The sequence below is a fragment of the Triticum aestivum genome, chromosome 5D, assembly GCF_018294505.1.
Source record: "Triticum aestivum cultivar Chinese Spring chromosome 5D, IWGSC CS RefSeq v2.1, whole genome shotgun sequence".
Classification (NCBI taxonomy): Eukaryota; Viridiplantae; Streptophyta; class Magnoliopsida; order Poales; family Poaceae; genus Triticum; species Triticum aestivum.
The window spans coordinates 415,405,698-415,477,786 of NC_057808.1; the positions used below are offsets into that span (position 1 = coordinate 415,405,698).

Here is a 72,089-nt window from a genome sequence, read left to right on the forward strand (position 1 = left end):
AGGGATCAAACCCTAACAAAACTAACTCGATTACATGATAAATCTCATCCAACCCATCACCGTCCAGCAAGCCTACGATGGAATTACTCACGCACGGCGATGAGCATCATGAAATTGGTGATGGAGGAAGGTTGATGATGACGACGGCGCCGGATTCCCCTCTCCGGAGCCCCGAACGGACTCCAAATCAGCCTTCCCGAGAGAGATTAGGGCTTGGCGGCGGCTCCGTATCGTAAAACGCGCTGAATCCTTCTCTCTGTTTTTTTTCTCCCCGAACGTGAATATATAGAGTTGGAGTTGAGGTCGGTGGAGCCTCAGGGGGCCCACGAGACAGGCCCCCCCCCCCACGCTCGTGGACAGGGTGTGGGCCCCCTGGTCTTGATTCTTTTACGAGTATTTTTTATAAATTCCAAAAATATTCTCTGTGAAGTTTCAGGTCATTTCGAGAACTTTTATTCCTGCACAAAAATAACACCATGGTAATTCTGCTGAAAACAGCGTCAGTCTGGGTTAGTTCCATTCAATCATGCAAGTTAGAGTCCAAAACAAGGGCAAAAGTATTTGGAAAAGTAGATACGATGGAGACGTATCAATTAGCAGCTGAGTTGTCAATTCAACCACACCTGGAGATTAATTATCTGCAGCAAAGTGATCAGTAGCGCAATAATATGATAGTTTTGATAGTAGTGACAACAGCAATAGTAACAGTAACAGTGATAGCAGTAATTTGTAGCAAGTGTGACAGTAGCAGCAGCAGTAGTAACTTAGCAAGATCAATATAGGACAAATTCGTAGGCATTGGATCGGTGACTTGTTGGATGATATTCATCATGAGACAGATATAACCTAGGGTGATACGGCACTAGCTCCAGTTCATCGATGTAATGTAGGCATGTATTCCGTAAATATTCATACGTTCTTTATTAAAAGAACTTGCATGACATCTTTTGTCCTACCCTCCCGTGGCAGAGGGGTCCATATTGGAAACTAAGGGATATTATGGCCTCCTTTTAATAGAGAACCGGAACAAAGCATTAACACACAGGGAATACATGAAATCCTCAAACTACGATCATCACCCAGAGTGGGCCCGGCTGTTGTCACTCCGGGGTTGTCGGATCATAACTGTAGTAGGTGACTATAACTTGCAATATCGGATCTAAAACATGGATATAATGATGAATTCATAAACGGTTCAGGTCTGAGTTCATGGCACCCGGGCCCAAAGTGACAAGCATTAAGCATAGCAAAGTCATAGCAACATCAATCTAAGAATATAGTGGATACTAGGGATCAGGCCCTAACAAAACTAACTCGATTACATGATGGACCAGCGAGTCTGCGAAGGAATTACTCACTCCCGGTGGGGAGCATCATGGAATTGCGATGGAGAAGGGTTGGTGATGACGAAGGACGAAGATCCCCCTCTCCGGAGCCCCAAACGGACTCCAGATCTGCCCTCCCGAGGAAGAACAGGGCTTGGCGGCGGCTCCGTCTCGTGGACCGCGATAATTTTTTCTCCCTGATTTTTTCCTGGAAATATGTGATTTTATAGTATCAGGGGGGTCATCAGCGGGGCCACCAGGTGGGTACAACCCACCTGGGCGCGCCAGGAGAGGGGGGCGCCCTGGTGGGTTGTGCCCACCCAGGTGCCCCTCTCCGGCAGGTCTTGGCTCCAAAAATTCTCATTATTGTTATAAAAAAATCCTCGCGAAGTTTCGTTCCATTCCGAAAACTTTTATTTCTGCACAAAAACAACACCATGTAGTTCTGCTGAAAACAGCGTCAGCCCGGGGTTAGTTTCATTCAAATCATGCAAATTAGAGTCCAAAACAAGAGGAAAAGCGTGAGAAAAAGTAGATACGTTGGAGACGTATCAGCTGCAGGCACACCGCATGCCGGGGATTTCACTTCGAAGTTGATAAGCTATCATACGAAGTGTAAGAATAAAGATGGCGAGGACTCAACCGTGGTATCGATCTTACTACCAAAACCAGCAATGGAGAAGTTAACAAAGGAGATGGCAATTTGGTTGAAGAAATAAGAAAGAAAGAACATGCAATAAGCCAATTATGGTGGAATTTATTTGTTGTTTACTTTGATCGCCTATTTCAGTCGAAGCGCTGCCCAAACCCAAACAAGGGTCGTTGTTTGCTAGTTCTTCTACGACGAATCGCACTAGAGAATCGGCAGCATACTGGTTGTTGTTATACTACCCTGTTTGGTTCAGCTTTTATCGACGGATTCCGCTGCCGCGCAGCAGAATCTGAACCAAAGGGCAAACCTAGCAGAATCCGATTCCAGAAATCCGTTGCCAAAATCTGAACCAAAAGCGGAAGCAGCCCAGGACGTGCTTTTGAAAATCTAATTCCGATGCGGGCCAAAATCTGAAAAAACTATATCAGCTGGTTTGACAAATGACCTACGTCTTTTTCACATCAGATTTTCCATAGCTGTTTTTCCACAACAGATTTTTCACAGCTACTTTTAGAAATCCACAGCCGAACCAAACAGGGCCTTTATGTATAGTTTGGTTGCTTTGCCTGTATTGTGGCCTATGTTTATCCTCTGTTTTTGTAAAGAAACATAAATAATAATTATCCTCTTTGAAGTAGTATAAATATTGCAAGTGCGGATGTCATTCACGTGGCGTGCTTGGTTGATTCAAGTCTAATTGAGTACTCAGTCTAATTTGCTCTCATACAGAACGTGCGAATCTTCTCTCTAGGCTGATTGGCTCGAAAACAAAAAAGCTAAACGTGTTAGCCTAGAGAGATCTTCTCTCACAACGCAGATCTTCTGTCTAGGCCGATTGTTCAAAATCCTGATGGAAAGCAAAACAGTCTTATGTCGTTGTTGGCTGATTGATTCAGTCTATTTCATGAGAGCTTAGGTTTGTTCGTGTTTAGTCCAAAAAATTACGGATAATAGAATCAATATAGACGTGCTAATCTATGAATCTTCTCCCTGGTTTGCTCAACAAAAACGTGGTTAAAAAGCAAAAAAACGCATAACGCCGTCCGTGGGGATCGAACCCACGGCCACGTGGTTAAAAGCCACGCGCTCTACCACTGAGCTAGGACGGCTCTGGATGTTACCATTTCAACAGCGTTACTTATTATACGTTACATAGCGCGTCAAGCGCCACACGAATCGTCGAATCGGCTGCCGGACCAACGCAAAAGCAAGGATCAAAACGATACGGCCTCTTACACAAAAACACGCATGAAATCACTGGAGAGGTGCTCGAATTACAAACTTACAGGACCTGGCAAACAAATTTACAGAATTCGCTAACGAACAAACTTAATTAACACCACAGTTCCTATCTACAAACATACAAGCATGAAAATGGTCCTCTCAACACTACGCGTTTTCGTCGAAAACCGAAAGAAGGGACCGCCTAGGTATCGCACTTCCACCTCGACGTCGGCACGCAGTTCAGGTAGTGGCACCAGTGGCAGCCGTCATTCCCGTTCTTGCCTTTGAAGAGCATCACCAACGAAAGCGTGAACCTGTAACACAAGTTGTTGGTATCAGATTCATTTCATGTCTTCCATTAGCACAAATTTGAATCATATAACTCGGTCTTGATGATGTTCAGTGTAAGTTCAGAACCATCCATCGAATATACCCAACTGTCTGTGTGAATTTGTCAGACTTACCCGACAAGCAGCAAGACGAGTGCCACAACCCACAGGACATATTGGTATGGTTTGTACTTAGGAGGCTGATTAGTATGGGGTAGCTCGCTGCGTTCCAACCAACCGAATTGTGGCCTAGCCAGCAGAACGAACCCCAAAAGGAACCCCGTCAAGAATCCACCAATATGAGCAAAGTTATCAGCATGCGGTAGTATCCCGATCGCCACGTTGATCGCAATTATAAACAGAAGAGTTATTATGGCTGCAACCTGCAATAGCACATCAACTCGATAAGCAAAAGAGTGTTCAGGCAGCTGGATAGAAGAAAATGTATGCGTGTTTCTTTCTCTTTCTCACCTTGTTGGAATAAATTGTCCAGTTCATAAGCAGCTCAGAAAGCATAGATCCAAGCAGCCCAAATAAAGCTCCAGATGCACCAACAGAGATGTAGTTATTCCGTAGGAAAAGTGCGGACATTACGCTGCCGCCGAAACCAGACAGTAGATAGATAGCGCCAATGCGAACTTGCAAGTAAAAGAACTAGTGTCAGTGCACACGTTATTTAGCCATGTGCAATATATGAACATGCTGATAATAAAAAATATTCGATCTACATTGAATATTAGTAACATAATTGAAGTAGTAAGATTTAAGCATACTGTCAACACCTCAGCAATTAAACTAGCTCAACTTGCAAAATAGAAACCAGTTCCAGGGTAACTAAAATGCTATGAGTTGCAGCAGATAGACATTCAGACGAGTTTTGTTGACGTGTAGAAAGACTATCATAATATCCCCCAAATGATGATAGTCACACTGATTCACACAGCATTGTTAGAAGCTTACCGAACCCAAATTGCTGCTCAAGACGAATCCCAATAAACAGCAGACTTAGCATGTTCACAACCAAATGGATTAGGCCAGCATGGAGCCAGATGCAGCTAATGAGACGCCACCCTTGGTGCTGATGGACAACTTTGTTCCAGTCAAGAGCTCCCATTTTCCCCAAACTGCAAGACAGAGCAAAGCCGTTAACCTTATCATCTTGTATGTACCCTTCCTACAGTATCTCAGTGAGATAAATATAATCTAGACTGACTCCACAAATCAAACCAAACATGTAACTTTTGTTGTCAACGGTTGGTAACTGAGCTGCAATCTCATGAGATAGATACTACAACATGGCAAGTTGCAATTAAAATAAGCGGGCATGCCACTACTGTCAATGAGAGAACTACATGGTCTAGCATTAGTAGTACATCACTTGCAAAAGTCAAAACAGTTTCCATAAATCCATCTACTAGACTACAATAACACAGAATCCTACGCCTGCAGCACAAAGTGGACACCTAATTACCGGCTATAATCCAGCAAAAGGTAGTAGAAAATATCATCGCTGACTGTCTCAGAAAGCTATTTTTGGCACAAACAACAAAGAAGAGAAAGCTTAAGCTGTCTGCGTTGTGTAGCGGTGGAAGCTACTGTATTTTTTTTATTTTTTATTTTGCGAATAAGTGGAAGCTACTGTATGGACGAACTGCAGGGTGAACTAAACAGTGGAGTGCATTGAACAACTGAATCATGTTGAATTGTGCACGTTCAGACCATTTCAAGCCACTGGAGAGAGAGAGAGAGAGAGAGAGAGAGAGAGAGAGAGAGAGAGAGAGAGATCTGAAGTGTCGCCACCACATGACAGAAGAATCCCCTGTCTCCCGAACTTCCAAAAGAGGAAAAGGCATCTGAATTCAGAAGCGGAAGTTCAGAGAACATTTCTGATTTCCTCACAGCAGACGGAGGAAAGTCCAGAGATATCCTCTGTCCAGTAACACTTGCTACAGAGTTCAGAGCAACAGAATTGGCAGCTTCATGGTGCGAGCTTCACTTCACTTGCAAGAACCAGCAAAACGAAATCCATGTTCTGCCAACGAATCAACTACGAGCGCGGATAAAACAACCAATCTGAAGATGAATCCCCAAATCTGTGCGCCCAATTTCACCTCAAGCACACCCAAGAAAGTAGAGCACCGCCCAACCCCGAGCACAATTCGACGACGCAGAAGGGAGAAGGGAGAGGGGGGAAGCCGAGGCGTACGTGGTGGAGGAGGGCCCGAGGAGCGGGTTCTCGCGGAGCGGCTGGAAGGAGAAGCGGCGGAGGAAGCCCGCGACGCAGCCGCCGCCGAGCGCACTGCCGTGCCTGGGGCAGTCGTTGACCCACATCTCGACGACGAAGACGGCGACGCAGGCGACGATGACGGTGGGCACGAGCCAGGGCCACCACTTGCGGTCCCCGGCCGACTCGTACCCGCCGAACCCTCCCCCCGCCGCCGGCGCCGCCCGGCCCTTCCCCTCGCCGCCCCCCTCCATGCTGTCCCACGCGCCCGTAGCTGGCTCCGGTGACGTGATGCGATGTGCAAGCCGAGGATGGAAGGATGGGGAAGGAAGGAGGAGGCTAGCTGGAGTCAAGTGGCGCTCTCGCTCGCTCGGGGTAGTAGCTTGGAAGCGAGGGGACGGGGACAGGAAAGGAAATGATGCGCGGGGCCGGGGGAGGCGGACAGAGAGCAACGGTGGGTGGGTGGGGCTGCCTGTGGCACGCTGGCGCGCGGGGCCCCGTGGGCGACGGGGACCACCGCGCGGTAAGGCGTTGCTGTCCGTCCGTCCGTCCCCGGGTGAGTCCGTGTGTGAGTGGTGTTTCGGTTCGCGTGGTGAAGTAGTAGCAGTGGTTGTAACCGATCCGCGTGAGGAAGAAGGGAGCGCGGGAGACGTGCTGAGAGGATCAGGCGGCGGCGCGAAGCGCGTGGACGTGGACGCGGAGTGGCGCGGCGACGTCAGGCGGTGCCGTGGTGGCGGGTTGCCGTTGGGCCAGGTGCCGCGCGTGCGTGTGGGACGCGCCGGTGGTCACGTCACCGGGCGCCGACGTGGAGTGCGTACGTACGTGCCACCAGCTTCTCCATGGGTCGCTCCGGTTCCGGTCTCGGTCTCGTACATTGCCGCAAGCCACAGCCGTGCTCGGCGCCGCGACCGACCGCGCCGTAAATGAAACTTTTCTGGAGGCTCCTTCCTTCTTGCAGTACTCCACTACTTGTACTCCTACGTTGCATGCATTGATTTCATGCGCGTGTACGTACCATCTGTCTTGATCCGATCCGGCCGGAGGTTCAACTGGCCTCGCTGTAGCGTCGCCATGTCCGCCGTGCCAGCCCGGCCGGTCCCGACCCAAGCACTCATCATCCAACTGTACCAGCACCGACCGACTCGTCGCTTTCTTCCACCTCGCCGTCCGTCCGTCCGTCCGGTACGAGGCGAGCGAGCGTACGACTGACCATGTCTTCAGACATTATTAACAGAAAAAAACGTACTGTGCGACGCACTATCACTGTCAGTTAAACAGTGCTATTATCGCCAGCCGGCGAGAAAGAGACGTCTGCTGACGTCCAAACAGTGTTGTAGTGTTGTTATTGCTTCCTTTAACCAAAAGTCACGCGCTTCTAAATACTCCGCTGGCACATGGCGCGGTATCACTGAAAATGGCTATTGTGTCCATCTCACTCCCGGTCAGCGTGGCTCTCAGTTTTTTCTCTTCTGAAACAAGGCAAAAGATTTGTCTTTTCGTTTTTTTTTAACACAAATTATTTTATTGATCTAGCAACAACGTACATGCACAAATGTGCATTGCAGCACTGGAGATTGCGCCATTACATGAGCATTGAGGTATGTATCATTGCCTGCAGCTAAGCACCTGAAGCTAAATGTTCTATCCTGAAGCTTTAGTGCAAGTTTTGCCTGATGATCTGCTTGAAAATTGTAGTTCCTGGGAATATGATAGATCCTTGATGAGTCAAAAGCTGAAGAAGCTGCTATGTAAGCTAGCTGTGGCCTGATAGTCCAGTGTCCAGGTGCAAGAATCAGGCTTCGAGCTGCCGCAACCTTTGCCAATGTAGCAAAAAGGTGGCATGCTGAAGCTGAACCAGTCCTGCAATTTGAGTTGCGAGCATCAAACTGAAAGCTTCAGCCAAAATGGTTGAAGTCACTGGTGGGGAAACGGCCGAGATACAAAGCTGAGAGCAACTTACTTCATTCCCCATCCAAATGAATATACCTAGTCCTGCAGGTGTCGGCCGGCCATCAGAACCTATAATCCAAGAAGCATCTGAAAAAATAACAAGCCCTGAAAAACCGATAATATTCGTGATGGTGCTTCCAGGAGATGGCATCATCTTCTGGGGAACATGGTCCTGCAGTCGTATACCATGTTGTGCATACACATGAGGATCATCCGAAACTAGTTTCACTGCAAACCTGGGAGCTTTAAACAAGCCGCAAAGCGGCGATAATAAAGATCCACTCCCGCGATATTAGAGCATCTACAGTCGTACTTGACAAACGCCCGCGGACGCGATCAAGCGCGTCCGTGGACAATGACCGGTCACGCCTCAAATATTTGATTCTATAACCGGACACCTCAAATTAGAAATCTCAAATCTATATTATTAAATACAAAGTAAACCGATCTTTAAGCGGAGCTCATCCGACTCCGCCATGCCCATGTCCGGCGGCTGGTTACGCTCCCCAGTGTGTTGGTCCGGTTGCCGGCAAGGTAGTGTAGGGCATGGGACACGAGCCGGCGCACAGGACTCAAGGCACTGCCGTCTCCCATGCCCTCTACTCTTCCTTGTCGGAGCCCGGAAACTGAACGGTGCCGGTGGACGTCAGGTCGATGATGGATCCGCCCTGGGACGAGCCCGCGACATCCACCATGATGTGGTTGCGGTGCCTGGGCTGCTGCATCATACGGGGGACCGGAGAATGCGAGTCCGCCTTGCCGACGTTCACCGCCGCAAGGGCTGCCGCCGCCTCCCGCGCTCGCCGCCTCGCACGGCGGGCACGCCGCGCCATGTTTGCGTCGGAGGACGTCCATGGTGCATCCATGGCCTCGGCGCGCCAACGGAGGGGTTGCTTGTCCGTCACCGCGTTCGGACGCTAGACGCACTGCACCGCCTCTAGTGAGGCAGCGCCGGCGCACCTAGCGCAGGATCCATGCGTCATTTGGGTTGACGCAATGGATTTCCGATGGAAAGGAGTCTTAGCGCTGCCCCGCATGGGCTTCCTCCCGGGAGCGGCGGAGCGCAAGCGGAACGGCCATCACCTCCTCGGGGCCGTGTGGGATGAGTTTGGGGTCGACGGATCTGGAGGTGAACGATTCGGATCCGCTGCCCGCCATGTTGGAGATCGCCGGACGGGAGCTTGGGAGGCGGAGGAGAGTGGAGGGAGGGGAGTGAAGTGGCTAGAGTTTGGTCTGGCGAGTAGATGGGGAGGAATATATGTGGGAGTAGGTGGGCCAACATGAGTCGGGTCCGACGTGGCAGACGCGCCCGGACGCCTCCATATCCGTCCCATATTTTGTGTGGATACGAAGGGTGCCAGTCAATCCGAATGTTTGAGACTCATTTGAGGTGTCCGTTTGGATCGAAATATCGTGACCGAGACCGTCCGCTTGAGCGTTTAAAATGGGTTTAGGTTGAGATGCTCTTTTGATGACCGTCGAAGGGGCAGACCTGTCGCGGAAAACTCTAGCATTGTCTCTCTCAGCTTCAGCACAGCGGTGCAGCTCCGGACAGGTTGAATGTTTGGTTGATGGCTTTGAAGGCTGCGACATGATGATGTCTCCATGACCGGAGAGAGCAGCTGTCCGGCGGCCCCGTTCATCTATTGCTACTCAATTATGGACAGAGAGAAAAGGATTATGCCCAATCCATATAACTATATTTTGGTTCACCTGTTTGGAAAAGAGCCATCTACACAGCATTTCTCAGCTTTGCGATACACAGACAAGCATGACAGTTTGCCATGGCTTCATGGTGTGGGCAATCAGTGTGGGTGCTACTTTTTCTCAACAAGATGGATAACAGATCTCCCTTAAAAAAAGATGGATAACAGGTGACTAAGGGCCCGTTCTTGTAGGGTTTACTAGACCATAGAGGCGCGCCCGTTCATCTTAGGAAGAATAACAATACAAATATTTGAGAAATTTAGAACTGCAATAACATACATTACGTGGTTCAAACTATTGTGAGAAACTGATGCATATTTGCTTATAGATTTTTAATATCATCGTAAAAAGGGGGAAATCAAATGACCTATGACCAAATTGATAAGTAAATGCAAAATGACCACAGTTGCAACACAACAAGTACTTAGAGTATCTACAACCGGACTTGGCAAATCCGAACCCCTATACGTCGTCCGCGGAGGCACCTCGGTACGCCCACGGGCGCATCCAGACGGGTCCTCATATTTTTGTCCCGGCATTCACATATCTCAAATCCAGACTCTCAAATCCATGCACGTCGATCATACAAGCCAATGTCACACGTAAATGGCAAATGTTGGTATGAAGTATAGATAGTGTTTACATAAAATTTATTTCAAGTGCAAAACTCAAGCATTGTCTCCTTGGTTGCCATTGCGGGTCCACATGTGCTCCACAAGATCAATGAATAGCTGCGTGTGCACCTGCTGATCTAGAAGACTCTGCTGCATATGCAGAAAGTTCATCAGTTGAGCTGCATCTCGATCTTCCAGGATTTCAACTTGTTCTCCAGGTGCTTCAAAATCATGGGTTTGGCCTACATCATCACTCTCAACCTCGACAATCATATTGTGCAGAACAACACAACATGTCATCAACCGCCACAAAGTTTCTGATTCCCACGTCATTGCAGCGCTCCGCGCAATTCCCCAACGAGCTTGAAGCACACCAAATGTCCTCTCCACATCCTTCCTAGCCGCTTCCTGCAATGTTGCAAAGTGGCTCTATTTATTGCCACACGACTCGGATATGGTCTTCACAAACACCGCACACTGATGATAGATTCCATCGGCTAGATAGTATCCCATGTTGTAGTCTCGGCCGTTGACTGTGTAGTTGCACGACGGTGATTCCCCATTGCAAAGCCTCCTGAACACCAGAGATCGTTGAAGCACGTTGATGTCGTTGTGAGAACCCGGCATTGCAAAGAAAACATGCCAAATCCATAAGTCATGTGATGCCACAACTCTTCTAGTATGATGGTGACCTCTCTGGTGTGACCTTGATACATTCCCCAAAGACCGTTGGGGCAGTTCTTCCATTGCCAATGCATGCAATCAATTGATCCGAGTATTTCTGGAAACCCCCTTGCCTCTCCAATAGCCAACAACTTCTCTGTATTATGTGCATTTGGTTCTCTGAGATACTCAGGTCCAAACACCTCCACCACGGTGCGGGAACACTTGACAGTAATCTTCAGGCATGTGCTCTCCCCCATCCTGACCATCTCACCAACGACATCTGTAGCAGTACCAAGTGCAAGCATCCTCAGAGCAGCCGTGCACTTCTGCTTGCCCGAGAAAGAGAGTTGGCCGCAGGAATCCCTTCTGAGCTTGAAGTAGTGGTCGTGTGTCTCCACTCCCTCCACAATGCGCAAAAACAATGTTTTCCGCATGCGAAACGACGACGAAACCATGGATCATCTGGAAAAGTATGTTTGGGAGCAAAGTAGTCATTGTCCAATAGCTTTGCTCCAGACACTCTGTCCTGATTGATCACTCTTCTCCCTTTGATTGAGCCCTTAAAGTCGAGAATATGCTCCACTTGTCGGTCCATTTCCTCTTGCATGCTCATGAGCATAGTCATGTCCACTTCTTCGTTCAAATCCGACGAATCGAGGAACTCATCTTGAATCATTTGGTCAAGCTCCGCCAGTCCATACTCCTCGTCCGACGAATAATCGGAATCCATCGTTTTACGTAACAAAATCACAAAAAATCCGGTCGGACAATGTATCGAACACATCAAGCACAAGGCGGAGCCAGAGAGTTGCTGGACGTACCACGGTGGCGTCCGGGTCGGCGACGACGGGAGGGCTCTTCCAGAGCTGGCGGCGGAGAGCCTGGTAACGATTGTGGAGCGGGCGCGGCGGCGGAGCGCGGAACGGATGGCGCGGAGGAGGAAGAAGAGAGAAGATAGCAAATGGGTCTGGCTGGTCTTCATGGTGGATTTGGTGCAATTTAGGATATGATCGGGCTATCGGGTCCGACGTGGCGTGCGTGCCTGGGCGCTCCCATATCCACCCCATATTTGTACTAGATATGAAGGGTGCCGGTTAGCCCAGGCGTTTGAGAGCCATTTGAGAGGACCGTCTGGGTCAAAAAATCGTGACTGAACCCGGGCATACGAGGCGGGTTTAAGATGGCCGACCGTAGATGCTCTTAAAGAGCGTTAATATTGTTGATGCCTATCAGGGTTTGTTTTGGTTACTGAATCAAACTTTATGATTTGTAAGGACCAGCTTTGACTTTGTGATCTCCTGGCAATAATTTTTCCATTTTATCTAACTCATTTACAACATCAATTTAAGAAACGTTCGATCTGAAAATGTGGTTATCACATCTCAAATTCATATTGCCCGAGAAGACACCAAAGCGTCGAACAAAATATATAATCTAGCATGCTGAATATTACAATAAAACAATATAATATTTCCTATTTTTTTATTTTGAGCCGATAGCGCATCTGGCGGCCTGCGTTCGGCCGCTCGCTCGGGAACAACGGCATCGCGCGCGCGCATTTCCTAGCACTCGGCCTCTCCTCCTCTCTCTTTCACTGGTCAAGCGGCCCAGCCCAGCCCACCCAAAACCATCCACAAACCACGATGCTCAGTCGCATCGCCGCAATGCGGCCGCCGCCGCGCGCGGTTGCGGCGGCGCTCGTCGGCGGGGCCGACGCCGGCTACTCCTCCAAGTCCACCTCCCTTCCCCAGAAGCAGCAGCGCGTCCGCGACCACGCCTTCGACGGCATCATGGAGGTGCAGAAGCGCGTCCGCCGCTTCCTCGCGCTCCACGCGCTGCTCCTCTACGCCGCCACCCCCACCGCGCCCTCGGGCGCCTTCTCCGCCGGGGGCAGCGGCGCGGTCTCCGTGCCCTTCTCCCGCCTCGGCGCCCTCTCGCGCCGCCAGCTCCGCCTCGCGCCCCTCGACGCCGGCAACTTCATGCTGCGCCACCCGCACGCCTTCCACCTCTTCCTCCACCCCGTCCACCGCATCCTCCACGCGCGCCTCACCCCGCGCGCCTCCGCCGCGCTGCGCCTCGAGGCCGACGCCATCGCCTCCTTGCGCCCCGGCGCCGTCCTCCGCCTCCGCAAGCTGCTCCTCCTCGCGCCCCCGCACCACCGCCTCCGCCTAGAGCACATCCGTCTCCTCCGCCGCGACTTCGGCCTCCCCGACGACTTCGCCGACTCCATCATCCTGTCCAATCCCGCCCTGTTCCGCCTCACGCCTGACGGGTTCGTCGAGTTTGTGCCCTCCCCTGACGATCCACCCGACCTCACCGTCGCCGCCGTCGAGCGCTCCCGGGAGCGCCACTACCGCGAGCACCGCGCTCCCGGTGCCGGCGAGGAGGACGCGCGCTTCGCGTTCCCCACCCGCTTTCCGCCGGGCTTTAAGATTGGCAAGTATTTCCGCATTGCAGTTTGGAAGTGGCAGCGCCTCCCCTACGCTTCCCCGTATGCGGACGTCTCTGGCCACGACCTGCGCTCACTTGAGGCACAACGCCGCATGGAGAAGCGTGCTGTCGCTGCTGTCCATGAGCTGCTCTCTCTCACAGTCGACAAGCGTACCACGCTAGAGCGTCTCGCGCTCTTCCGCGACGCCCTTGGTGTGCCAAAGAAGATTAAAGAGTTCTTGCGTAAGTATCAGGGGATATTCTACATATCAACAAGAGGAAACCAGGGGAAGCTGCACACTGTGTTCCTCCGGGAGGCATACTATAAAGGGGAGCTTTTAGATTCCAATGAGATACATGACGCAAGGCGGAAGCTGGAGGAGCTGCTCTTGATGAGCCGAGAGAAGGCGAATTTGGATCGTATGTTCACCAGCATGGGTCGTGGATGGGATGAGCTTGGTGGTGGTCGTCGTGGAGGAGCAGAATTGAGGGAGAAGTTTCTTGGGGATGCAGGTGGCAGAAAGAGGAAAGTTGGTGCTGGCATTGATGACGATGGTGCCGATAGTGGGGAGGACTCAGGAGTTGAATCACTCTACATCGAATGAGGAACAGAATCATACAATGACACTGAATGTCATATAGTGAAGCCTGAGTTCTGAATCTGGCATGGGAACCATATTGGAGGATTGATTTATCATGCTAGCATCTACACCATGGTGTAGTGATCTTGATCGATAAGAGAGTGTTATATTCTGAGGTGAAAATTTGAGTGAGAGGTCTTATCCTAAACTTGCGGACACTATGAATTGGGGAAGTTATCACCCTCAATGCTGCCATGCATCTGCACTAGAATGGTTGATGGAATCTTCATTTGCTCAGCATTATGTGAAGGGACAAAGACACAAGCAAGAGAACTCCTTTCTGCCCCCAAGCTAATTTGATCAGTGTCATTTGACTTGTGAGTACTCTGGATCTATTTCATTCATTTCTCCCATGGAAAACTGTTTGTGTTACGGATGGAATATCACCATAGCAACGTCCTGTCATTCAGTTCTATGTTTTGCAACATATTGTAACCAAACAATTGATACTGTAAATAAAATCAGAAATGCTATTTTTTCCCTCTGTTGTTTGGCTTCATTCAGACTAAAAATCGAGGGGGCATTCGGGATTTCAGCCGTGGGAATGTGGGATTGCTGCTCCATGTTTTGTGTGTTGTTTTTCTCGTGCACATGGTGGCATAGCAGAATTTTCATGCAGGCAGCTCATGCTAAGGGGGCATCAGGGTTGCCGCTCATGATGAGGGCGTCAGAAAACATCCCAGTGCTTTGGTGATGTTTTTGTGTCTTTTGGTCAGTGCTTGAACACATGTTTTTGCAGCAGGGGAGTTGAGAGCTATGCATTCAGCCACTTTTTTTTCCATTTTCAGTTGAGACGATAAGCAGCTTCGTTGTGGGTTATCTTGTTAGTTTTTTTAATGTAATTCAGTGGTGATGATGTTCACTAGTATATAGTTCGGAGAAAATTATATCGGCTTAAATATCAATTTTGACAGGCCACTTATGATGTAAGTTCAACAATTCAGTATTATATTTTCTCTCAAACAATTAATTTCCTATTAGTTTTCCTCTTGCTTTGTTCATTTTGGTCAGGCGTCAAATTGTTGATCTGCTTCGCCTAGTCATTCTTAGTTCTAATCAATCTAGATTATCATTGGTTATAGTCTGTTTTAGTCAGAATTAGCCTTTTTCTTAGTTCTAGCCATACTAGATGTGCTCTGCTTATTTCCTATCTAGTTCTAGTTCAGACCAGATGAAAAAAAGGAATGAACAATGTATCCAGATCTCCTATGCGTAATCATACATAATTCTAGTCAGACTATATCATCTTAAGTTTTGCTGTTTGTACTTTGTACTAGTTAGACTAGTACACTAGAAGCTATCTTCAGTCTGGCTGACAGATAAATCCAAACTTAGGTGGAATTCTAGTCTTGTTCAGTATCTATGTTTAATATATATTTTCGGTTTCTATTGCTTTTTTTTGTGTGTCCATTTTTCGATGTTCTGTCGCTATCTAGGGTTGTCCAGATCTGAATCACAATTCAAAACCATAACAGATAACAACTTGTCAGTATTACTGTTATCTGACAAACTGTTCTAATGGAGGGGCACTGGGATCAATGGGGCGCTCCTGTTGTCTCCGGTCACGCGACTCACACACGCACACAACGGTGGGTCCCTCCGCAGGATTGCCAAGTCACTCATGCCAAGTGGCCAGGTGTGACATTCTCCCCCCCTTAAGACTGACCTTCTTCCTATGAACTTGTCCCCGAGTCCTCCCAAATGGCTGCTGACGGGAAACGCTGCCGGAGCACCTCGTAATCTTCCCATGTGGTGGTGGCGGCCGGCGAGCCCTCGCCCCACTGCACCTTGACCTGCATGATGGCAGCATTCCCGCGCTTCATCATGCGCCGTTCCAGCAGCTGTGTTGGTGCCGCCGACGACACGGAGAGGTCCGGCACGCGCGGCAGCTCTGCGTACACCGGCGTGTAGTCCGGTGTGAATGGCTTGAGCTGTGAGACGTGGAAGACTGGGTGCACCTGGCTTGCTGGCGGCAGGTCAAGCTTGTACGCCATGAGGCCGATCTTCTCGAGGATGGTGTACGGGCCGAAGAATTTGAAGGCGAGCTTGGCGCAGGGCCGGTTGACGACCGAGCGCTGCGCGTAGGGCTGCAGCTCCAACAGTACTTGCTCGCCGACTTGAAACTGGCGCTCCGTGCGATTGTGATCGGCCTGCTTCTTGAAACGGCGCTGAGCGCGCTCCAGCTGGACGCAGATGTGCTCCGTGTGCGCCGCCCAGTCCATGTCCTCGCCGGCGTGCTCGTCCACTGGCCAGGCCGGCATTGTCCCGAGGTTGGCCTCCCTCCCGTAGAGCGCCTTGAATGGAGTGCAGTTGAGCGAGGCATGGAACGTAGAGTTGTACCAGAACTCGACCATGGGCAGCCAGCGACGCCACTGACGCGGCGCGTCGTGCACCGCGCATCGGAGATACATCTCCATGCACTGGTTCACGCGCTCGCTCCGGCCGTCCGTCTGCGGGTGGTACGCGGTGGAGTAGAGCAATTTGGTGCCCGCGCCGGCGAACAGTTGCTTCCACAGGTTGCTGGTGAATACCTTGTCGCGGTCGGAGACGATCGAAGTGGGAATGCCGTGAAGCTTTACAACGTTGTCCCAGAACGCCTTCGCCACTTGCGGTGCATGGAACGGGTGGCGCAGGGGAACAAAATGGGCGAACTTGGTGAACCGATCCACCACCACCATGATCGTGTCAGCTCCGTCCGACACGGGCAAGCCTTCCACGAAATCCATCGTGAGATCCTCCCACGGCGCGGTCGGCACTGGAAGAGGTGCCAGGAGTCCTGCCGGCTTGCAGTGCTCGTGCTTCGCCTGCTGGCAGATCGCGCACTGCTGCACAAATTCCTCGACGTCGCGCTTGAGACCGCGCCACTCGAACTGCTTGCGCACGCGCTGGTACGTCGTCGTGGCGCCGGAGTGGCCACCCACCGCGCTGTTGTGGAGCGCGGCGTTGGCGCCAATCCACAGGCGACCCTGGCGGCGAATGACACCGCGATGCAGCTCGTAGCCGTCGTCGTCCGGGCTGGCCAGGGCGAGCTTCTGCAGGCGATCTTGTGCATCTAGGTCTGTGGAGTAGGAGTTGAGCACTTCCTGCAGCTAGGCCGGCTGGCACGTCGAAAGCGCGGCCAGGTCGAGTTGCTTGCCAACGCGCGACAAGGCATCGGCCGCGCTGTTGTCCAGTCCCCGCTTGTACTGAAACCTGAACTGCAGTCCCACCAATTTCGCCATGGCCTTGCGCTGCAGCTCGGTCTCCAGGTGCTGTTCGCCCAGATTGCAGAGGGACTTGTGGTCCGTGAGGATGTCGAAGGGGCCGCGCTGCAGGTACGGGCGCCATTTGTCGATCGCCATCATCACCGCCAGAAACTCCTTCTCGTACGTTGAAAGCTGCTGATTGCGCACTCCCCGGGCCTTGCTAAAGTAGGCGACCGGGTGGCCTGCCTGGACGAGCACCGCGCCCACCCCTGTGTCGCACGCGTCCGTCTCGATCGAGAACGGCTTGTCGAAGTCGGGGAGCGCGAGCACTGGCGTGGTGACCATCGCCGTCTTGAGCCGATCAAAGGCCGCTTGAGCTTGCTCCGTCCAAGCGAAGCCTTTCTTGGTGAGCAGCTGTGTTAGCAGCTTGGCGATGATGCCGTAGTGCGGCACGAATTTTCTGTAGTAGTCGGTGAGGCCCAGAAACCCGCGCAGCTCGGTGGCGTTCGTCGGCGTCGGCCATTGTTCCATCGCGCTCGTTTTCTCCTTGTCCGTGGCCACGCCCTCCTTGGAGATCACATGGCCGAGGTAGTCGATGTGATCGGCGGCGAACGTGCACTTGGACTCCTTGACGTAGAGCTGGTGGGCGCGAAGGAGCTCGAAGACGACACGCAGGTGCTCTAGGTGCTCCTCCATGGTCTCACTGAAGACAAGAATGTCATCCAGAAAGATGATCACAAACTTGCGCACATACTTACCAAAAATGGCGTTCATCAGGCATTGGAACGTGGCCGGCGCGTTCGTGAGGCCGAACGGCATGACCCGGAACTGGAAGTGGCCGTGGTGCGTCTTGAACGCCGTCTTGTACTCGTCTTCTTCGCGCATCCTGATCTGGTGGTAGCCGGCGCGCAAGTCTAGCTTGGAGAAGACCACGGCACCGGCCAACTCGTCGAGCAGCTCATCGATAATGGGCAGGGGGAACTTGTTTTTGATGGTGGCGTCGTTGAGGCGGCGATAGTCGACGCAGAACCGCCAGGTGCCGTCCTTCTTCTTGACCAGCAGGACCGGCGTGGCGTACGGGCTCACACTGTGCGTGATCACGCCGGCATCCAGCATTTCCTTGACCTGGCGCTCGATCTCGTCCTTCTGGAGCGGCGAGTAACGGTATGGGTGCGTGTTCGCGGGAACCGCACCCTCGACCAGGGTGATGGCGTAGTCGTACTGGCGGTGTGGAGGCAGCCCCTGCGGCGCCGCAAACACGTCGGCGAACTCCTCCAAAAGATCAGCGAGCGGTGTCTGACTGGCACACTTACGCCGTGGTGGCCGTGCGCGCCCGCACGTGTCCACCATCGCCATTGCCCAGACGTCGTTGCCCGCGATCATCTTGCGCAGCTCGTTGGGTTTGATCGCCTTGAGGGTGGTGGACGCTTTCGTGGGCACGCCCCAGAGTGTGACCTCTTCGCCGTCGTGGGTGAATTTGACCCACTTGTCCTGCCAGTGACACGTCATGGGACTGTGCTGGGCAAGCCAGTCCATGCCCAGGATGCCGTCGTAAGCGCCAATGTCCAGCTCGTGCATCGGTGTGGCGAACGTGTGCCCCTGCATCCACCACTTGAGTTCGGGCACGATACAGTTGCAGGTGAGACGGTCACCGTTGGCAACGCGCACGTCCACCCACGGCATCTCTTCCGTCGCCAGCCCGAGGCGATCGACGAAGGACTTGTTGATGAAGCTGTGTGAACCGCCCGAATCGAGAAGGAGCAACATGACCTGGTTGCCCACCAGCGCGCGCAGGCGGATCGTGGTCGCCGAGTCCGTGCCATCCAGAGCGTGCGACGAGAGGAGGCAGCATTCGGGGGCGTCTCCAGCCGGAGCGGGCGGCTGCGCGGCTGGTCCGGGGTCGTCGAGCAGTTGCAGGGCGTGGATGGTGTCGTCGGAGAGCACCTCGCCGTGATCACCGATGCTGATGGTGAGCAGCTGGGCGGGCTGGGCGCACCGGTGCTCGCGCGAGTAGCGGTCGCCACACTTCAAGCACAAGTTATTGGCACGGCGGTAGTCGCGAAGTTGCCGCTCGCGTGCGTAGTCGTCCGGTGGGGCGCGGTTGGGCGCGGCCGCTTGTGGTTGTGGAGGAGGCGTCGCCGGTGGAGGCCGTCCCGCTGGCGTGATGCGTGGGCGTGCGCGCGTCGTGCCTAGTTCCTCCTCTTGAATGCGCGCCAATACCGACGCCCTGGTGATGCTCGAGGGCGCTTGGAGCCGAACTGGGGCGCGTAGCTCGTCCTTCAAGCCCAGGATGAACTGGGTATTGATGGACGGATCTAGCGCAAGCAGATGGTACATTTGCTCGTCGAACGCCGCGCGATACTCGGTGACCGTGGCAGTCTGGGGAAGCTGCAACAGCTTGTGCATGACCACCTCAAACTCGTCGGCGCCGCACGGCGGACGTGAACACTTCCCAGGTGATGCCGCGATGTGTTTGACGAAATGCTTGCAGCCAGTGCGCAGCTTGGCCTTCGATGTACAGCGCCGCGGTGGCCACCCAGCTGTGTTGTGCGACCTTGTAAAGCTCGAAATACGCCAGGCAGCGATCCAGCCACAGGTACGGGGCGGAGCCATCGAACCGAGGAAATCGTGCTTCGGTGGCTTGTGGTAGTCGTTGCCGTAGTAGCCCGCTGTCGGAGAGGCAACGGCAGCCGGGGCGGTGAACCCGCCCGAGGGGGCCACTGGAATCAACGGAGGGCGATGGTCTCCGAGGCGCGCGTGCGCGGACGCAGGGCAGCCTAGTTCGGCGGCCACGCGCGGCGAGTGAGGAGGCGGCGGAGGCGGAGGTGGTGGTTGTTGCGTAGCGGCGGGCTGGTGAAGCACGGTGGTGACCGATCCCGATGGCGATGCAGAGCCCTCCACCGTCTTGCGGGTTGTGTCAACGTCGGCCTGGGTCAGATCGATCTGCCGGGCGAGTCCACGCACGTCCTACGAGATCTGCGCGTTGAAGGCGGCCTGAATCTCGATCTGCTTGTCGTGGACCGCCTTCTGCTCGTCCATCTTGGCGAGGAGAGACTCAAGCATCTTGGTGATGTTGCTGTTACTCTCGTCCATGGCGGCCAGCACCTGACGCGTCGCCGCCGAAGCTTTGGAGGGCGCCGTCGCCTCGCTTGGAAGAGATCGAACCCCGCGACTGATTTTGGGTGCGCTTGCCGGAGCAGCACACACCGGCGCGGTGGATGTTACCGATCTTCAACCAGCTCGACGGGGAGAAATTTTTTTGGGCGAATTTGGCTCTGATTACCAACTGTAACGAACGGGAGGAGAAGGGGATCGAGAGGGGGTGAGAGCAGCACGAGAGAGACTTGGGGAGGAAGAAGAACTTTACTTCCAGAGGAAGGATTAGGTGAGAGGTTTGAACTGGTCACATCACACCCCCACAACAGCCACAGGCGGCCAGCATATAAGCTCACGCGACTCACACACGCACACGACGGTGGGTCCCTCCGCAGGATTGCCAAGTCACACAAGCCAAGTGGCCAGGTGTGACAAGCTGACTTCATTTTCAGTGAAATGAGAAATATACATTCCCAATAAATACTGTCATTTGCATCCCTTTTTAGTATAGGCAGTCAAAGATTTTTTTTTTTGAAATTTAAATAAATGAAGAAAATGCACTATCTTGTGCATCAAACAAAGGCCAATGTGTTTTCCCACAATTGAACACCAGTTTAAATAATACTATCTCCCTTCGCTAATAGATGATGTTTTGGACAGGAGCAGTGGGCACAGTATGCAATATGTAACTTTGACTGTTAATTTCATTACAGAAATGTTAAGATAAACTATAAACTTATCATATTATTAAAGTATTTTTCATGAGAATTTCTATTATAGTTATAGCATTATCACCTAAGCAATCTGAATATATGTTAGCAATATTCAAGATTCCAGCAGTCTGACTGCACAGTTTCTAGGGCATCATCTATTTACAAACAGAAGCAATAGCTTATATGAACTATTTGTTGTAACATGGAATTCACTCCCTGCAATAATTTGGTGCCTTGCATGTATGACTTTTGACTGAGCGATTTGAGGTAACGTTGATCTTAGGGAAAAGTAAGATTAGCTAGAAATAATCCTTGTAAATTTAAAAATTCATTTAATAAGGGTCTAGTGTGTACAGGGTTTGTCCCAATAACCTTATTTATTCTGTTAAGGGAACGCTTGACTCTTTGGATCCTTTCATGTGTGTACTGTCTGTGTGTCAGGGATTGGGCTGTTAGTCTAGGCCTTAATTGTTACCCAAGATACTGAGGTTCTGCAAGGTTTATCTGACTAACATTCTTTAACTATCTAGCACTCACGCTGTTTGTTTTAAGTCCGGAGGGATAGCTGACTAGTCTGTAATGATAATTCGACTGTAGTTTGTAGCTTCGGGCTTCTCAAAAAGCAGAAAAAGGCTGCTGTAGTAGTAGGACAGTAGGATTGTTTCTGTTAAATTGCACTCTGCAACTGCAGAGCAACTATATCAGCTTAACCGATCTTTCAGAACATTGCTCTCAAGTTCTGAATATCTACAGTCCATGGACTAACAAAATTGATTGATTTACTTTCCTGTTCAGAAAAGCGCAAAACAGCAATTGTGCATATGTGTATGTGGCATTATTGCTGTCTGTTCTCCATGTCGATGCAATGAGCCAAGGTTGTACATATTAAACGAACAACAGACAGTGCAAAAGGCACTGTTGAAAATACAAAACAACTATATACCATGATGTGTTCTTCTTTCAGTCTAGAACATAATGATGAAGGTTCTTGTAGCGCTGTAGTCGGCCCATGGCAACTGGGCTGATATGTCTTCTGTTGTCACTGTCCTGCCTGTGCACCCTGAACAAGTGAACATGCTAAACTGACCCTGTGTAGGAGGATCTATTCATCTGCATATCTGTTGAAGGCTCTGAAGTGCAACTTACAAATTATTGCAAAGCCACTAGTTGGCGCATGATGTCATCCACTATTTGCAGATTATATGTCAACTATTTACTGCCGCACCGCAGATGTTTTAATTTAGTAAGTGATGGCATACGATTTTGGATTTGTTTTGTATTGTTGACAGGGTCTGTTTTCAAAGTTCTTGTACTGCTATTTCTTAAGCATGGAACATGTCCCAATTTGATGCAGTTTGATCCAAGTTCTGAACTGACTTCCTGTCAGCTTGCCACTCGAGATTGTCAGACCTTCCAAATAGTAAGTGTTTGATCCTCTAGTAGTAATAATAATATTGTCTTGCATATATCACCAGAGAGTGCTTGTCAGTTTTCATTTGGCCTTCTCGTGCGATGATATTTACTATGCTTGCATTTGCTATGTGCTTGTTAGCCTAGGCACTTTAATAAGCTGGGGTTCTGTTAGATTTTTTGACTAATATCGTTTAACTAGCTCCCGGTCATGTTGTTTGTTCCAAGTCTGAAGGGATAGCTGACCCAAGAATAGGACCTGCAACCCATGCAACCAGGAATTGTAGTAGTTTAGCATCTTACCTGACCTGCGGCTACATAATCCCAAGCAGATCTAACCTTAGTATGAGATTCACCGAGAGGAAGAATATTGCTTTTTGGTGATTAATTGGTCATATGTCAGATGGTTTTTTTTCTTTCTGTATAATCAACCACCCTATACCATTAGTTACATATGCAATGATAATTCAACTGTAGTTTGTAGCTCAGCCTCCAGGCTTGTCAAAAGGCAGAAATTGGCTGCTGTAGGAGTGTTTCTGTTGAGTTGCAGTCTATGACTGGTGAGCAACCATACCAGCCTAATCACCTTAACTGATCTTTCAGGACATCGCCTCAAGTTGACATCTACAGTCCTTGGACTAACGAAAATGATTGTTTCATTTTCCTGTTTAGAAAGCGTGCAAAATAGCAAATGTGCACATGTGTATGGGGCCTTACTGCTCTCCGGTTTCCGTGTCGATGCAGAAGCAAGATTGTACATATTAAAAGAACAATCAACAACCAGTAGAAAAGGCACTGTTGAGAATACGGAACAATTATATACCATGCCGACTTCTTCTTTCAGTCTAGAACGAATGATGAAGGTTCTTGTAGCGCTGTAGTCGGCCTTATTCGGCTATGGTAGATGGATTATCTTGTGCTGTCACTGTCGTGCAAGTGCACTATATGCTGAGCAGATGAACGTGCTGAACTTAACTGACCCTGTCTAGGTTCTGTTCCTCTGAATATCAGTTAAAGGCTCTGAAATGCAATTTACATATTATTGCAGATCCACTAGTTGGTACTCCCTCCGTCCCAAAATAAGTGTCTCAACTTTGTACTAACTCTAGTACAAAGTTGTACTAAGGTCGAGACACTTATTTTGGGACGGAGGAAGTACTCGGTATCATCTACAGTTACAATGTCTGACATTGTCTGCAAAAGATGCCGTCGTCTTTTGGTTACTCTGTGCTGCCCTGCAGATGTTTTAACTTCCTAAATAATGGCTGTTCAGTTTTGGATTTTTTGTATTGTTGACCAGGTCTACTTTCAAAGTTTTGCACCAGTACCACTGTTTGAGCATGGAACAGGTCCCGATTTTATACAGGTTGATCCGAGTTCTGAAGTCTGAACCGACTTGCTGTCAGCTTGCCACTTGAGAGTGTCAGCCCTTTCCTCCAAATAGCAAGTGTTTGATCCTCTAGTAGTGACAATAATATTGTCTTGCATGTATCACCAGAGAGTGCTTTGTCAGCTTTCACTTGGCCTTCTCGTGTGATGGAGCTTATTAATTCTGCTTGTGTTCGCCATCTACTCTTCTGTCTTTTTTTTCTTTCTGAAAATCTGTTTGTTTGCTAGTGTTGTTAGATGCTTTGTAGTTAATGATCTGTTTCGCTATCATGTACCGATGGCAGGCAGCATGGGGTTCAAGTGCACCACATTGTACATCAATCAAGCTCAACCCACATTTATGATGTGAAAGTGCCGCAGAAGACTGAAATGTACAAGATGGGTGCTATCCAACTGACATACAGAGGTCAGTCTCGACCAGTCCAGATCCTTGACAATTAAGCATTTATACCAACTTTGCTTTCAGTTCTGGACTCATTTGCCCTCTATTTCCCCTTCAGTCCGTTCTGTCTTTACTTCTTTGGGGGAAAGCACTAGAATTAGCTTCACTTTTAGGTGACTCAAGTTTGTACTAACTTTAGTACAAAGTTAGTATAAAGTTGGGTCATCTATTTTGGAACGGAGGGAGTACGTGCCAAAGTCGTATATATACCCTGTTATCTAATTGGTTTCTTCTAAAACATCATGCCGTGCCTTGTTGTCTGGAGTTGAGCTAACTGTGCTTCCTGAATGGTCCACAGCAAGGAGGGGTGTGATAATATGCTTTACACTGCATATTTGATCGATCTGGACATAATCTCAATGAATGCTGCCTGCATTAGCTTGATTTTCTTGGCCTACAGGTTGGTGGCACTGCAAAAGCACAGTTAGGCAGGTCTGATTACTAAAGTGTGCTAATTTGCGGTTAAGGGTGTCGCGTTAGGCAGGTCTGTCTGGTACGAAAGAGATTAATTGCCATTGCTATCAAGCCTTTCCAATTAGGTGGGTTGGGTTGATCCAGGGCCGTGTTTGGTTCAGGCAAATCCATCATTGGAGGCTATTAATTGACATTAGGTGCGTATCACTAAACCCCCTGACTGTTACAGCTCATCTCACCTTTGCTGGGTTTTGCCTGTTCAGTTGTGAAATGAATGCAAATTCTCCTGAGGGGCAGGCCTTGATCTGTGGGAAGGTGAGGGAGGCCAACTCTGTAATGCTTGCTCCAAGGTCGGTCAGTCAAGGTCTTGAAGAATCTGACGTCGAATGCACCGTGCCACGGCTAAAAGGGCGTCATTGCGGTGCTCGGGAATCTTTGTTCGATTCAAGTCTCCTGCAAATGTCATCGATGTTTGGTTCCAGAAGACCGAAGTTGCCGGCGACGGACCGTCCGGTCTGTTGCATCTTACACCGGACTATATCACCGGTTTTTCTCGGAGAAGAATGGAGACAGGATAAAACGGACGGTAACGCCGGCTGGTCCCAGGTCTTGAACCTCTTGGTCGATAGCCGTGAGGATCAAGGCGTGAGGTGCTTCACCGGACACCGTATATTCCATAGACCCCCTCAAATAAAACAGAGAGTATATTCCAAAGTCTTCCTCGGAAGCCTAGATGCTGTCTGCTCCAAAGATCAACTGTCTCGTCTCAGTCGGCTCGTCCTTGTGGCCTAGGTGCTGCATCAATAATGCCTGACCAGTAGCCCCCTGGCTTCTGATGCATTCACGAAAGCAGTGGGTGCAACAGCTTTACTGTAATTGGCAAAAGCACGGAAAAAAGATCCAGGAAAAGGCAGATGAAGGTTGTCATTGAAGTTTCCATACGTTTTGTGTTTTTGGAGATAATTCATGTTCTTTATGGACCTGGCCATTACGTTCAGCTACATATATAAAGGAAAATTTAATAAACTATGCTCATTACTATGAGGAATAATAAGGTGGCGACAGCCGGCTCCGATTTGGATTGCCCAGCCACCGCTCTGGTTTGGCAATACGTACACAAAGTCAGAATTACAATGCCCAAGGTTTTGGCAATACAGATCTATTGGCGGTATGTTATGTTGCACGTGCAAGTGTGATGAGCTACCAATTTTTTCTCAAGTCAATAATGCATTGATGTTAAGATATCAAATGTTGTTAATGACGCTAGGTTCCTAGTTTTGAAGGCATTGAGTCCGAATTTATCTCTTTTGATCATGCTAAAGCTTCAAGATAAGTGTTTTTTTAGAATTGATTGGTGTGGCTCCAGGATCGAAGATATTGTTTCAGTTAAATTTAGAAATATAAGCTCTTGGTGGCTTGGTGTACCTGTATTTTCTCTCTGAAAATTCTCTAGAACAAGCATTGCAATTTGATTTTGGCCTTGGGACATGTAATATGTAGTAGTAGTAATGTTTGAGGGTTGCATGCTTCGGTGCTAAATTTGCATCAGCGGTTGACGTTTCTTGAGTGATTATAACTTGTGGAATATGTTGTCTCAAACTATGGAATATGAGATCTGCGTTTAGGAGCAGCCAAGGTGGTTTCTTTTTGTTGTACACTCCAGTTTTATTCTTGTGTGCATCACACTGGTTCATAGTCTGGAACATTCAGTCTTGCTTGCTCTATGTTTTTTCGATGTCCAGGGGCCCAATTACAGTGAAGTTGTGTTGTTGCGTTTAGGTGCTGTATCCACAACTTTCACCAATAACAGCACTGGAGGTCTTGAAGAACGCAACAACACAATTAGGGCTACCAAAAGCTCGTAGCTCGCGAGCTCAATGCACAGTCGAAAGCTCAGCTCATTAGGCCAACTCCAATGCGGCGACCCGTTAGGCCAACTCCAATGCGGTGACCCATTTTGTCTATCCGTGTCCGCTTGGGTCGAAGCGGACAAAAAACGCGGCCCAACGCGCCGACGCAAACAGACGGTTGTCTATTTTTCTGTCTGCCGTGACCCATTTCCGGCCCAAATTTGGGCCGGTTTGTGTTGGCATAGATGCGCACGACGCCCACCCTTGTCCTCCCCCTAGCCCACCCGCCGGTGGCACAACGACCTTTCTTTCCCCTTCCCCTCCACACTCGATCTCCCACCTCGCCGCCCTCGTCGTCACCACCTAGTTTCGGTTGTGACGACACCACCGAGGCACGGCCGCCGCATCCACCGAGGCACGACCGTCGCCACATCCACCAAGGCCGGCGTCTATGACCGCTCAGCGCCGTCGTCGTAGCACGAGAAGGGACGCCTACAAAGGCTCGTGGGAACAGCCCTCGCCTCCACGATCACCACCGGAGGGCATGGACGTCGACATGCCTGCTGCCCTTAACGACCGCGCCTTCACCACGATCGACTCTATTCCCGCCCGCAAGGTGTTTGGCCTTTTGCCCACAAGGTACCATGGTTGACAATGATGATGAGTTTTTTTCAACAATGTCATATATTCGCCAGATCCCCCGCAAAAAAAGTCATATGTTCGCCAGATGATTCATCGTCTGACGATGAGGACTTTGTGGTTGCTACTATGGTCGTCAATGAGCACATTTCTAGGATGCGGCCAATGTTTAGGGGATCAATGCTCTGGCCTTGAATAGTAATAGGGAGAGTGGCCATTGCCTACTATGTAGCGATTATTTCCAGTGCACGTCCCCACTCTACAATGCCAAGCTTTTCCAGCGACGCTTCTGGATGGCTAGACATATGTTCAACTGTATTCGGGAGGGAGTGGTGGACTATGATGATTATTTTAGATGCAAGAATGATGCCCTCGAAAGGGTTGGCTTCTCCTCTTATCTGAAATGAACTACAACTATCCAGATGCTTGCTTACGGAATTCCTGGTGATCTTGTGGATGAGTATGCCTAGATGAGTGAGTCCACATGCCTTGAATCATTGTATAGGTTCTTTGTATAGGTTCTGCAAAGCTGTGGTTGCAGTGTTTGGCCCGGAGTACTTGAGAGAACTAAATATTGCAGATACAACCCGGATGTTGGCGGTCAATGAATCCAGAGGCTTTTTCAGGAATGCTTGGTAGCATAGATTGTATGCACTGGAAGTGAAAGAACTGTCCATTTGCTTGGCAGGGGAAGTATAAGGGGCATGTTAAAGCTTGCACGGTCATATTTGAAGTTGTGGCATCACAAGACCTATGGATTTGGCACTCTTTCTTCGGCATTGCAGGTTCTCACAATGACATCAACGTGCTTCAGCGGTCTCCGGTGTTCACATGGTTTGCAAAAGGCAACTGCCCAGAGGTCAATTTTGAGGTCAAATGTCACCACCACAACAAGGGATACTACCTAGTTGATTGTATCTATCGTCAGTGGTCAACTCTTGTGAAGACAATCTCCAGGCTGGTAGGAGAGAAGCGAGCTAGGTTTTCCCAAGCACAAGAGAGTGCTAGGAAGGATGTGAAGTGTACTTTTGGTGTGCTCTAATCTCGAGGGGCTATTGTTCGATACCCTGCCAGAACATGGAGCCAGCGCAAGATGTGGAATGCGATGACTACTTGTGTGATCATGCACAACATGATCATAGAGGATGAGCGTAATGATAGCATCTACGACCAAGGGTTTGATTACGAAGGTTGAAAGGACGTGGATGTCGCCTAGAGGGGGGGGGGTTGAATAGGCCGTTTAAAAATAATTATGGTTTAGGCTTGAACAAGTACGTAATAAAATTAGCATTTAATTTGTTAAGCACAAAACCTAAATATACTAGGCTCAACTATGTGCACCGACAACTTATGCTAAACAAGATAAACAACTATGTGATAACAAGATATATAACTTCAAGCGCGAAGGCTATCACAAAGTAAGTGCATAAGTAAAGAGTTCGGGTAAGAGATAACCGAGGCACGTGGAGACGACAATGTATCATGAAGTTCACATCCTTGCCGATGCTAATCTTCGTAAAAGCGGTGCGGGGGCACAATGCTCTCCAAAATGCCACTAAGGCCATCGTATTCTCCACACGCTCTCGCACAATGCAAGGTGTCGTGATTCCACTAAGGGACCCTTAAGGGCGTTCACCGAACCCGTACAAATGGCGACCCCTGGGGGTGGTCACAGAACCGTACAAATTGCTCGGGGCAATCTCCACAACTTAATAGGAGACCCCAAAGCTTGCCCGAAGCTTTACACCACAATGATTGAGCTCTGCGACACCACCAACCGTCTAGGGCGCCCAAGCAACCAAGAGGCACAAGCTCTAGGGTGCCCAAACACCCAAGAGTAATAAGCTTCTCAACTTTCACTTCCATGTATCACCGTGGAGAACTCAAACCGATGCAATTAATGCAATGGCAAGAACATAGGAAGTGGTCAAGTCCCACACTCTCAAATCCCACCAAAGCAACGAAAGTTGTGGAGGAATATGAGAGGAAGAACAAGGAGAACACAGAAAACTCCAAGATCTAGATCCACAAGGTTCCCCTCACTAATAGGAGAGATGGATTGGTGGAGAATGTATATCTAGATCTCCTCTATCTTTTCCCTAAAAAAAGATGCAATATAATGGGAGGAATAGAGAGAAAGCAAAGCTTTTGGAGGTCAACAATGGAGGAGAAAGCTTGCTCAAAGTCGTTGGGGGCATTGGGGAAGAAGACCCCCTTATATAGTGGGAAGAGAAATCCAACCCTTATGTTCTAGAACTGCCTTAAGCGGTACTATCGCTCGGGGAGCGGTACTACCGCTAAGTACAGGGTAGTCACCGAGACCCACTAAGGACCAGCAAGAACTGGCGCGGTAGTATTGCCGGAGCGGTACTACCATCTTAGATAAGCGACACTACCGCGAATTAGCCAGTGGGTAAGAGAGACTTCCATGGTAGTGTGCGCGGTACTCTAACGGAAGTACCGCGCACGTGGTACTGCCGCTGGATCAAGTGGTACAACCACGAATTCAAGAAGGGTAATATAGAAATCCACGGTAGTGTGCGCGGTACTCCAGCGGAAGTACCGCACAAGTTGTTGGGAAACGTAGCATGCAATTTCAAAAATTCCTACGCTCACGCAAGATCTATCTAGGAGATGCATAGCAACGAGAGGGGGAGAGTGTGTCCATGTACCCTCGTAGACCGAAGCGGAAGCGTGACAACGCGGTTGATGTAGTCGAACTTCTTCTCGTTCCGACCGATCAAGCACCGAATGTACGGCACCTCCGAGTTCTGCACATGTTCAGCTCGATGACGTCCCTCGAACTCTTGATCCAGCAAAGTGTCGAGGGATAGTTCCGTCAGCACGACGGCGTGGTGACGGTGATGGTGAAGTGATCCACGTAGGGCTTCGCCTAAGCACTACGTGAATATGACCGGAGGCGTAAATTATGGAGGGGGCGCCGCACACGGCTAACAATTGTTGGTATGTGTTCTAGCGGTGCCCCCCCACATATATATGGGTTGGAGGGAAGGAGAGGCAGCCAAGGGGGCGCCCCAAGTAGGAGGAATCCTACTTGGGCGCCTCCCCAATTCGGCCTCCCCCTTTTCCATAAGTTCCGGAGGAGGAAGGAAGGAGGAGGGAGAGGGAAGGAAGGGGGAGGCCGAATCCCTCCCCTTCCTTCTCTCTTCCCCTCTTTCCTTCTCCTCCTATTTCGGCCTATATGGGGGCGCACCAGCCCCTTAGGGGCTGGTCTATCCCCTTCTTGGCCCATTAGGCCCATATAGTTGCCCGGGGGGGGGGGGGGTGCCCGGAACCCCTTCCGGTGACCCGATATGTACCCGGTACCCCCAGAACACTTCCGGTATCCTAATATCATCGTCCTATATATGAATCTTTACCTCTCGACCATTTCGAGACTCCTCATCATGTCCATGATCTCATCCGAGACTCCTAACAACATTCGGTCACCAAATCACATAACTCATATAATACAAAATCGTCATCGAACGTTAAGCGTGCGGACCCTACGGGTTCGAGAACTATGTAGACATGATCGAGACACCTCTTTGGTCAATAACCAACAACGGAACCTGGATGCTCATATTGGTTCCTACATATTCTACGAAGATCTTTATCGGTCGTACCGTAATGACAACATATGTTATTCCCTTTACTTGCCCGAGATTCAGTCGTCGCTATCTTCATACCTAGTTCAATCTAGTTACCAGCAAGTCTGTTTACTCATTCCGTAATACATCATCCGGCAACTAACTCATTAGTCACATTGCTTGCAAGGCTTATTATGATGTGCATTACCGAGAGGGCCCAGAGATACCTCTCCGATACTCGGAGTGACAAATCCTAATCTCTATCTATGCCAACCCGACAAACACCTTCGGAGATACCTGTAGAGCATCTTTATAATCACCCAGTTACGTTGTGATGTTTGATAGAACACAAGGTATTCCCCTGGTATCCGGGAGTTGCACAATCTCATAGTCAAAGGAATATGTATATAACAGGAAGAAAGCAATAGCAATAAAACTGAACGATCAATATGCTAAGCTAACGGATGGGTCTTGTCCATCACATCATTCTCCTAATGATGTGATCCCGTTCATCAAATGACAACGCATGTCTATGGTTAGGAAACTTAACCATCTTTGATTAACGAGCTAGTCTAGTAGAGGCTTACTAGGACACAGTGTTTTGTCTATGTATCCACACATGTATGAACTTTCCGGTTAATAAAATTCTAGCATGAATAATAAACATTTATCATGATATAAGGAAATATAAAATAACAACTTTATTATTGCCTCTAGGGCATATTTCCTTCAGTCTCCCACTTGCACTAGAGTCAATAATCTAGTTCACATCGCCATGTGATTTAACACCAATAGTTCACATCTTTATGTGATTAACACTCGCAGTTCACATCGCCATGTGACCAACACCCAAAGGGTTTACTAGAGTCAATAATCTAGTTCACTTCACCATGTGATTAACACCCAAAGAGTACTAAGGTGTGATCATGTTTTTCTTGTGAGAGAAGTTTAGTCAATGGGTCTGTCACATTCAGATCCGTATGTATTTTACAAATTTCTATGTCTACAATGCTCTGCATGGAGCTACTCTAGCTAATTGCTCCCACTTTCAATATAGATCGAGACTCAGAGTCATCCAGATCGGTGTCAAAGCTTGCATCGACGTAACTCTTTACAACGAACTCTTTATCACCTCCATAACCGAGAAATATTTCCTTAGTCCTCTAAGGATAATTTTGACCGCTGTCCAGTGATCTACTCCTGGATCACTATTGTACCCCCTTGCCAAACTCATGGCAAGGTACACAATAGGTTTGGTACACAACATGGCATACTTTATAGAACCTATGGCTGAGGCATAGGGAATGACTTTCATTCTCTCTCTATCTTCTGCCGTGGTCGGGCTTTGAGTCTTACTCAACTTCACACCTTGCAACACAGGCAAGAACCCTTTCTTTGACTGATCCATTTTTGAACTTCTTCAAAACTTTATCAAGGTATGTGCTTTTGTGAAAGTCCAATCAAGCATCTTGATCTATCTCTATAGATCTTGATGCCCAATATATAAGCAGCTTCATCGAGGTTTTTCATTGAAAAATTCTTATTCAAGTATCCTTTTATGCTATCCAAAAATTCTATATCATTTCCAATCAATAATATGTCATCCACATATAATATCAGAAATGCTATAGTGCTCCCATTCACTTTCTTGTAAATACAGGCTTCACCATAAGTCTGTATAAAACTATATGCTTTGATCAACTCATCAAAGCATATATTCCAACTCCGAGATGCTTGCACCAGTCCATAGATGGATCACTGGAGCTTGCACACTTTGTTAGCACCTTTAGGATTGAAAAAACCTTCTGGTTGCATCATATACAACTCTTCTTTAATAAATTCATTAAGGAATTCAGTTTTGATATCCATTTGCCCGATTTCATAAAATGCGGCAATTGCTAACATGATTCAGACAGACTTTAAGCATCGATACGAGTGAAAAAATCTCATCGTAGTCAATACCTTGAACTTGTCAAAAATCCTTTTGCGATAATTCGAGCTTTGTAGATAGTAACACTACCACCAGCGTCCGTCTTCCTCTTGAAGATCCATTTATTCTCAATGGCTTGCCGATCATCGGGCAAGTCAACCAAAGTCCACACTTTGTTCTCATACATGGATCCCATCTTAGATTTCATGGCCTCAAGCCATTTATCGGAATATGGGCTCATCATAGCCTCTTCATAGTTCGTAGGTTCGTCATGGTCTAGTAACATGACCTCCAGAACAGGATTATCGTACCACCCTAGTGCGGAACGTGCTCTGGTTGACCTACAAGGTTCGGTAGTAACTTGATTTGAAGTTTCATGATCATTATCATTAGCTTCCTCTCTAGTTGGTGTAGGCATCACGGGAACGGTTTTCTGTGATGAGCTACTTTCCAATTCGAGAGAAGGTACAATTACCTCATCAAGTTCTACTTTCCTCCCACTCACTTCTTTCGAGAGAAACTCCTTCTCTAGAAAGGATCCATTCTTAGCAACAAAGATCTTGCCTTCGTATCTGTGATAGAAGATGTACCCAACAGTTTCTTTTGGGTATCCTATGAAGACACACTTCTTCGATTTGGGTTCGAGCTTATCAGGCTGAAGCTTTTTCACATAAGCATCGCAACCCCAAACTTTAAGAAACGACAACTTAGGTTTCTTGCCAAACCATAGTTCGTACGGTGTTGTCTCAACGGATTTAGATGGTGCCCTATTTAACGTGAATGCAGCTGTCTCTAATGCATAACCCCAAAACAATAGTCGTAAATAGGTAAGAGACATCATAGATCACACCATATCTAATAAAGTACGGTTACGATGTTCAGACACACCATTACGCTGTGGTGTTCCAGGTGGCGTGAGTTTTGAAACTATTCCACATTGTTTTAAATGAAGGCCAAACTCGTAACTCAAATATTTGCCTCCGCGATCAGATCGTAGAAACTTTATTTTCTTGTTACGATGATTCTTCACTTCACTCTGAAATTCTTCAAACTTTTCAAATGTTTCAGACTTGTGTTTCATCAAGTAGATATACCCATATCTGCTCAAATCATCTGTGAAGGTCAGAAAATAACGATACCCGTCGCGAGCCTCAACACTCATTGGACCGCACACATCGGTATGCATTATTTCCAATAAGTCAGTGGCTCGCTCCATTGTTCTGGAGAACGGAGTTTTAGTCATCTTGCCCATGAGGCACGGTTCGCAAGTATCAAATGATTCATAATCAAGTGATTCCAAAAGTCCATCCGCATGGAGTTTCTTCATGCGCTTTACACCAATATGACCTAAACGGCAGTGCCACAAGTATGTTGCACTATCACTATCAACTTTGCATCTTTTTGGCATCAATATTATGAATATGTGTATCACTACGATCGAGATTCAATAAACCATTTATATTGAGTGTATGACCATAGAAGGTTTTATTCATGTAAACAGAACAACAATTATTCTTTGACTTAAATGAATAACCGTATTGCAATAAACATGATCCAATCATATTCATGCTCAACGCAAACACCAATTATTTTAGGTTCAACACTAATCCCGAAGGTAAAGGGAGTGTGCGATGGTGATCTTATCAACCTTGGAATCACTTCCAACACACATCGTCACCTCGCCCTTAACTAGTATCTTGTTCATTTTGCAACTCCTGTTTCGAGTTACAAATCTTAGCAACTGAACCGGTATCAAATACCGCTACTATGAACACTAGTAAAGTACACATCAATAACATGTATAACAAATATACCTTTGTTCACTTTGCCATCCTTCTTATCCGCCAAATTTTTGGGGCAGTTCCGCTTCCAGTGACTATTTCCTTTGTAGTAGAAGCACTCAGTTTCAGGTTTGGGTCTAGCTTTGGGCTTCTTCACGGGAGTGGCAACTTGCTTGCCATTCTTCTTGAAGTTCCCTTTCTTTCCCTTGCCCTTTTTCTTGAAACTAGTGGTCTTGTTAACCATCAACACTTGATGCTCCTTCTTGATCTCTACCTTCACCGATTTCAGCATCGCGAAGAGCTTGGGAATCGTTTTCGTCATCCGTTGCATATTATAGTTCATCACGAAGTTCTAGCAACTTGGTGATAGTGACTAGAGAACTCTGTCAATCACTATCTTATCTGGAAGATTAACTCCCACTTGATTCAAGCGATTGTAGTACCCAGACATTCTGAGCACATGCTCACTAGCTGAGCTATTCTCCTCCATCTTGTAGGCAAAGTACTTGTCAGAGGTCTCATACCTCTCGACACGGGCATGAATCTGAAATAACAATTTCAGCTCTTGGAACATCTCATATGCTCCATGGCGTTCAAAACCTTTTTGAAGTCCCGGTTCTAAGCCGTAAAGCATGGCGCACTAAACTATCAAGTAGTCATCATACCGAGCTTGTCAAACATTCATAACGTCCGCATCTGCTCCTGTAATAGGTCTGTCACCTAGCGGTGCATCAAGAACATAATTCTTCTATGCAGCAATGAGGATAATCCTCAGATCACGGACCCAGTCCGCATCATTGCTACTATCATCTTTCAACTTAGTTTTCTCTAGGAACATATCAAAAAATATATAGGAGCTATATCGCGAGCTATTGATCTACAACATAGATATGCAAATACTATCAGGACTAAGTTCATGATAAATTAAGTTCAATTAATCATATTACTTAAGAACTCCCACTTAGATAGACATCCCTCGAGTCATCTAAATGATTACGTGATCCAAATCAACTAAGCCATGTCCGATCATCACGTGAGATGGATTAGTCTTGTATGGTGAACATCTCTATGTTGATGATATCTACTATATGATTCACGTTCGACCTTTCGGTCTCCAGTATTCCGCATGTGCAAAACTGTCTTGCACCCGTTGTATGTGAACGTAGATCCTATCACACCCGATCATCACGTGGTGTCTCAGCACGACGAACTGCCGCAACGGTGCATACTCAGGGAGAACACTTATACCTTGAAATTTTAGTAAGGGATCATCTTATAATGCTACCGCCGTACTAAGCAAAATAAGATGCATAAAAGATAAACATCACAAGCAATCAAAATATGTGACATGATATGGCCATCATCATCTTGTGCCTTTGATCTCCATCTCCAAAGCACCGTCATGATCTCCATCATCACCGGCTAGACACCTTGATCTCCATCTGTCGGTGCAACAAACCCTAGGTTTGTTGTCCAGACTGTGCACAGGCACGTGATCAAGATTGAAGCACTAGCCCAAGTCAGAGTACAAGAGACTAAGAGATTCGAAGGACCAACATGCAGATCAGAAGGACCAAGATCAAGCCAGAGAAGCAAGATATCGTCAAAAGAAGGGCCTCCTTTGCCGGGCAGGAGAGCTCGGCAAAGGGCGAGGCTGCCCCCGGAAGATGTCCAAGACGTCCCGGGAGGGACTGCCGGGACACGCGGAGGCAAAACCGCCTCACCAACCACTCCACCGCGAACCCCATCGTCAATCAGTGTGGTGTCAAGCCGCAGAGTGACTAAGTGGCAGCCATTCTCCACATGGCAGCCTCTCCCTACAGGAAAAACCCACAGATGACACCCATCCTGCGACGTGTCAAGTGAGTAGGCGTGGAGCTGGAAACATAGCCCGGCAAGCCTTGCCGAGCAACCAACGATGTGACGTTGAGCGGTGCATTTAATGCGCCCTGTCAGCATGCGGAGTTAGGTATGATAGCACTATTTGCTATCTTATCAGTGCATCATGACCACTTTGCCATTGTGGTGACTCCTGGATCTATAAAAGGAGGCCCTTGGCAACCGTAGAAAGGGTTAGAAGGTTGGATAACTCATACCCCCATACGCGCGTAGTCGCTGCTGCCTTGAGGCAACCCCTGCCGGGCAAGTGTACTACGCTCCACCACCACCTTTCCACCATCAATCCACCAAAGCAGGAGTAGGGCTTTACGCCTCACGGCGGCCCGAACCTGGGTAAAATTGCCCGCACGATCTCTGCCGTGCTGACCCACGCTCGTCTGCTCTTTGTGTAGCGCGTCGTCCCCTTGCCGAACCAGCAAGGGGCCTCCTGGTCCCATAGGTGGCCATGGTTTCCCGTGACATCTTTGGCACGCCAGGTAGGGGGCTCGCTTGCGCGAACCTGAAGGTGTGTGCAACATGTCATCTTCATCACCATCTTCACCTTTGACGGCGCCATCGACCATGGCGCCCAAGAAGAAACCCGGTCCTTCGGCTCACCCATCCACCTCGAAGGCTCCACCGCCCATGGCCTCCAACGCTGCGGGGGGTGCGAAGACACGCGAGGACGCGGACGCTGCTGGGGATGTAGTCGGAGTAGGCGGCACCATCACCACTTCCCCCGCGGCCGACGCAGGAGCGGGAGGCATCCGAGGAGAGCAGCATCAGCAACACCCTGACGGTCATGCTCCCCAAGGTATGGGTGAAGGGGTCACTCCATCTGTCCCCCTCTCTCCCACCAACGGGCACAACCGCAGCAATGGCGCGTGGACCGGGGCGAATCGCCGCCCTCCGTCTGCTCCCACCACAGGTGCGGCCGTAGCGCGCGCGCCTTCCCCGGGACGGGTCGACCAAGCCGCTGCGCCCGATGGAGCCGCTGGCCTTTGAGCGCCTTCGCCGCACCACATCTAGGTGGTCGCCCCGCAGCAGCGGGGCTGCCGCTGGCAGCGTCAGGAGCCGAGAGATGGTGCGATCGACTTCATCATCACCCATGCCAAGTACAGCCTCGGAGGCCATGGCGCGGGCTTAGCTTCTGCTGAGGTTTCCGCCAGTGGCCGAGCAGATGGACGAATGGCATGCCACCATCCAAAGTCTGCTCGGTTTCGCCAAAGTTAGGGGCTCACTGCGAGCTGGCCTGCCATGGCCTCCCCAAGCGACAACAATAGCTCCGGCTGCTGACCATACGGAAGGAGCCATCCTAAGGGAAAGATCACGTTGCCGGTAACGTTTGGGGGAGAACTGAACTACCGAACTGAGAGGATTGTGTTTGATGTGGTCGATCTCCCCCTGCCGTACAATGGGATTCTTGGACGCCCGGCCCTGGCTAAGTTCATGGCGGCATCCCACTATGCCTACAACACCTTGAAGATGCCTGGGCCACTGGGAGTCATCACCATCCCATCAGATGAGAAGGATGCAATCATTTGTGTGGACAAGATGTACCGGGATGTGGTCGCGGCAGAGGCAGCGGCAACTCCCGCTAAGGAAAGCAAAGGAAAAAAGAGAGATTGTAGGGACTCCGGCAAAGAGTCCAGGAAGCGTGCCCCCACCGAGTGCACGGCACCCGCTGACGACGTGCCGGAGTGTTCCAACAGCAAGAGATCCAAGGTCACGACACCCCAAGTGAAGAAGGTCCCGGTAGGGCTGGCTGGCGTTGATGGTACTTTCACTATCAGCACCATCCTCAATGACAAATAGGGAAGCGTGCTCATTGCCTTCCTGTGGGCGAATATCGATGTGTTTGCCTGGCAACCATCTGATATGCCCGGTGTTCCTAGGGAGGTAACCGAGCACCACCTTGCTGTCTGCCCACATGCCCGACCTGTCAAACAGAAAGTCTGGAAGCAGGCCTTGGAGAGGCAGCAGTTCATTGCGGAAGAGATCAAGAAACTTGAGGCAGCTGGTTTGGTCAGAGGAGTGATGCATCCCACGTGGTTGGCAAATCCAGTGGTAGTCCGGAAGGCTAACGGGAAGTGGAGGCTTTGCATAGATTTCACGGATCTCAACAAGGCTTGCCCGAAGGACCCGTTTCCCTTGCCGCGTATTGATCAGATTGTGGATTCCACTTCAGGTTGTAATTTGCTCTCCTTTCTGGATGCATACCCTGGGTATCACCAAATCTTCATGTCCAAGGAAGATGAAGAGAAGACGTCGTTCATCACTACATGTGGTACGTACTGTTTTGTCCGCATGCCATTAGGATTAAAGAGTGCTGGGTCCACTTTTGCAAGGCAAGTCCAGACTGGTTTTGAGCCACAGCTACACAGAAACATAGAAGCTTATATGGATGACATTGTGGTCAAGACCAAGGATAGAGCCACCCTTATTCAGGATTTGGAGGAAACGTTTGCTAATCTGCGCAAGATCAATTTGAAGCTCAACCCGGAGAAGTGTGTATTTGGTGTTCTCTCAGGCAAGTTGCTTGGTTTCTTCGTATCCCATCGCGGGATCGAAGCCAACCCCGACAAGGTCAAAGCTATCGAGCAGATCCAAGCGCCAAGAACAATTAAGGATGTGAGGCGTCTGACAGGATGCGTTGCCGCGCTAAGAAGATTCATTTCCAAGTTTGCCGAGCGCGCCCTGCCGTTCTTCAATTTTTTGAAGAAGGCAGGGCCTATGAAGTGGACCCCGGAAGCAGATGTGATGTCTACTACGCAACCTTCTTCTTGTAGACGTTGTTGGGCCTCCAAGTGCAGAGGATTGTAGGACAGTAGCAAATTTCCCTCAAGTGGATGACCTAAGGTTTATCAATCCGTGGGAGGCGTAGGTTGAAGATGGTCTCTCTCAAACAACCATGCAACCAAATAACAAAGAGTCTCTTGTGTCCCCAACACACCCAATACAATGGTAAATTGTATAGGTGCACTAGTTCGGCGAAGAGATGGTGATACAAGTGCAATATGGATGGTAGATATAGGTCTTTGTAATCTGAAAATATAAAAACAGCAAGGTAACTAATGATAAAAGTGAGCACAAACGGTATTGCAATGCTAGGAATCAAGGCCTAGGGTTCATACTTTCACTAGTGCAAGTTCTCTCAACAATAATAACATAATTGGATCATAAAACTATCCCTCAACATGCAACAAAGAGTCACTCCAAAGTCACCAATAGCGGGGAACAAACGAAGAGATTTATGGTAGGGTACGAAACCACCTCAAAGTTATTCTTTCGGATCGATCTATTCAAGAGTCCGTAGTAAAATAACACGAAGCTATTCTTTCCGTTCGATCTATCATAGAGTTCATACTAGAATAACACCTTAAGACACAAATCAACCAAAACCCTAATGTCACCTAGATACTCCAATGTCACCTCAAGTATCCGTGGGTATGATTATACGATATGCATCACACAACCTCAGATTCATCTATTCAATCCAACACAAAGTACTTCAAAGAGTGCCCCAAAGTTTCTACCGGAGAGTCAAGACGAAAACGTGTGCCAACCCCTATGCATAGGTTCATGGGCGGAACCCGCAAGTTGATCACGAAAACATACATCAAGTGGATCACGTGATATCCCATTGTCACCACAGATAAGCAAATGCAAGACATACATCAAGTGTTCTCAAATCCTTAAAGACTCAATCCGATAAGATAACTTCAAAGGGAAAACTCAATCCATTACAAGAGGGTAGAGGGGGAGAAACATTATAAGATCCAAGTATAATAGCAAAGCTCGCGATACATCAAGATTGTACCACCTCAAGAACACGAGAGAGAGATCAAACACATAGCTACTGGTACATACCCTCAGCCCCGAGGGTGAACTAATCCCTCCTCGCCATGGAGTGCGCCGGGATGATGAAGATGGCCACCGGTGAGGGATGCCCCCTTCGGCAGGGTGCCGGAACAGGGCCCCGATTGGTTTTTGGTGGCTACAGAGGCTTGCGGCGGCGGAACTCCCGATCTATTCTGTTCCCCGATGTTTTTAGGGTATATGGATATATATATATAGGCGAAAGAAGTTGGTCAGGGGAGTCACGAGGGGCCCACGAGGGTGGGGGGCGCGCCCAGGGGGCAGGCGCGCCTCCCTGCCTCGTGGCCACCTCGTTGCTTCCCTAACGTACACTCCAAGTCTCCTGGATTGCTTCCGTTCCAAAAATAACTCTCCCGAAGGTTTCATTCCGTTTGGACTCCGTTTGATATTCCTTTTCTTCGAAACACTGAAACAACGAGGAAAAACAGGAACTGGCACTGGGCTCTGGGTTAATAGGTTAGTCCCAAAAATAATATAAAAGTGTAAAATAAAGCCCATAAACATCCAAAACAGATAATATAATAACATGGAACAATAAAAAATTATAGATACGTTGGAGACGTATCAAGATGCAGCTTTGCAAGAGTTGAAGGCCTACTTGTCCTCTGTGCCTACCTTGGTTGCTCCCAAACCCCAGGAGCCGTTGCTGCTGTACTTAGCTGCAACCAACCAACTGGTCAGTGTAGCCTTGGTAGCGCAACGAGAAGTGGATGAGGCAGAAAGTGAGCAGAGACTGGCAGAGTCAGAGAAGGATCAGGACATCAGTGAGCACGACAACGAGAGCAACCCCAAGGACGTGGCATGGAAGAAAGTGGTGCAGCGCCCAGTGTACTTCGTCATCTCCCTGTTACAGGGGGCTAGATCGAGGTACTCTGGTGTGCAAAAGTTGATCTTTGGTCTCATCATGGCCTCAAGGAAACTGCGCCACTACTTCCAAGCCCATGAGATCATGGTTGTCACTCGTTTCCCGTTGCAAAGGATACTCCGAAACCCTGAGGCTACTGGCAGAATAGTGAGTGGGCTTTGGAGTTATCCAGTTTTGGTTTGAAGTTTGATAGCACATCAACTATTCAGAGTAGGGCATTGGCAGAGTTTATTGCAGAATGGACGCCAACCCCTGATGAGGAAGTCACAGAGACAGTTATTCCCAGCAAGGAATCACCCCAAGAATGGATTATGTATTTTGATGGTGCCTTTTCCCTACAAGGTGCAGGAGTTGGCGTGCTTCTTGTCGTCCCCTTCGGGGAGCACTTGAAGTACGTCGTCCAAATGCATTTTGCTCGGGAAGAAGCAACCAACAATACAGCTGAGTATGAAGGGTTCTTTGCCGGGCTCAGGATTGCAGCTGAATTGGGAATTAAGAGGCTGGTCATTCGAGGAGATTCACAACTTGTGGTGAGACAAGTCAACAAGGATTACCAAAGTCCATTGATGGAGGCATACGTCGAGGAAGTGGGGAGATTGGAGGAGCGCTTTGATGGATTGCAAACAGAGCACGTACCCCATGCGGAAAACAGCATAGCTGATCATATGTCAAAGTGTGCTGCGCAGAAGCTTCCTGTGGAACCAGGGACTTTTGTTCTCCATCTCACTCAACCCTCCGTATCCCCAGCAACAATGGCCCAGAAAAGGAGGAAATTGGACTCCGGTAAGCCTCTCCCGGTAGAGCCGTTCGCTCCTGGCAGAGACCCTACCGGAAACAACTCCTCACAGCGTGCCGGACCACACCCTCCAGTCAGGCCCATGGACCCCGCGAACGAGGCTTGTGCTCCCGCAGCACAGGAGGTGCCGCTAGTCCTCGTTGCCGAGTCCCAGGCTCCAACTTGGGCAAGGCACATTGTCCACTTCCTCCAAACCAGAGAGCTTCTCGGCGACCAAGATGAAGCTGAAAAAGCAGCCCGGAGGGCCAGTATGTATCAGTTTGTCGAAGACACTATACAGAAGGAGGCCCAACGATGTGAAACTGAAGTGTGTCTGCCGGGAAGAAGGAAAGGAACTGCTAGCTGAGATACACAAAGGCATGTGTGGCTCCCACATTGGATCAAGGGCATTAGTTGGGAAAGCATTCCAGCAAGGATTCTATTGGCCCACAACCCTCCAAGATGCGGTCGAGCTAGTCACGAAATGTGAAGTCTGCCAGTTCCATTCCAAGAAAACACACCTGCCCGCCCAAGCTCTTCAAACAATCCCTCTATCATGGCCAATTTCGGTCTGGGGGCTCGATATCCTTGGCCCCTTCCCCCGAGCAATCGGGGGCTTTGAATTCTTGTTCGTTGCTATCAACAAGTTTACAAAGTGGCCGGAAGTGACTGCCGTGAGAAAGGTGACTGCTCAGTCAACTATCAAGTTCTTGACAGATCTGGTGTGTCATTTTGGAGTTCCGGCAAGGATCATTACCGACAACGACACCCAGTTCACGAGCCGCGCCTTCATGCAATATGTTCATGCCCTCGGATGCAAGGTCTCATTTGCCTCTGCGGCACACTCCCGGAGCAATGGACAAGCTGAGAGGGCGAACGCTGAAGTGCTGTGTGGACTCAAGATGAGAACCTTTGATACGCTGCAGAAGCACGACAGGAGGTGGATCGAGGAGCTGCCGGTAGCTCTCGGGTCCCTCAGAACGACACCAAACCGAGCTACCGGGCAGACTCCCTTCTCCCTGGTCTACGGGGCAGAAGCATTTATGGTAGGGTACGAAACCACCTCAAAGTTATTCTTTCGGATCGATCTATTCAAGAGTCCGTAGTAAAATAACACGAAGCTATTCTTTCCGTTCGATCTATCATAGAGTTCGTACTAGAATAATACCTTAAGACACAAATCAACCAAAACCCTAATGTCACCTAGATACTCCAATGTCACCTCAAGTATCCGTGGGTATGATTATACGATATGCATCACACAATCTCAGATTCATCTATTCAATCCAACACAAAGTACTTCAAAGAGTGCCCCAGAGTTTCTACCGGAGAGTCAAGACGAAAACGTGTGCCAACCCCTATGTATAGGTTCATGGGCGGAACCCGCAAGTTGATCACCAAAACATACATCAAGTGGATCACGTGATATCCCATTGTCACCACAGATAAGCACATGCAAGACATACATCAAGTGTTCTCAAATCCTTAAAGACTCAATCCGATAAGATAACTTCAAAGGGAAAACTCAATCCATTACAAGAGGGTAGAGGGGGAGAAACATTATAAGATCCAACTATAATAGCAAAGCTCGCGATACATCAAGATCGTACCACCTCAAGAACACGAGAGAGAGAGATCAAACACATAGCTACTGGTACATACCCTCAGCCCCGAGGGTGAACTACTCCCTCCTCGTCATGGAGTGCGCCGAGATGATGAAGATGGCCACCGGTGAGGGATCCCCCCTCCGGTAGGGTGCCGGAACAGGTCCCATTTAGTTTTTGGTGGATAGAGAGGCTTGCGGCGGCGGAACTCCCGATCTATTCTGTTCCTCGATGTTTGAGGGTATATGGATATATATAGGCGAAAGAAGTCGGTCAGGGGAGCCACGAGGGGCCCACGAGGGTGGGGGTGCACCCAGGGGGGGGGGGCAGGCGCGCCTCCCTGCCTCGTGGCCACCTCGTTGCTTCCGTGACGTACACTCCAAGTCTCCTGGATTGCTCCCGTTCCAAAAATAACTCTCCCGAAGGTTTCATTCTGTTTGGACTCCGTTTGATATTCCTTTTCTTTGAAACACTGAAACAAAGGAAAAACAGGAACTGGCACTGGGCTCTAGGTTAATAGGTTAGTCCCAAAAATAATATAAAAGTGTAAAATAAAGCCCATAAACATCCAAAACAGATAATATAATAGCATGGAACAATCAAAAATTATAGATACGTTGGAGACGTATCAAGCATCCCCAAGCTTAATTCCTGCTCATCCTCGAGTAGGTAAATGATAAAAGCAGAATTTTTGATGTGGAATGCTACCTAACATATTTATCCATGTAATTCTCTTTATTGTGGCAAGAATATTCAGATCCATAAGATTCAAGACAAAAGTTTAATATTGACATAAAAATAATAATACTTCAAGCATACTAACAAAGTAATCATGTCTTCTCAAAATAACATGGCCAAAGAAAGCTATCCCTACAAAATTATATAGTCTGGCTATGCTCTATCTTCATCACACAAAATATTTAAATCATGCACAACCCCGATGACAAGCCAAGCAATTGTTTCATACTTTTGATGTTCTCAAACTTTTTCAATCTTCACGCAATACATGAGCGTGAGCCATGAACATAGCACTATAGGTGGACTAGAATGGTGGTTGTGGAGAAGACAAAAAGGAGAAGATAGTCTCACATCAACTAGGTGTATCAACGGGCTATGGAGATGCCCATCATAGATATCAATGTGAGTGAGTAGGGATTGCCATGCAACGGATGCACTAGAGCCATAAGTATATGAAAGCTCAACAAAAGAAACTAAGTGGGTGTGCATCCAACTCGCTTGCTCACGAAGACCTAGGGCAATTTGAGGAAGCCCATCATTGGAATATACAAGCCAAGTTCTATAATGTAAAATTCCCACTAGTATATGAAAGTGACAACATAGGAGACTCTCTATCATGTAGATTATGGTGCTACTTTGAAGCACAAGTGTGGTAAAAGGATAGTAGCATTGTCCCTTCTCTCTTTTTCTCTCATTTTTTTATTTTTTATTTGGCCTTTTCTCTTTTTTTTATGGCCCCTTTTTTAGTCCGGAGTCTCATCCCGACTTGTGGGGGAATCATAGTCTCCATCATCCTTTCCTCACTGGGACAATGCTCTAATAATGATGATCATCACACTTTTATTTACTTACAACTCAAGAATTACAACTCGATTCTTAGAACAAAATATGACTCTATATGAATGCCTCCGGCGGTGTACCGGGATGTGCAATGACTCATGAGTGACATGTATGAAATAATTATGAACGGTGGCTTTGCCACAAATACAATGTCAACTACATGATCATGCAAAGCAATATGACAATGATGGAGCGTGTCAGAATAAACGGAACGGTGGTAAGTTGCATGGCAATATATCTCGGCTGTTTTGAGGAAGGTATATGGTGGGTGTATTATACCGGCGAAAAGTGCGCGGTATTAGAGAGACTAGCAATGGTGGAAGGGTGAGAGTGCGTATAATCCATGGACTCAACCTTAGTCATAAAGAACTCACATACTTATTGCAAAAATCTATTAGTTATCGAAACGAAGTACTACGCGCATGCTCATAGGGGGATAGATTGGTAGGAAAAGACCATCGCTCGTCCCCGACCGCCACTCATAAGGAAGACAATCAATAAATAAATCATGCTCCGACTTCATCACATAACGGTTCACCATACGTGCATGCTACGGGAATCACAAACTTTAACACAAGTATCTCTCAAATTCACAACTACTCCACTAGCATGACTCTAATATCACCATCTTCATATCTCAAAACAATCATAAGGAATCAAACTTCTCATAGTATTCAATGCACTTTATATGAAAGTTTTTATTATACCCATCTTGGATGCCTATCATATTAGGACTAGTTTCATAACCAAAGCAAATTACCATGCTGTTTAGGACTCTCAAAATAATATAAGTGAAGCACGAGAGTTCATCTATTTTTTCAAAATAAAACCACCGTCATGCTCTAAAAGATATAAGTGAAGCACTAGAGCAACCGACAAACTACTCCGAAAGATATAAGTGAAGATCAATGAGTAGTTTAATAATTATGCAACTATGTGAAGACTCTCTAACATTTAAGAATTTAGATCTTAGTATTTTATTAAAACAGCAAGCAAAGCTAAATAAAATAAAACGACGCTCCAAGCAAAACACATATCATGTGGTGAATAAAAATATAGCTCCAAGTAAAGTTACCGATGAATGAAGACGAAAGAGGGGATGCCTTCCGGGGCATCCCCAAGCTTAGGCTTTTGGTTGTCCTTGAATATTACCTTGGGGTGCCTTGGGCATCCCCAAGCTTAGGGTCTTGACACTCCTTATTCCATAGTCCATCGAATCTTTACCCAAAACTTGAGAACTTCACAACACAAAACTTAACAGAAAATCTCGTGAGCTCCGTGAGCGAAAGAAAACAAAACACCACTTCAAGGTACTGTAATGAACTCATTATTTATTTATATTGGTGTTAAACCTACTGTATTCCAACTTCTCTATGGTTTATAAATGTCACGACCGGTTTTCCAATAAAATAATTATTGAAAAACCAGTCCCTGTTACGGACCAGCGAGGAAGAATTCCTTCTCACTGATAGACAATACATTGGTCACAGAAGGAAAATACCAGGAGTACTAAATATAATGCAAAGTTGAGCAGAGACTGCCCAACAATTTATTACATGCACGCCGATAAAACAACACGGCGGATAGGGTGGCAAACTACTAACTCACGATAAAAAAACGGTGGTGGAAATATCATCGCGAAGCGAGTGACATGATTCCAGACTACTACAACTCTTCGAGCGTCGGAGTGAGGCTCGAGAAGACTTATTGCGGGTGGCGGAAGCGTAAACGATACAAGTGACCAATATCCGGGATCGCGCAGGACTGACTGGGACTCCTCTAGGCGTCGGACGCGCTATCAAACTCTTCATCCAAGAGATCGCCTTCGTCAACATCTGGCCAAATCAACAAGCCAGGTGAGTACTATGAAAGTACTCGCAAGACAGTTCGGACATAAGGTATAACAAATGCAAACATGAAGCACATGAATAAGTTAACTAGTACGATCAGACACAGAGATAATAAATACTGTGTGCCAAGCGAGGGTCTGAATGACGCCTCGAGCGGAAACTGCAGAATAGTAATGCGGGTGCCAAACGAGTGTCTGAAAGACTCCTCGAGCGGAAAATGCGGAATAATAATACTGGTGCCAAACGAGTGTCTGAAAGACTCCTCGAGCGGAAAATGCGGAATAATAATACTGGTGCCAAACGAGTGTCTGAAAGACTCCTCGAGCGGAAAATGCGGAATAATAATACTGGTGCCAAACGAGTGTCTGAAAGACTCCTCGAGCGGAAAATGCGGAATAATAATACTGGTGCCAAACGAGTGTCTAAAAGACTCCTCGAGCGGAAAATGCGGAATAATAATACTGGTGCCAAACGAGTGTCTGAAAGACTCCTCGAGCGGAAAATGCGGAATAACAATGCCGCAGTCGGGCGTCGGGGCGACACCACATAAAGGGCTTTATAGCAGAAAATAAAGACAGTACATGCCACAGTCGGACGTCTGAGCGACATCGCATAAAGGGCTTATATTTAAAGTGAGAAACGAGTACACGCCACAGTCGGACGTCTGCGCGACGTCTCATAAAGGGCTTAAATTGTAACACAACAATACAATAGTTCGGGAATATAACTTATCACAAGCACGAGACAAATATAATGTTAGTCCATCCACAGGAATAACAATGAAATTAAATTTACCACTTGAGCTTGTTCACCGGGGGCAAGTTTTCACACGGATAGATTTGGACGTAAGGTCTACATTACTGATCATGGATACGATGATTTGGGAAGAATTGACTCTGCAGAGTTTGTACCTAACCACAGCCAACGGATTTCGGTAGTCACGGGGACTAGTTTCGTCTACGGTGTTCTGGAAGGAAAACATCTAACCAGTACACACCCAATTTAACCATCCGAAGCCAGGGATCACCCTCGGCAACATTCAGGAAAAACCCTGAGTCGGGGAGGCTACAACCTCGCGTAGCATGGGATCAAATTTCTATACGCGCGCTATAAGGGGGTGCCCCCCCTCTCGGTCCCAACCGGAAACACCCATGCCCCTTGACCGAATGACTGGCTTTAATCCTGGGCCAAGGTACCATCATCCCGGCCTCTCTATTTGGTGTGTACACGGAAAGAGGTTACCAACTTACTAAACCGTATCCTGGCAATGAGACATGTGGTAGCACGGAAAGGGGAAGGGACGATAACACGGCTCCAACCATGTTAACGTCGAAAAAGTCGGATGACACAAGGCTAGCATGCTACAACAGTACCACCTTGCTGCCCTTCATGTCACCACATGATTAGGCCACCTCTCATCAGAGGTCATCGCAACCTTGGAACATGCGGGGAAAAGATCGATAACGTGGCTCCAACCACGTTAACGCCGAAGAAAGTCGGATGACGCAAGGCCGGCATGCTACAACAGTACCACCTTGCTGCCCTTCATGTCACTACATGATTAGGCCACCTCTCATCAGAGGTCATCACAACTTCGGAACAACCGGGTCGTTGCCTTACAAGCAACGAGGTATTTATCGACACTCACATGCCACACACAACTTTCACATGAACATGCAAAACATCTGCCATATCAAATGTTCAAACAAGCTTGCCTGGTTCGGAGAAGTCGGAGTCTAGCTCGGCGAAGTTCGCGGCTCCGTCACCTCTCCCGGAACCTACGACAATCACGAAACGGGGTACTAACGTGAAAACCAACACATGCACAGAAACCTTGCCAAATATTTTTCAAATAAATCCAATAAAAAACTAGATAAAATTTGAAGATTGTCAGAAAAAGAATCACTCAAAAATACCTTTTCATTAAAAAGTTATAAAGGTTTCTGTCCAGGGACCTTTCTGTAATGAAACAGAAAAGTTCCAGGGTTTTAACTGAGAAAACAGAAAACGGTTCGTTTGGAAATGCGCAAGCGCAAGAGAGAAGACATATTTTGCCCGAAGGCGCCAACAGAAAACGTTTCGGGGAAATAAAACAGAGGCTGACACGCGGGGCCCGCGTGTCAGGTTTGAAAGCTCGCCGGCGCCCGAAGACGGCGGTGGATGCCGGCGTCGAACCACGGCGAGTTAGGAGAAACGGAGGGTACCAAGAGCTTCAGTGTCTTCTTCCGCGTTGGTGGGTGGTGGACTCGTCCAACGGGGAGCACCACGTCGACGGCGACACTATCTCCGGCGGACGGCGGTTCGGGTGAGGTTGGGGAACTCCGGTGGAGGGCTGCAAAGAACGAATTGAGGCGCGGGTCAGAACGGGTGATGCAAGGAGAAGCTACTGGAAAGAGAATGGAGGCGGAGGAGCACACACGGGGGCGAATCGGGTTGGATCCCGTGGCGGACCGCGGCGGCCGGAGTCGAGGAAGGAGACCTCCTCGGGGCTCTTCCAGTGTCTGGGCGTGCTCTAGGGGAAGTGTAGGGCTGGTGGGTGCTCGAGTTGAAGCTCGGGGCCCCTATTTATAGGCAGCTCGACGGGGTGGCCGTGAACGGAGAATCTCCGGCGAGCGATTACGGCGGAGCAGTGGGTTGGCAGGGGGCTTGAGCGGTCGAGCAGCATCAGTGGATGTTACTGGACTCGATTTGCAGCTGAACGGGGCTGGTCTTGGCGTAATGGCGTCTGCCCGCGGTGAGGTGACCGCACGGGCTCAACGGCGGCAGAGAGCGCGCTCCGCGCCCTGCGGTTCACGACGAGAGCGGCAGCGCGTTCGGGGGAGTGGAAGGCCACGCGGCGGGCTCCGGTGGTTTGGGCGGCGTTGGGTGGAGTCGGCGGCGCCGTGTCTCCCGCTGGCGTTCGCAAAGCCGCCGCCGGCGTCGGTCACGGGGCGGCGCACCTTCTGCTGCTCGTCGCCGACGCCCGCAAGATGCCAGGCACTCGTGCGGTGCAGGAACGAGAGGGCGAGGACGAGGAGCAAGGCGACGCGAGGGTACTGGCGAGATCGACGCCCGTCTCTGAAGAAAACGACAGTGAGCACTGACTGAACTCTGAAGTTAACTGAACTTGACAGTGACCATGCACTGCAGGTGTTCGACAGTAGGTTTTGGTAAAGAGATAAATTTTTCTGGAGCTGTAACTTGGTGAGATGATCACTCCAAACACCCAGGGGCTGCATGAATTTACTTGGAATTTTTGGAGAAAGTTTTGAATGAATTCCACCAAATTTGGCAAATCTGGTCCAAACTTGCAGCTGATGTAGTTTGAAATTTTTGAACTGGAGACCAGTGGATCTTCATGGTTCCAGGTTGAGGGTTCAAAGGACTAGGAGGGGAAAGAAGGTTGGTGGTAAAAGTCCAAACAGAAAATGGAGTTCCTTTGTAAATCTCCAAGTGGTGGAATAGAAGGCATAAAATATTTGAATAGAATTTGAATGGAAAATAAATACATGGGGAGGTCCAACTTGCTGGATTTGATGTAAATCATGATCCAGAGGTGAGGGATGATTTAGGGGAGATCATTTGCACTAGGGCCATGGCAAGAAAGAATAGTTGAAAGTGGCAAAGGACTTTCCAAAAGCCATAGTGCAAACTTCAAAAAGTTTTACAAAAGTTATTTTCCCAAATGAAAACTATTTTGTCTTGAGTCCAAAAGAAAAGCAAGAACCTCCAAGGTCAAAGGCAGATCTTGGGTGAACCCAAATAAAATTTTTGCCATAAAGAAAATATATGAGAGGGAGAGTTCTCTTGAAGAAATTTTTTTAAATCACTCCCCCCAAGTCAAAATAAAAATCTTTTTTTTTTTAAAAATCCAAATAAAAACTTGGGTGTCACAACACCTACCCCCTTAGGAAAAATCTCGTCCTCGAGATTTCTGCTGATCCTCAAATAGATATGGATACTCTGCTCGAAGGAAATCTTCCCTTTCCCATGTGGCTTCATCCTCAGTGTGGTTGCTCCACTGAACCCTGAAAAATCTTGTCGTTTTCTGACGGGTCCTCCGTTCAGACTCTTCTAAAATCTTTACTGGCCTTTCTCTGTAGGTGAGATCTGGTTGCATATCAATGTCTTCATGAGGTACATGTTTCTCCGGGTTACTCACACATTTCCTCAACTGCGAGACGTGGAATACGTCATGGACGTCTGACAGCTCCTTGGGCAGGTCTAGTTGGTAGGCTACCGTGCCTCTTCGTGCCTTCACACAAAATGGTCCAATAAATCTTGGGGCTAGTTTCCCCTTAATTTTGAACCGTTGCAGACCCCTCATAGGAGATACTCGGAGGTATACGGAATCACCAGGTTCAAAGCTGACCTCACGATGCTTCTGATCATAGTAGCTCTTTTGTCGGCTCTGTGCTGTCTTGAGTCTGTCCCTGATTTGTTTAACTTTTTCCTCGGCCTCCTTAAGCATATCTGGGCCGAAGATACGGCTGTCACCTGTTTCTGACCAATTCAATGGGGTACGACACCTCCGTCCGTACAATGCTTCAAAGGGTGCCATTTGCAAGCTGGCTTGGTAACTGTTGTTGTACGCAAATTCGGCATACGGCAAACTCTCTTCCCAACTGGATCCATAGGTGAGCGCACAGGCTCTTAGCATATCCTCTAGGATTTGGTTTACACGTTCTGTTTGTCCATCTGTCTGAGGGTGGTATGCTGTACTGAAAGCTAGTTGCGTGCCCAGAGCTTGTTGTAGGTGATCCCAAAATTTGGAGACGAATTGGGTGCCTCGGTCTGATATTATAGTCTTTGGGACTCCGTGCAAGCAAACTATGCGGGAGAGATAGAGTTTTGCCAGTCTTTGTGTGGAGTAGGTAGTCTTCACGGGAATGAAGTGAGCAACCTTGGTTAGTCGGTCTGTGATGACCCATATGGCGTCATTTCCACGCTGTGATCGGGGTAATCCGACAATGAAGTCCATTCCGATTTCATCCCATTTCCACTCCGGTATCCTGTTAGGCTGGAGTAGCCCTGCTGGCTTTTGGTGCTCGGCCTTGATGCGCTGACATGAATCGCAACAAGCAATAAATGTGGCTATATCTCTTTTCATACCGTGCCACCAAAATCTTTCCTGGATGTCCTTGTACATTTTGGTTCCTCCAGGATGGATCGAGTATGGGGCGGTGTGGCTTTCCGTCAAGATCTGTTGCTTGAGTTCCTCAATGTTAGGTACGCAAAGCCTGTCCCGGTACCATAATGTTCCTTCACTGTCTGTGACGAATTCTGAAGTCTTACTACGGTTCATTTTCTTCTTTATGCCTTCGATGCTGGGATGTCCCTGTTGAGCCTTCTTGATTTGTTCCACTAGGGTGGGTTGTATCTCCAGGTTCGATATGGTGCCCTCAGAGACTAACATCATGTTGAGCCGAGTGAACTCTCGCTGAAACTCAGGCCTCAAGTTTTGCTGACCGTTACTGTCCGGGCTGGGGTTTCGACTAAGGGCATCGGCCACTACATTTGCTTTTCCTGGGTGGTAGTGGATACCGACGTCATAGTCTTTGACCAGTTCCAACCAGCGTCGTTGGCGTAAATTCAGCTCTGGCTGTGTGAAAATATATTTGAGGCTCTTATGGTCTGTATATATTTCACAGCGATTTCCCAACAGAAAGTGCCTCCACTCCTTGAGTGCATGTATAACTGCTGCTAGCTCCAGGTCATGTGTTGGGTAATTTTCCTCATGTTTTCGCAGTTGCCTGGAGGCATATGCGACAACTTTGCCGTCTTGCATTAGTACACATCCGAGACCTTTTCGGGACGCGTCACAATATACTTCAAAACTCTTGTGTAAGTCTGGCACAGTTAAGACTGGTGCGGTTGTCAACTTTTTCTTGAGTTCTTGGAAGCTCTGCTCGCATGCTTCTGTCCATACAAATTTCTTGTCCTTCTTGAGTAACTATGTTATAGGTTTTGCCACCGTGGAGAATCCTTCAATAAACCTCCTGTAATACCCTGCCATTCCTAGGAGACTCCGCACATTTGTAACATTCGCGGGCGGCTTCCAGTCTAGTATGGCCTTGACCTTTTCTGGGTCTACGGCCACGCCTTCTTGGTTCAAAATATGGCCCAAGAAACCAACTTGTCTTAGCCAAAATTCGCATTTGCTAAATTTGGCATACAACTGATGTTTCCTCAATTCTCCCAAAACAATCTTGAGGTGCTCAACATGTTCTTCTGGTGTCCTTGAGTAAACCAGAATGTCGTCAATGAATACCACCACAAATTTGTCCATGAATTTCATGAACACTTTGTTCATGAGGTGGACGAAAAATGCGGGGGCGTTTGTTAGACCAAAAGGCATTACTGTGAACTCGTATAACCCATATCTGGAAGTGAATGCTGTCTTGGGGATATCCTCTGTTCGTACCTTCAGTTGATGGTATCCTGATCTCAAATCAATCTTTGAAAATACTTTAGCTTGTGCGAGCTGGTCAAACAAATCATTTATCCGTGGCATCGGGTATTTGTTTTTGATGGTGACCATATTGAGGGCTCGATAGTCTATGCATAGTCTCAGTGTCCCATCCTTCTTCTTGGCGAACAATACGGGCGAACCCCATGGTGAGGAGCTGGCTCGTATAAACCCCTTGTCCAGTAATTCCTTTATCTGCTTCTTCAACTCCACCAATTCTGAGGGTGCCATTCTATACGGCTTCTTGTAAATGGGAGCGGTGCCAGGTGCTAATTCAATGCTGAATTCGATCTCTCGATCTGGTGGCATACCTGGTAGTTCTTCCGGGAACACATCAGAGAACTCGCATACAACTGGAACTTTTCTTAGTTCTGCAATGTCCATTTTGTTTAGTTTTGGTTTCTGTGACCGTGGCCTTTCTTGAGTGGAGACTCTTATAGTCTTGCCGTGATGGTGGGTGAGAATCACTGTCCGATTGAAGCAGTCGATGAATCCTTTGTTGGTGGTTAACCAGTCCATTCCTAAAATGATATCCAGTCCTTTACTTTCCAACACGATGAGATTCGCGTGGAATGGTAGTCCTTCGAACTCAATGATCACTCCTTGGCAGTAACCCTGAGCAATCTGCTTATTCCCGGGGGACTTGATGATCATAGACTTTTCCAAGGGGAGTATCGGAAAACCGTGTTGCGAAACAAAACTCTTCGAAACGAACGAATGGGAAGCTCCAGAATCAAACAAAACCGTGGCAGGTACTGTGTTGACAGGGAACGTACCGAGCACGATGTCTGGGGCATTCTGCGCTTCTTCCCTGGTCACATGGTTCAAGTGACCCTTCCTGTGGTTGTTGTTGGGATTGAAGTTGTTGCGCTTGGGGGCGGGATTGTTTCCACCATTGTTCGGCTTGGGTGCCGAGTCTCTTGGCTTCGGGCACTGTTTAGCATAATGCCCTTGCTGACCACAAGCATAGCAGGTGACTCCTGGACGGTACGTGAACTCTTTGTCCCTGGCATGATACTGTCCGACGGGCCTTGGCTCAGTAGTCGTGGATCTCCTCGTGTCTGTCCTTGGAACCTCAGTCTTGCCTCGGTTGCTGCGGGCAAGAGTCGTCTTGTCCCTCTTCCGCTTGCGGATATCTTCCAGACTACGGCGTTCATTCTCCAGGGTGATGGCCTTGTCCACCAGTGTCTTAAAATCCGGAAAGGTGTGTACAATCAGCTGGCATCTTAATGCTGGTGCCAGGCCGTCCAGGAATTTCTCCATCTTCTTGTTTTCTGTCATGTGCTCGTCGTAGGCATAACGAGACAGTTGGGTAAACTGGCCGTTGTATTCTGTGACGGTCATGCCTCTTTGCTTCAGGTCATCAAACTCTCTCTTCTTGATCTTTAGGATGCTCCTGGGAATGTGTGCCCCACGGAAGCCTTCCTTGAATTCTTCCCAGGTGATGTTGTGTTCCCTGGGGTGCATGTGTAGGAAGTTTTCCCACCATGCTGCGGCTGCTCCGGTAAGGTAGTGTGGCGCATAAAGCACCTTCTCATGATCTGAGCATTGAGCGATAATCAGTTTCCTTTCAATCTCGCGAAGCCAATCATCGGCTTCCAGTGGCCTGTCGGTGTGAGCAAAAGTTGAGGGGCGAGTCTTCTGTAACTCGGATAACTTGGAATGTGGTTGATAGGGTTCACGGTGATTTCCCATGTTTATGACATGGTTCATCATCTCCTGGTGCTGTTGCTGGCTTTGCTCGAATAGACGGCATACTTGAGATAGTGCCGCTTCGCTGTCCTGTTGGCTGGACTGACCCTGAGTGAAATTGTTGCTGGTCTGTGTTCCGTAAACCTCTTCTGGCTGATTTGGCATAGAGCGAGTCCAAGGGCGAGACATTTTTCCAGTCTGGGGTATCATTTGCAAAACCCATGAGAAAACTGCATAGCGCAGAAAAACCCTTGCAAAGGCAATAATCAAAAAGGCTTCAAGGTTTTCAAAGAAACACAAATAATTTTCCCGGAGAAGAAGTGCTTAACACAAATCTTACATGCGAAAGCAAACACAAGATACAGCACTCAGGTTGTGCGTACACAATCCTGACATGTTATTAAAAACTAGCGTACTACTCCGGAAGGTAGCAAACACACCAATACAAACTAGCGTACAGATAAAAACAACACATCATACAAGTAGGCATAACACGCGGCTACTCGGTGCTCTCAGTCGGAGATGGTGAAGATCTCCTTCTCCTTGCCGATGGCAAGGCTCAGCGGTCCAGGAGAATCAACCTCCTCCTCTCTAGCTGGCTCCTGGCGTGCGACGCTGCGCTGCGGTGATGGTGCGGGGGCGACTGGTGGTAGAGCGCGTGCGGCAGGTAGTGCGGCTCTGACTGGAGTAGGAGCGATGACTCGGTCGAACTCCTCAGTGGTAGGCAGACGGCGAGCAGTGGCCAAAACGGCCGGTGCATACGAGGCTGAAGACGAGACGAATGTCAGAGGCGGCGCCGTGTGGAGAAGCTCCTTCCTGCTGGCAGGACCGCCCCGGACTAAGTCCATGCGGGCAGCCACAAGATCGTCTACGAGGTTGTCGAAAGACTCCTCCAGAGCCTTGAGATACTCCACAACCATCTCGATGGCTTCGTCTCTTTCTCCCCGATGGCAGGCGAACGCATAGTGGCTGGTGTATGGCACATGGCATGGGAGGTAGCGGTAGCGACGAGTCTTCATCGTAGGAAGGATGTCCCGAAGGCGAGCTATCGCCTCACGGGCAGCCATCTGCATGGCATGCCTCTCCGTAGGCATGGCCCTTCCCGTAAAACGGAAGTGGCGAGCAGCAGATCGTCCTCCCCTGAACTGCACCACGGCTTGGTGCATAGACACGTCGTCACTGAGCTTGTGCTGATAGAGGGTGAACTCCGGGCGAGCTGCTGGCCCGATCGCGAGCTTGGTGATGGAGACGAGGAGCTTGACAAACCCCTCGGGCACGTTGGTGAACACTCGATTCTCACAGCTGCTGCCAGCCATCTACAAAAGTAGGCAAAAATTCTGAGTAGTCATGTCATAAATTTATGATGACCAACAGAAAATAGCTACAATTGCAAAATGCTGAAAAAGCACAAAAGACGCTAATAACCGATTAGCGATCGCACCTAGTGGCTTCCTACAGTCAGCCTGGCTCTGATACCAAGCTTGTCACGACCGGTTTTTCAATAAAATAATTATTGAGAAACCAGTCCCTGTTACGGACCAGCGAGGAAGAATTCCTTCTCACTGATAGACAATACATTGGTCACAGAAGAAAAATACCAGGAGTACTAAATATAATACAAAGTTGAGCAGAGACTGCCCAACAATTTATTACATGCACGCCGATAAAACAACACGGCGGATAGGGTGGCAAACTACTAACTCACGATAAAAAACGGTGGTGGAAATATCATCGCGAAGCGAGTGACATGATTCCAGACTACTACAACTCTTCGAGCGTCGGAGTGAGGCTCGAGAAGACTTATTGCGGGTGGCGGAAGCGTAAACGATACAAGTGACCAATATCCGGGATCGCGCAGGACTGACTGGGACTCCTCTAGGCGTCGGACGCGCTATCAAACTCTTCATCCAAGAGATCGCCTTCGTCAACATCTGGCCAAATCAACAAGCCAGGTGAGTACTATGAAAGTACTCGCAAGACAGTTCGGACATAAGGTATAACAAATGCAAACATGAAGCACATGAATAAGTTAACCAGTACGATCAGACACAGAGATAATAAATACTGTGTGCCAAGCGAGGGTCTGAATGACGCCTCGAGCGGAAACTGCAGAATAGTAATGCGGGTGCCAAACGAGTGTCTGAAAGACTCCTCGAGCGGAAAATGCGGAATAATAATACTGGTGCCAAACGAGTGTCTGAAAGACTCCTCGAGCGGAAAATGCGGAATAATAATACTGGTGCCAAACGAGTGTCTGAAAGACTCCTCGAGCGGAAAATGCGGAATAATAATACTGGTGCCAAACGAGTGTCTGAAAGACTCCTCGAGCGGAAAATGCGGAATAATAATACTGGTGCCAAACGAGTGTCTGAAAGACTCCTCGAGCGGAAAATGCGGAATAACAATGCCGCAGTCGGGCGTCGGGGCGACACCACAAAAGGGCTTTATAGCAGAAAATAAAGACAGTACATGCCACAGTCGGACGTCTGAGCGACATCGCATAAAGGGCTTATATTTAAAGTGAGAAACGAGTACACGCCACAGTCGGACGTCTGCGCGACGTCTCATAAAGGGCTTAAATTATAACACAACAATACAATAGTTCGGGAATATAACTTATCACAAGCACGAGACAAATATAATGTTAGTCCATCCACAGGAATAACAATGAAATTAAATTTACCACTTGAGCTTGTTCACCGGGGGCAAGTTTTCACACGGATAGATTTGGACGTAAGGTCTACATTACTGATCATGGATACGATGATTTGGGAAGAATTGACTCTGCAGAGTTTGTACCTAACCACAGCCAACGGATTTCGGTAGTCACGGGGACTAGTTCCGTCTACGGTGTTCTGGAAGGAACACGTCTAACCAGTACACACCCAATTTAACCATCCGAAGCCAGGGATCACCCTCGGCAACATTCAGGAAAAACCCTGAGTCGGGGAGGCTACAACCTCGCGTAGCATGGGATCAAATTTCTATACGCGCGCTATAAGGGGGTGCCCCCCTCTCGGTCCCAACCGGAAACACCCATGCCCCTTGACCGAATGACTGGCTTTAATCCTGGGCCAAGGTACCATCATCCCGGCCTCTCTATTTGGTGTGTACACGGAAAGAGGTTACCAACTTACTAAACCGTATCCTGGCAATGAGACATGTGGTAGCACGGAAAGGGGAAGGGACGATAACACGGCTCCAACCATGTTAACGTCGAAAAGTCGGATGACACAAGGCTGGCATGCTACAACAGTACCACCTTGCTGCCCTTCATGTCACCACATGATTAGGCCACCTCTCATCAGAGGTCATCGCAACCTTGGAACATGCGGGGAAAAGATCGATAACGTGGCTCCAACCACGTTAACGCCGAAGAAAGTCAGATGACGCAAGGCCGGCATGCTACAACAGTACCACCTTGCTGCCCTTCATGTCACTACATGATTAGGCCACCTCTCATCAGAGGTCATCGCAACTTCGGAACAACCGGGTCGTTGCCTTACAAGCAACGAGGTATTTATCGACACTCACATGCCACGCACAACTTTCACATGAACATGCAAAACATCTGCCATATCAAATGTTCAAACAAGCTTGCCTGGTTCGGAGAAGTCGGAGTCTAGCTCGGCGAAGTTCGCGGCTCCGTCACCTCTCCCGGAACCTACGGCAATCACGAAACGGGGTACTAACGTGAAAACCAACACATGCGCAGAAACCTTGCCAAATATTTTTCAAATAAATCCCATAAAAAACTAGATAAAATTTGAAGATTGTCAGAAAAAGAATCACTCAAAAATACCTTTTCATTAAAAAGTTATAAAGGTTTCTGTCCAGGGAACTTTCTGTAATGAAACAGAAAAGTTCCAGGGTTTTAACTGAGAAAACAGAAAACAGTTCGTTTGGAAATGTGCAAGCGCAAGAGAGAAGACGTATTTTGCCCGAAGGCGCCAACAGAAAACGTTTCGGGGAAATAAAACAGAGGCTGACACGCGGGGCCCGCGTGTCAGGTTTGAAAGCTCGCCGGCGCCCGAAGACGGCGGTGGATGCCGGCGTCGAACCACGGCGAGTTAGGAGAAACAGAGGGTACCAAGAGCTTCAGTGTCTTCTTCCGCGTCGGTGGGTGGTGGACTCGTCCAACGGGGAGCACCACGTCGACGGCGACACTATCTCCGGCGGACGGCGGTTCGGGTGAGGTTGGGGAACTCCGGTGGAGGGCTGCAAAGAATGAATTGAGGCGCGGGTCAGAACGGGTGATGCAAGGAGAAGCTACTGGCAAGAGAATGGAGGCGGAGGAGCACACACGGGGGCGAATCGGGCTGGATCCCGTGGCGGACCGCGGCGGCCGGAGTCGAGGAAGGAGACCTCCTCGGGGCTCTTCCAGTGTCTGGGCGTGCTCTAGGGGAAGTGTAGGGTTGGTGGGTGCTCGAGTTGAAGCTCGGGGCCCCTATTTATAGGCAGCTCGACGGGGTGGCCGTGAACGGAGAATCTCCGGCGAGCGATTACGGCGGAGCAGTGGGTTGGCAGGGGGTTTGAGCGGTCGAGCAGCATCAGTGGATGTTACTGGACTCGATTTGCAGCTGAACGGGGCTGGTCTTGGCGTAATGGCGTCTGCCCGCGGTGAGGTGACCGCACGGGCTCAACGGCGGCAGAGAGCGCGCTCCGCGCCCTGCGGTTCACGACGAGAGCGGCAGCGCGTTCGGGGGAGTGGAAGGCCACGCGGCGGGCTCCGGTGGTTTGGGCGGCGTTGGGTGGAGTCGGCGGCGCCGTGTCTCCCGCTGGCGTTCGCAAAGCCGCCGCCGGCGTCGGTCACGGGGCGGCGCACCTTCTGCTGCTCGTCGCCGACGCCCGCAAGATGCCAGGCACTCGTGCGGTGCAGGAACGAGAGGGCGAGGACGAGGAGCAAGGCGACGCGAGGGTACTGGCGAGATCGACGCCCGTCTCTGAAGAAAACGACAATGAGCACTGACTGAACTCTGAAGTTAACTGAACTTGACAGTGACCATGCACTGCAGGTGTTCGACAGTAGGTTTTGGTAAAGAGATAAATTTTTCTGGAGCTGTAACTTGGTGAGATGATCACTCCAAACACCCAGGGGCTGCATGAATTTACTTGGAATTTTTGGAGAAAGTTTTGAATGAATTCCACCAAATTTGGCAAATCTGGTCCAAACTTGCAGCTGATGTAGTTTGAAATTTTTGAACTGGAGACCAGTGGATCTTCATGGTTCCAGGTTGAGGGTTCAAAGGACTAGGAGGGGAAAGAAGTTTGGTGGTAAAAGTCCAAACAGAAAATGGAGTTCCTTTGTAAATCTCCAAGTGGTGGAATAGAAGGCAGAAAATATTTGAATAGAATTTGAATGGAAAATAAATACATGGGGAGGTCCAACTTGCTGGATTTGATGTAAATCATGATCCAGAGGTGGGGATGAGTTAGGGGAGATCATTTGCACTAGGGCCATGGCAAGAAAGAATAGTTGAAAGTGGCAAAGGACTTTCCAAAAGCCATAGTGCAAACTTCAAAAAGTTTTACAAAAGTTATTTTCCCAAATGAAAACTATTTTGTCTTGAGTCCAAAAGAAAAGCAAGAACCTCCAAGGTCAAAGGCAGATCTTGGGTGAACCCAAATAAAATTTTTGCCATAAAGAAAATATATGAGAGGGAGAGTTCTCTTGAAGAAATTTTTTTAAATCACTCCCCCCCCAAGTCAAAATAAAAATCTTTTTTTTTGAAAAATCCAAATAAAAACTTGGGTGTCACAATAAACTATTTTACTAGCCATAGAGTCATCAAAATAAGCAAACAACACACGAAAAACAGAATCTGTCAAAAATAGAACAGTCTGTAGTAATCTGTAACTAACGCAAACTTCTGGAACTCAGAAAAATCTACCAAAATAGGAAGACCTAGATAATCTGTTTATTGATCTACTTCAATTGGAATCAGTATTTTATCACGTTCTGGTGATTTTTAACAATTGTTTTCGTGAACAGAAAGTTTCTGGAATTTTCAGCAAGATCAAATAACTATCATCCAAGAAGATCCTATAGGTTTAACTTGGCACAAACACTAATTAAAACATAAAACCACATCTAACCAGAGTCTAGATAGATTATTTATTCCTAAACAGAACCAAAAAGCAAGAGACTAGAATAAAATTGGGTTGCCTCCCAACAAGTGCTAACGTTTAACGCCCCTAGCTAGGCATGATGATTTCAAGGATGCTCACATAAAAGATAAGAATTGAAGCATAAAGAGAGCATCATGAAGAATATGACTAGAACATTTAAGTCTAACCCACTTCCTATGCATAGGGATTTTGTTAGAAAACAACTTATGGGAACAATAATCAACTAGCATAGGAAGGCAAAACAAGCATAACTTCAAAACTTTAAGCACATAGAGAGGAAACTTGATATTATTGCAATTCCTACAAGCATATGTGCCTCCCTCATAATAATTTTCTGTAGCATCATGAATGAATTCAACAATATACCCAGCACCTAAAGCATTCTTTTCATGATCTACAAGCATATAAATTTTATTACTCTCCACATAAGCAAAATTCTTCTCATGAATAGTAGTGGGAGCAACCTCAACAAAATAACTATCATGTGATTGAAAATTAAGATCAAGATGACAAGTTTCATGGTTATCATTATTCTTTATAGCATACGTGTCATCACAATAATCATCATAGATAGGAGGCATGCTTTCATCATAGTAAATTTGCTCATCAAAACTTGGGGAACTAAAAATATCATCTCCATTAAACGTAGCATCCCCAAGCTTGGGACAAACATTAATTGCAGCAAATATATTCTCAAACATGTCATTCTCATCAAACATAGCATCCCCAAGCTTGGGCCTTTTCATATCATAAGCATAATCACTCTCATCATTAATACTATGGATAGCACCAATAGTATAGCAATTATCATCATCACAGTGAGTAATAGGAGCAACATCATTTGGGAGAGATACCTTTCTACCTTTGCTTCTCCGTATTTTCTTTTTCTTCTTCACATCATGTGTGGGTTCAATCCTCTTTTTGGAGCTCCTTATTAATGATATTGGTTGAATAGAAGGCTCCTCCTCGTTACCTGATTCATCATAAGTAATAATAGGAGAATATTGGGAAGTCTCTTCCCTTTCGTTAGTATTCTCTTCATCTTCTATTTGTTTTCTTTTCTTTATGTAATTGGCAATATAAGGATTTTCAATGCAATTCACCGCACAATACATATAACTTTCTTCTAGATCAATATCGAGGAATTTCTCAAGGTTATATTCTGGAATATGCTTAGTTTGACGTTTCATTTCTTCATAACCCTAAAGCAAACTAAGTTCATTATGATGTGCAAGGGAAATCAAGTCATCAAAATTTTTGGACACGATTCGATCATGAAACAATTTGCATTTGATATTTAAATGACCATGTTCATTGCAAAGTTCACAAGTATGGCTAAGATATTTCAAATTTTCAGCACTAACATTTAGCCTCTCTTGCAACCATTTAGTTTCTAAGTACTTGTGCCTCTTACAAAATCTATCTTCCCTTTTTGGTATGTATTTTCAAACTCTATGCACTCCACAAAAATCGACATGCTTATAAGAGATATTTTCATCATGACTAGTGCCATCATCATTAGTACCATAGATATTCAAGGAGTTCATACTAACAACATTGCAATCATGCTCATCATTCAAAGATTTAGTGCCAAACATTTTAATGCATTCTTCTTCTAACACTTTGGCATAATTTTCCTTTCCATCATACTCACGAAAGATATTAAAAAGATGAAGCGTATGAGACAAACTCAATTCCATTTTTTTGTAGTTTTCTTTTATAGACTAAACTAGTGATAAAACAAGAAACTAAAAGATTCGATTGCAAGATCTAAAGATATACCTTCAAGCACTCACCTCCCCGGCAACGGCGCCAGAAAAGAGCTTGATGTCTACTACGCAACCTTCTTCTTGTAGACGTTGTTGGGCCTCCAAGTGTAGAGGTTTGTAGGACAGTAGCAAATTTCCCTCAAGTGGATGACCTAAGGTTTATCAATCCATGGGAGGCGTAGGTTGAAGATGGTCTCTCTCAAACAAACCTGGAACCAAATAACAAAGAGTCTCTTGTGTCCCCAACACACCCAATACAATGGTAAATTGTATAGGTGCACTAGTTCGGCGAAGAGATGGTGATACAAGTGCAATATGGATGGTAGATATAGGTTTTTGTAATCTGAAAAATATAAAAACAGCAAGGTAACTAATGATAAAAGTGAGCACAAACGGTATTGCAATGCTAGGAAACAAGGCCTAGGGTTCATACTTTCCCAAGTACAAGTTCTCTCAACAATAATAACATAATTGGATCATAAAACTATCCCTCAACATGCAACAAAGAGTCACTCCAAAGTCACCAATAGCGGAGAACAAACGAAGAAATTATGGTAGGGTACGAAACCACCTCAAAGTTATTCTTTCGGATCGATCTATTCAAGAGTCCGTAGTAAAATAACACGAAGCTATTCTTTCCGTTCGATCTATCATAGAGTTCGTACTAGAATAACACCTTAAGACACAAATCAACCAAAACCCTAATGTCACCTAGATACTCCAATGTCACCTCAAGTATCCGTGGGTATGATTATACGATATGCATCACACAATCTCAGATTCATCTATTCAATCCAACACAAAGTACTTCAAAGAGTGCCCCAAAGTTTCTACCAGAGAGTCAAGACGAAAACGTGTGCCAACCCCTATGCATAGGTTCATGGGCGGAACCCGCAAGCTGATCACCAAAACATACATCAAGTGGATCACGTGATATCCCATTGTCACCACAGATAAGCACATGCAATACATACATCAAGTGTTCTTAAATCCTTAAAGACTCAATCCGATAAGATAACTTCAAAAGGAAAACTCAATCCATTACAAGAGGGTAGAGGGGGAGAAACATTATAAGATCCAACTATAATAGCAAAGCTCGCGATACATCAAGATCGTACCACCTCAAGAACACGAGAGAGAGAGAGAGAGATCAAACACATAGCTACTGGTACATACCCTAAGCCCAGAGGGTGAACTACTCCCTCCTCATCATGGAGTGCGCCGGGATGATGAAGATGGCCACCGGTGAGGGATCCCCCCTCCGGCAGGGTGCCGGAACAGGGTCCCGATTGGTTTTTGGTGGCTACAGAGGCTTGCGGCGGCGGAACTCCCGATCTATTATGTTCCCCGATGTTTTTAGGGTATATGGATATATATAGGCGAAAGAAGTTGGTTAGGGGAGCCACGAGGGGCCCACGAGGGTGGGGGGCGCGCCCAGGGGGGCAGGCGTGCCTCCCTGCCTCGTGGCCACCTCGTTGCTTCCCTAACGTACACTCCAAGTCTCCTGGATTGCTTCCATTCCAAAAATAACTCTCCCGAAGGTTTCATTCCGTTTGGACTCCGTTTGATATTCCTTTTCTTCGAAACACTGAAACAAGGGGAAAAACATTAACTGACACTGGGCTCTGGGTTAATAGGTTAGTCCCAAAAATAATATAAAAGTGTAAAATAAAGCCCATAAACATCCAAAACAGATAATATAATAACATGGAACAATAAAAAATTATAGATACGTTGGAGACGTATCAAGATGCAGCTTTGCAAGAGTTGAAGGCCTACTTGTCCTCTGTGCCTACCTTGGTTGCTCCCAAACCCCAGGAGCCGTTGCTGCTGTACTTAGCGGCAACCAACCAAGTGGTCAGTGTAGCCTTGGTAGCGCAACGAGAAGTGGATGAGGCAGAAAGTGAGCAGAGACTGGCAGAGTCAGAGAAGGATCAGGACAGTAGTGAGCACGACAACGAGAGCAACCCCAAGGACGCGGCATGGAAGAAAGTGGTGCAGCGCCCAGTGTACTTCGTCCTCTCCCTATTACAGGGGGCCAGATCGAGGTACTCTGGCGTGCAAAAGTTGATCTTTGGTCTCATCATGGCCTCAAGGAAACTGCGCCACTACTTCCAAGCCCATGAGATCACGGTTGTCACTCATTTCCCGTTGCAAAGGATACTCCGAAACCCTGAGGCTACTGGCAGAATAGTGAGTGGGCTTTGGAGTTATCCAATTTTGGTTTGAAGTTTGATAGCACATCAACTATTTAGAGTAGGGCATTGGCAGAGTTTATTGTAGAATGGACGCCAACCCCGGACGAGGAAGTGACAGAGACAGTTATCCCAAGGAATCACCCCAAGAATGGATTATGTATTTTGATGGTACCTTTTCCCTACAAGGTGTAGGAGCTGGCGTGCTTCTTGTCGCCCCCCTCGGGGAGCACTTGAACTACATCGTCCAAATGCATTTTGCTCGGGAAGAAGCAACCAACAATATAGCTGAGTATGAAGGGTTCTTTGCCGGGCTTAGGATTGCAGCTGAATTGGGAATTAAGAGGCTGGTCATTCGAGGAGATTCACAACTTGTGGTGAGACAAGTCAACAAGGATTACCAAAGTCCATTGATGGAGGCATACGTCGAGGAAGTGGGGAGACTGGAGGAGCGCTTTGATGGATTGCAAACAGAGCACGTACCCCATGCGGAAAACAGCATAGCTGATCATCTGTCGAAGTGTGCTGCGCAGAAGCTTCCTGTGGAACCTGGGACTTTTGTTCTCCATCTCACTCAACCCTCCGTATCCCCAGCAACAATGGCCCGGAAAAGGAGGAAATTGGACTCCGGTAAGCCTCTCCCGGTAGAGCCGTCCGCTCCTGGCAGAGACCCTACTAGAAACAACTCCTCACAGCCTGCCGGACCATACCCTCTAGCCGGACCCATGGACCCCGCGAACGAGGCTTGTGCTCTCGCATCAGAGGAGGTGCCGCTAGTCCTCGTTGCCGAGTCCCAGGCTCCAACTTCGGCAAGGCACATTGTCCACTTCCTCCAAACCAGAGAGCTTCCCGGCGACCAAGATGAAGCTGAAAAAGCAGCCTGGAGGGCCATTATGTATCAGTTTGTCGATGACACTCTGTACAGAAGGAGGCCCAACGGTGTGAAACTGAAGTGTGTCTGCCGGGAAGAAGGAAAGGAACTGCTAGCTGAGATTCACAAAGGCATGTGCGGCTCCCACATTGGATCAAGGGCATTAGTTAGGAAAGCATTCCAGGAAGGATTCTATTGGCCCACAGCCCTCCCAGATGCGGTCGAGCTAGTCACGAAATGTGAAGCCTGCCAGTTCCATTCCAAGAAAACACACCTGCATGCCCAAGCTCTTCAAACAATCCCTCTATCATGGCCAATTTCGGTCTGGGGGCTCGATATCCTCGGCCCCTTCCCCCGAGCAATCGGGGGTTTTGAATTCTTGTTCGTTGCTATCAACAAGTTTACAAAGTGGCCGGAAGTGACTGCCATGAGAAAGGTGACTGCTAAGTCAGCTATCAAGTTCTTGACAGATATGGTGTGTCATTTTGGAGTTCCGGCAAGGATCATTACCGACAACGGCACCCAGTTCACGAGCCGCGCCTTCATGCAATATTTTCATGCCCTCGGATGCAAGGTCTCATTTGCCTCTGCGGCACACCCCCGGAGCAATGGACAAGCTGAGAGGGCGAACGCTGAAGTGCTGCGTGGACTCAAGATGAGAACCTTTGATATGCTGCAGAAGCACGACAGGCGGTGGATCGAGGAGCTGCCGATAGCTCTCGGGTCCCTCAGAACGACACCAAACCGAGCTACCGGGCAGACTCCCTTCTCCCTGGTCTACGGGGCAGAAGCATTTATCCCCACGGAACTCATTTACGGGCCGCCTTGAGTGCCTTGCCTACGATGAAGTAGCGCAAGATCAGCACCGGTGTGACGACGCCGTGCTACTCGAGGAGAACCGTCTCCAGGCTGCTACGCGTGCTGCACGCTACAGCAGGCCCTGCGTCACTATCATAGCCGCAGGGTTCATGCCCGGTGTTTTGAGGAAGGTGACCTTGTCCTTAGGCGTGTTCAGTCCGCCAAGGGTAGAAACAAGTTGTCACTGAAGTGGGAAGGCCCTTACCGGGTGAGGGAGTCCTTGATTAGGGGGTCCTCGGATGTCCGGGCTGTGTGATATGGGCCGGACTGATGGGCCGTGAAGATACAAGGCAGAAGGCCTTCCCCTGTGTCCGGGTAAGACTCTCCTATGCGTGGATGGCAAGATTGGTGTCCGGATATGTAATTTCCTTCATCTGCAAGCCGACTCTGTACAACCCTAGGCCCCTCCGGTGTGTATATAAACCAGGGAGTTTAGTCCGTAGAGGGTATCAGAATTAACATAGGCTAGACAGCTAGGGTTTAGCCATTACGATCTCGAGGTAGATCAACTCTTGTAACCCCTATACTCATCAAAGACAATCAAGCAGGAAGTAGGGTTTTACCTCCATCAAGAGGGCCCGAACTTGGGTAAACATCGTGTCCCCTTTGTCTCCTGTTACCTTCGATCCTCAGACACACAGTTCGGGACCCCCTACCCGAGATCGACCGGTTTTGACACCGACATTGGTGCTTTCATTGAGAGTTCCACTGTGTTGTTGATAGAAGGTTCGATGGCTCGTTCGATCATCAACAACGATGCTGTTTCCGGGGAAACTTTCATCCTTGGTCAACTTTTTGTATTTGGCGGCTTTGTTTTGCGGGCCAATTCAACTAGCCACCTCGAACAGATCGACAGCTACGCCCCTGGTCATCAGATCAGGTTCGGAAGCCTGAACTATGTCGCTCACATCCAAGGAGACTTGATCTTCGAAGGGTTCTAGCTTCGACCGCCGTTCCTCATCTGCAAGAAGGAAACCCGTCAGATCCACCATCAGGCTCCGTCCAAGGATCAACTATCGTCCCTGCCCTGGCCCTTGATCCAGAGCAGACCACCTTGTCTGAAGATGGGAGTTTCAACCCCGCTGGACACTCTCCTACTACGGAGCTTCTTGCCGGAGACCCGGAGGCGACCATATTATCGGCAAACCAGAACTCAAACGAGGATCTCCCTGTCACCAGGAAGCCGAACTCACCTCTCGATGGTAACTCCGAACTCTCTAGGTCCGCGTCCATTGGGCATAACCAAGCAACATTCATCAGGCCCAGCTCCGCAGATCCTCAGCCACCCGTCCAGTTTTCACTTCTAAGTGGAGCTCTGGACTTAATGCGATCTCTCGCTATCATCGAAGCGTCGCTTCCGAACTGCGCCCAACCCGAACTAGAGCTGAGTGTGGGGAATTTTGCGTCCCACCCACCACCCACTTGGTAGCCACTGTCGAGGACTTAACCGACATGCTAGACTATGCCTCTGAAGACATCGATGGTATGGACGACGATGCCGGAGCCGACCCTGGCCAAAATCCGCCTATCACTGGGCGTTGGACGGCCACCTCTACATAGGACGTGTATATGGAAGATACACCTAAAAGGACGATGACGACGGCAGGCAGGACCCGATTGAGGACAAGCCTGTCGAAGCACCACCAAAGTGCCGACGTCAGCGGCGCCGCTCAAAATTGTGTCACGAAAAGGAAAGCAATACCAACACGGGATATAACAACACTCCGGATGACGCCGAAGACCCCGTCGAACCCGCATCCGAGCAGGATGAATGGGCGGAGGGACAAGTTAACCCCGATGAACCCGTCGAGAATGAGGATTCGGAAGATAGTAACTATCTACCGGTCTCCGAGGAGGATGCTAGCCTCGGCAATGAAGAGTTCATCGTGCCAGAGGAACCCCTCGAGCAAGAGCGCTTCAAGCGACAGCTAATCGCTACTGCGAGGAGCCTTAAAAAGAAACAACAACAGCTTCAAGCCGAACAGGATACGCTCAACGACAGATGGAACAAGGTCCTGGCTGCCGAAGAATACGGTCTTGAGCGCCCAACAAAGAGCTATCCAAAACGCAAGTTACATCCACCATTCGACGACGAGGCCCTTGAGCCAATACCATCCAAATACAACCATGTCGATGAACCAGACCGACCACCACGTGGACGGGATAAAGAGGCTAATTATGCCGAACACCAGCCCGCACCGCCTTGCCGCAGAGGCAAAGAGGCAGCAGCTCAGGGCTACACGTATGATTTACGTCAGGACCGGGACAATAGAGCCGGCCAGACCAGGTCAATCTATGGATCAAGGGGACGTGCTCCAACACGAGACGACGACCATAAAGCCTGGCGTGACAAGCATCACCAAGTTCGGACCGAGAACCGAACATGGATGTCGTCCGAACTCCGTCGTGATGCCGCCCGATACAGAGGCGCCGCACACCCCTTATGCTTTACCGATGAGGTAATGCAGCACCAGTTCCCAGAAGGGTTTAAACCCGTAAACATCGAATCGTATGATGGAACGACAGATCCCGCTGTATGGATTGAAGATTTTCTTCTCCATATTCACATGGCTCGTGGTGACGACCTCCACACCATTATATACCTCCCCCTAAAGCTAAAGGGACCAGCACGGCACTGGCTGAATAGCCTCCCAGAGAACTCTATTGGCAGCTGGGAAGACTTGGAAGATGCTTTTCGAGAACTTCCAAGGTACTTATGTCCGGCCACCGGACGCTGATGACCTTAGTCACATAGTCCAGCAACCCGGAGAGTCAGCCCGCAAACTCTGGACTCGGTTCTTAATTAAAAAGAACCAAATTATCGACTGTCCGGACGCCGAAGCCTTAGCGGCCTTTAAACACAGCGCCCGTGATGAATGGCTCGCCCGACACCTCGGTCAGGAAAAGCCGAAGAGTATGGCAGCTCTTACCGCACTTATGACCCGCTTTTGCGCGGGCGGAGATAGCTGGTTAGCTCGTAGAAGCAACAGTACCAACAACCCCGGCACCTCTAAAGCCAGGGATGGCAATGGAAAGCCACGATGCAACAAAAACAAACGTCGAAACGACAATGAAGAAACTGAAGACACAGCGGGCAATGCCGGATTCAGTGGCTCTAAACCCGGTCAGTGGAAGAAGACATTCAAAGGAAATAGGGACGGTCCATCTAATTTGGACAAAATTCTCGACCAGCCTTTCCAGATTCATGGCACCCCCAACAAGCCTGCCAATCACTCCAACAGAAACTGTTGGGTCTTTAAATAGGCCGGTAAGTTAAATACCGAACATAAGGGGAAAGGGCCGCCAAGCAAGGACGATGATGAGTCCCGCCCACCGCACACAGGGGGACAGAAGAAATTCCCCCCTGAGGTGAAAACAGTGAATATGATATATGTCACGTATATCCCCAAGAGGGAGTGCAAGCGCGCACTAAGGGACGTCTACGCTGTAGAGCCTGTCGCCCCAAAATTCAACCCGTGGTCGGCTTGTCCGATCACTTTCGTTCGCAGGGACCACCCGACCAGTATCCGTCATGGAGGTTCGGCAGCCGTGGTCCTCGATCCAATCATTGATGGATACCATCTCACTTGAGTACTTATGACGGCGGCAACAGTCTTAATTTGATCTATCAAGACACTGTCCGTAAAATGGGTATCGACCCGTCAAGAATAAAGCCTAGTAACACCACCTTTAAAGGGGTGATACCCGGCGTAGAGGCCCACTTCACAGGTTCATTAACATTGGAAGTAGTATTCGGTTCACCGGATAACTTTCGAAGTGAAGACTTGATCTTCGACATTGTCCCCTTTCACAGTGGTTATCACGCATTGCTCGGACGAACCGCCTTCGCCCGTTTCAATACAATCCCACATTATGCTTACTTAAAGCTCAAAATGCCTGGACCGCGCAGCGTTATCATAGTCAATGGAAACATGGAGCGCTCCCTCCGTACTGAGGAGCACACCGCGGCCCTTGCAGCCGAGGTACAGAGCGGCCTCATCAAGCCGAATAAATCATCGGCCATCAAGCCCCCAGACACCGCTAAGCAAGTCCGGCCTACTCTGCAGAATGACAGCTCGAAGGATCTAGAGCTGGACTAGCAGTTTGGCCTCTGCTGATCATCCTACACAAACGCGGCGTATGTATAGCGTGTGCATAATTACGCACTCAAAATACCTTGGGCAACGACGGAGGCACACTGGGGACAAGGTCTATAGTGCGGCTTGACCCTATTCGGACCGTAACTTTTCTTCTTTGATTTTTTCTCCCTCATACTATAGGTTCATCAAAACCTAGCTACCCTACGGCCGTGCAAGGGCTCTTTTCAGGCCCCTTTCGAATAAATGACCGTCGACTACTCCTCTTAAAGGATTTTTTACCAAGGAGAAATGGCGCAGACGTGCGGCAGGGCATCAATGGGATCTTCAAGGCTACCTTTCTTATTTTTAGGCCCTGTATAAGGCTTCCCCTTGTGTACAAATTCTCCGCATGTAAAATAGCCTTGATGTTTATGGCATTATCTGTAATAGCACGTCTTGACATATTAGTCAGAGTATAAAGGAAACAGTTTATCGCCAACCCCCGTTCGGTATCGGTTTATTTTACCATATGTATCCCCTCCTTACTTCAGATTGCCAAATATACTTTGGCTCGGCCTAAATGCCGGGGGCTCTATTCGGCCATGTATATTTCCAAAATTCCGAACACTCCTAGGGTGTACTTCGGCGTCCCGAATATGGCACTATATGCATCAGCTTCGAATCATGTCTTTGGTCAATATTTGGGTTGCCCGGCTCCTGTGATTACCACCTTACGTTCCGCTAGTTCGGCTAAGATGGTAAAGGGAGAACTACTGCGATTGTGTTTCTGGTTCGTCCGGTCAAACACCTCAGTAGAGAAAGCCAAAAACTGACTGTCATGATATGGCGAGAGCTGGTCGGTGATTCGGGCTTGCTACAAATCTCTTGCGATTTACTTCATATTATATGAAGGGCTGACCTCCGCTCAGTCATACGCCTAAGGCACCCTAGTTCGGATGGCCGCATACGCACCAGGGGCTAGTACCTAGCCCCACTGTTAAACTCCTATGGCTAAGTGAAAGTAATGAAGCCGCATAGTCTGATTGCCTGGTTCGCCGCACAGATACCTCCTTTACAGACCAAGACGTTGGGTCAAGTGTTATCGCGCGCTATACCGAACACCCCCGTAGCATCTACGTGGGGGCTGAAGCCGACGACTGGCCAACTTTTAGAATTGACACGGCCGCACAGGAGGAATATAATTTCGGATAAAGGCATAAATATTTTACAAGCCTTGGTTCACAAAACAATTTAGACAACCTTGACACATTCACTCAAACATAACATCCTTTGAGCATTGGCCCTCTACTATTCGGGCACCAGCTAGGAAATTTTCAAAATACCTCTCTGGCTTGCGATGGTCCTTGCCTTCGGGTGGGCCTACGGTTGCCACATCAGCGGCCTTCATTTTCGCCCAG

The 72,089-nt window shown here is 48.4% G+C and overlaps 2 protein-coding genes and 1 non-coding gene across 3 annotated transcripts; 1 reads left to right on the forward strand and 2 right to left on the reverse strand.

Annotated features, from left to right (window-relative positions):
- Positions 1-3,014: 3,014 nt before the first annotated feature.
- Positions 3,015-3,086, reverse strand: TRNAK-UUU (transfer RNA lysine (anticodon UUU)). The gene has a single exon. It is a non-coding gene; the product is annotated as a tRNA-Lys (tRNA).
- Positions 3,087-3,189: 103 nt separating this feature from the next.
- LOC123122250 (RHOMBOID-like protein 2) lies at positions 3,190-6,265 on the reverse strand. Its single transcript, XM_044542404.1, has 5 exons — positions 5,737-6,265; positions 4,491-4,654; positions 4,002-4,168; positions 3,666-3,913; positions 3,190-3,515 (listed from the first exon to the last, which is right to left on the reverse strand). Exons 1-5 carry the CDS (start codon positions 6,006-6,008, stop codon positions 3,404-3,406), a joined length of 963 nt encoding a protein of 320 aa, XP_044398339.1. The 5' UTR covers positions 6,009-6,265; the 3' UTR covers positions 3,190-3,403.
- A 6,021-nt stretch (positions 6,266-12,286) lies between these two features.
- On the forward strand, positions 12,287-25,459 carry LOC123122251 (protein ROOT PRIMORDIUM DEFECTIVE 1-like). The gene is made up of 3 exons (XM_044542405.1): positions 12,287-14,079; positions 21,853-21,999; positions 22,111-25,459. The coding sequence occupies exon 1, from the start codon at positions 12,335-12,337 to the stop codon at positions 13,724-13,726; it is 1,392 nt and encodes a 463-aa protein (XP_044398340.1). The 5' UTR covers positions 12,287-12,334; the 3' UTR covers positions 13,727-14,079; positions 21,853-21,999; positions 22,111-25,459.
- The last annotated feature ends 46,630 nt before the right edge of the window (positions 25,460-72,089 follow it).

Coding starts and splice junctions, on each gene's coding strand:
- LOC123122250 (XM_044542404.1), bottom strand. CDS start 6,008: ATGGAGGGGGGCGGCGAGGGGAAGGGCCGGGCGGCGCCGGCGGCGGGG. Junction 3,914..4,001: donor GGACAATTTATTCCAACAAG/GTGAGAAAGAGA, acceptor GTGCTATTGCAG/GTTGCAGCCATAATAACTCT. Junction 3,516..3,665: donor CTCGTCTTGCTGCTTGTCGG/GTAAGTCTGACA, acceptor CTTGTGTTACAG/GTTCACGCTTTCGTTGGTGA.
- LOC123122251 (XM_044542405.1), top strand. CDS start 12,335: ATGCTCAGTCGCATCGCCGCAATGCGGCCGCCGCCGCGCGCGGTTGCG.